General features: G+C 40.4%; 1 long non-coding RNA gene across 1 annotated transcript; it reads left to right on the forward strand.

The window, feature by feature from the left end:
• The first annotated feature begins 24,666 nt into the window (after positions 1-24,666).
• Positions 24,667-42,037, forward strand: LOC147655099 (uncharacterized). The gene is made up of 2 exons (XR_015283797.1): positions 24,667-24,792; positions 38,665-42,037. It is a non-coding gene; the product is annotated as an uncharacterized LOC147655099 (long non-coding RNA).
• Positions 42,038-72,089: the final 30,052 nt, after the last annotated feature.

Below are 72,089 nucleotides of genomic sequence, written 5' to 3' on the forward strand. Positions count from 1 at the left end.
GCAAAAAAATCCTTTGATCCTAGAGTTGGCCAGGCTGCCTACATGGTTCTACACGGATGAGTTGAAATTCTTGTTGGAAATCTGGTGGCAAATGGACTTACTTAAAATGGCTTTATTTTATGTTGCTGCTTTGTGATCTCTAATTATGTCACAAAAGTCATTAGTGTTAAGAGCTCTGGGATATCCTGAGTTAGGTTTATGCATGGTAAAGAATTAAAAATAAGCTTGTCCTGACGTTCTGTTTTCCATCACTTTTTCAGGATTTATATGCTGCAGCAAGGGGTCCATGGTACGTAGTGTTTGCATTTCATTGAGGGCTCTTGAATGTGGAAGCCTACAGAGGCTTAGCTTTGGACATGAGGGGGAGGAATTAGAATTGCATGCAATCTGCAGGGCTTTCTCTCTCACTATTATCTAAATTAACAGTTTACTGTTTTCTTTGTGTCCCTTTTATTATAGGCTTAAGTGCTTAATCTAAAGCTTAAGGGCCTTACTATGAACAAATTGAGAAAAGTCCATAAGGAAATACAGCTCCAGTTCCACGAGACGAGCAGTATTTAAAGGACCAAACACTCAGACCTCCCACCTTGCAATTTTCTGTCACTGGGAGTGGCCTGGCCCCGTGTGGCTCCGTGCTCCTGGCACACCTGGGGAACTGGAAGGTGGGAAGCTTGCTGGGGAGAGGTAGCTCTGGCTGGAAAGCCTGGTGGTCTTGGGAGCCATGGGGGAAACAGGCTCCCCAGGGCTCATGGGGAGCTGGCAAAAGCAGCTGCACTAGGCTTACTTTGGGTGTCTTTGGCTGTCATGTATGTACAGCTTTCCCAGCTTTGCAAATCCCGTGTTAAATCCAGAGGGATAACCTCACCACACTCCAGCTGTGAATGTTATGCACTCTTAAATACTCACCTGCAGAGACCCACCAAATGCAGCTTTGCTGCTGAAGGAGAAATATCCCACCTCTTTAATAGGGACTGTGGGCAGAGGACATTAAGGACCTGCCATTCAGGCATATTAACTTATTAGAAACCTTGCATGATTTTATCCCTAGCAGACCTCAACATACCACATATCAATAGATATTTTAAGAGTGGGGTTTCTAAATTTTATTTTATTATTTTATGTTTCTGGCTCCTGGTCTTGATGAATAAGCATATTACCTTGTTTATTTTCAATTTTTGTTAAGGTGCATGAAGATTTCTTAGCTTGGTCAGTGATTAATTATAATTTATTTTAATTACTGCTTGAATCCCTGGGGAAATTAATTACAAACCATGTGCAGCTTAGCTACAGAGCTGGCCTGCAAATACACAGAAACTCAGGATGATAAAGCTTTGGGTTTGTGCTTCTTTCCTCTTGTTAGGCTTCTCCTAGTTGAGTTCCAGATATTCATGCACTGAGCACAGACTAGGGAATATATTAATGGTGAGATGGCCAGAACATGCTTCAGGATCATTGTTGCATGTGTCAGTGGCACTCACTTGCCCAACAATAGCATGTAGTTACTGAAATAATGTTGGCCACACCACCTCTTTTGTAATTTTTGAGGTGAGAAATATTTGTAACAGCAGCACAGGTTAATAATCATCTTGGGCTCATGAACGACATATGAAAAAATTCTTTACCAGACAGTGCCAAGCTGTCGTTAAAGGAACCTGCTAGAGACAAAGTACAATGATAATGCTGATATCAATCATGTTGGAGCCTTGGGAAATTCAGAGGCATGAGGAGAGTCTCCCATGTGAGATGCCATTTCCCTTTCTCAGGAAATGGTGCTCTAGAACTGTAAGCAAGGGAGGAGGTTTTCATGGTTGTAGGGATTTATCACTGATGTAGTAAGACTGCTATCAGCACTCCTCCCTGCTCAATGATGCTTCATTAGACAGGCTTTGTTGAAGCTTTATCTTGTAAAATGTGTCATTATATCTTAGCTTTTTTTTCTTTTTTTTTTTCTCCTGTGGCTTAGAGTGTGTTTTTTGTTTGTTTATTTTCAGTTCAAGTTTTAGAAAATAGCTGTGCTTTCTAAAATGTCACACAATCCTCCCTCAGAAAGTATTCTCTTCAGATCATATTGTACTTCAGTTTTTCAAATCTATATTGACCTGAAATTTAATGTCATTGAACATTTTAAATTCACTTCATGTAATAAAGACTTTTTAGTTCTGGAAGAAAGTGTCTATAAAATAGTGAAAGTACTTGATATAAAATAATCCCTCTGTAGTCAACCTGAGCTTTTCTATAGCAAACAAACTATAAAGTTTGAAGCGATGATGCCCCACATACTATGACTGACAACTGAAAGATTAGCAAAAAGTGTTTAAATGCTTTTTGGGTCAAAATTCTATTTGAGAATGCCCTTAGACCTGTCATTGAAAAAAGACTGAAAAAGAAACAGTGTTGGAACAAGGAACAAAACATGCTGTCATCAAAAGAATGTAGACACCTCTTGCCCAAGCCATTCTCATCTTCTTTCCTCCCAGTATTATCATAAAAGGAAAGCATCTCAGATAGCAGGTCACTGTGGCCAGCTCCTAAACTGTGACACCACAACTGTATCTGGGTCAGTCTGGGAGGGAAAATAAAGTTGCAAAAGGGTTTGTTTTTTTTTATGCTGCTGTCATGGGATCTTTAGTCCAGTGCTGAAGGTATGAGAAGGTGACTGTCAAATCTATTTTATTGAGTTTTACCAGTAGTATGAAGAGGAAAGTACAGGAAGAGAAGTGTTGCTTAGCCAAAACTAATTAAGCAAAATTAATCAGGAATTCTACTACTTCTTAGGGAAAGGTGATGGAATGGCTATTCTGTATGCACAGTGTCTGTATGAGATATTTGGGAAGAGTTATTCAAGGGAGAGGAGTCCATTTCTCATACGTGTAAGGAAATGCATCTGGATGTTACCACCAAAAATAGGTTTAGAATACATGTTAGAAGTTTGTGATTTTTAGAGAAGTAAGATTTTTCCAGGTGTCTGTTTTGCCAAAATTTCCTAGATTTAGAGGGCAACTGAAATTTATGAAAAGGATTATACAGCATGATGATGTGCAAGGGGATGATTTTCAAGTGTCCTCTGGTTCTGTTTCTGTAAATCTCAAGATCTTTGTGTTAGAGAGTCTAGAGAAACACTTCTCTGGATGGTGCTTATCTTTCCTGGCCACTTCTTATTTTTGAGCCTTCTTCCATTGCTCTAAGCCCATTATTCCAGCACCCTCCTCTTCTGACAGATTTTCTGTCCCATTGTTGCTTTCCTCCAGCGTAAGGGGAGCTGCTTACAGTGCATATCACCCACCTATGCCAGAGCTGCACAGGGATCAACCCTGTACCCAGGGGCTTTTACTGCTTCTGCAGCTCAAGATAAACCCTCAGCTGGGAAGCAATGGGATTCCTCAAAACCAAAAGTATATGTTTTCCAGGCTGAAATCGAGGTTCTCAGTGAGACAGCATTTCCTTCAAGCCCTTGAAGGACTTAAAGCTTCACATTCCTGACATCTTTATGTATAAAAGAGTTATTTTTGGTCCGTTTTAATGGCTTTCTATGATTCCCTCTGAGCTCTCCATAGCTGGTTATTACACACCTGCTCTTGCAGGCAATAGAAATATGAAATATCTTCAAAATATTTTATTAAACTCTCTTGAATTTCCATCAACAAATTGTGTGGATTATTTTCTCTTTTTTTTTTTTTTTTTTACCATATGTCTCCTCCTTAAAATATGTGATGGTGGAGGCATTGAAGAAAAAACATATTTGGCATTTTTTTGGGGTACCCTGAAAAATCATCTCTAGACATGACAGACTTTTCTCTATCAAAACCTTTCCACAGGATTGTCTTGGCTTCATTCAATGAGTCACAAGCACTAATGAGGGGTCCTAGGGCCCTTATCTTCAGAGAAGTGAGCAAAGCCCTTCCAGACAGCAGATCAGCGAGGGGGGCAAAAAGAGAATGGCTTTGAATAAGGTGTTACTTACCCAGCTGTACTCATATTTAATGTTAGGGTGAGGTTTCTGTGCATTTGATGTGCTGTCCTGACAGCCCAGACACCTCTGAGTGGTGTTTCTTCAGCTCTGGGCTTCTTCTTAAAATACCTCCCAACTGGTCCCTGTGCACTCTGTTCTTGGTGGCTTAACTTGTCAAAATAGGGGACAGGCCTAGGAGCCAAAATAAAGGGGAAAGAAGAAACTCTTTTTCCATTTTCCCCCCTTTCTTTTTCATTCTTTTCCATTCTTTGTCATTTCATTTCTTTTTTCATTCTTTTCCATTCCCCCCCCTCCCCGTTTCCTTATATTTTTTTCCAGTTTTCTCCTGAATTTTTATTTCCTTGGGTGGGTTGTTTTTTTTTTTCTTTTTTTATTTTCCTTTTATCTGTAGGTCCTTCTCTCTCTTCTGCTCTAGTTTACAAATAATCTGGGGGAGAATGTAAAATGGGTGCAGGATGGAAGCCCTTGTTGGGAATATGTGAGACTACACAGCCTTTGTGGGATTTTGCACCAAATCATGCATGGGCAGGTTGGGATGGGGGGATCACTTAATACTTAGAATTTGGCAGAGTCAGTCCTATCCTTTTTGTACTTATCCTTAGGAGATGCATCTCCAAGGCTGACAGGGATCATGCAAAAGGCCTGGAATTCCAATAAAAAGCAGAAGTGATTGCACAGAAGCCAGTAAGTGCTGCAATAAAAGTACTATTTAACCTGCTGGCTAATACAAAACGGTTATTTCTACAGCAGCTGGTGGAACAATATTTTAGAAATTCAATTAATGCAAACAAATAGAGAATTTAACCCCATTGTCCTGGCTAAATTCCAGCTTAGGTAATTACATTCTGGCTACCTGCATTCCCTCTGGGGTTTCTGCTGGGTAAATTACAGCTTACACTGTGCGTGCCACCCTTGTTCAGAATGGTTTGTGGCACGTCAGTATCTGGGAAATCCTATCTGGCAAAAAAAAAAAGAGGTGAAAACATTTCAGGGGAAGTCAGGAGCGACTGCTCTGTCACAGTTAACTTGTTAGGAGGATTTGTAGATGCAGCACTGTAACTGGCAGTTCGTGCTGCCCATAGTATAAACAAGCAGTGCTCAGACACTCACACACACACACAGAGTCTGGATTAGCACTTTCTCTTCCCCACAGCCTTCCTGTGTTAGACTTTTCTGGACATCCTTCTGAAGCTGAACCTCTCTGCCAAAGCCAGGTGGGAGTGGATGCCTGTATTTTGATACCAGCTCATCCTCCTGGTTCACAGAGTATCAGATGAGCAGTGGCACAGGGGGGACTGAGAGATGGCACTGGGGACTGAGGGGGGACAGGAAAGGACATGGGTTAAGCAGCATCCCTTCCCAGTGGCACATGTGCTCCTGCAGCCCTTTGGGAGGTTCAGCTGAGGCTGCCCCATTTCCAAAGCCCTTCTGGGGAAATGTAGTGAAACAGTGAATTCAGATCTAGCTTAGCATCTCCTTCTCAGTCTGATACCAACCAGTGTCTGCCTGTGGCTTTGAGGACGTTTTGAAGGGTCTCAGAAATATCACAGTGATTTAATTAATTGTATTGATTGCAAGCTCATTTGGAGAGGACCTTCCCTGTGCATCTGAAATGTGAAAGCACGATTCAAGGGTAACGTACTGCGTTATCCATCGTTTTCTGTTTTCTTTTCCTGTTCCACTTCAGAAAGCACAGCACACTGTGAGCTGACAAGATTATTAAACTGTAGCCAGGACACAGTGGGCAGGTCAGGGAGTCCTTTTCCCCCTCTGCTCTTTGTTGGAACTGCAAAGAGGGCTCATCTTTCCCAGCGTGGGGCACTAAGGATACAAGTGGTTAAAGGCACCAGTATTTGCATACAAAGCCACCAAGAAAGTTCAGAACCATCAGCAATTTTAATAGTGGCTTTGGGACAGCTTTGTGAAAACGCAGGTGACTTGTTAACATAACCTGGATTTGGCAGCTATCTCTTCATGGTACTACTTGTAAATAGTGAGGGCACGTTTGGCTCCTGCTAGGAGCTGAAATGACCCCAAAGCTTTGGCAGGTGCACACCACCCCATGAGGAATTTCTGAGGACATTTGTTACATGTAATAGAGTGAATTGACAGGAATAGCAACATCTGAGGCAAAGAAAGAGCTCATTTTACCTGGACAAATGTTCTAGAAGCTGTGCAAAACACATTCCTTGGGAAAATTAATTAATGGACATGAACACTGGCAAGCAGGTTGTAATGAGGTTTGCTTTTTTGATCAAAAAGATCATCTGGTGATTAAATCCAAAATCTGCAAATTTTAAAAGTTGTTTTTATTTATTTATCAAAGGAAAACATTTTTAGTGGGATAAACAGAAAACATATTTAGCTGCTTTAAGCTCTCCTTAACATTCTCTTAAATGATTCAGATGTCACCATTTTTCTACAATAGATGTTTTGTTGGGGAAACTAATTTGAATGTTCATGATAGATGAACTGCATTGAAAATATCAATTTTTATCAGTGCTAACCCTTGATCTTAATTAACTTTATACCTGTTTCTCCAGAAACCAGAGATACAATCAATAAGATACTACAGCTAGCTGCTTGTATCGAAGAAGTCTGCAGCAAAATAAATAATTTCAGTTCTTTGCTTCTGGCCAGTTTGTGGAAACAGCAGCAGGAGGGCTGTATTGCCCTCAAAGGTCTGGCTGGTCTTGATGGGGGCCTGATCCCTGCTAGAGAAAAGGACATTGTATAGTGAAATTCCCTCTGCTGCACACAGAGGCGACAAAGGTAACACTTAATTATCTTTCTTCTCATCTATTGACACTAGTTCTGATGGGGACAATGGAAGGAACCATTTCCAGTGCTTGCTCATACAGAGAGGAGATTAGTATCTAACACCTATTCCATGGGAGAAACTCGTGTGGCTTATTCTGTGCCACCAGGAAAAGGTCAAGGCAAAATGAAGGGTACAGCTGCAGAGTCCTTGGGAGCACATCTCACCAATGTTCTCCAGATGCCTGAGCACCAGCACTGGCAGCCCTCTCTCCCTTTTGTCAAACCCTATTTGACAGTGCTTAGACCCCGTGCTAAACTCTTGAAGGGTCAAAAGCAGTAAATCCTTGGCATTCAACTCCTCCAGCAATCCTTGTAAGCCAAGTGTGTTGCTATGCTATGTAATTTTCAGCCTTCAGAGGAATGCACTTAAATTCTGTTAGTGGGTGTACCTTGTTGTTCAAGTCTAAGGTTGCAGAAATGCAGTTGAACCTAAGTTAATCAGTGGTTAGAAAATATATCCTTGGCTTCTGAAAATAAATTTCTCAGAAAGGTTATTTAGAAAGGAGCCATGCTCTGTTCTGGTATGAAAGGCTTATGGGGCTTGGCATGTTGTCATGGTGGAATGCAGGATAAAACAGAGGCAGAGACATAATTGCATCATTTAGGGACAGAATCTGAAATACATTTACTAAGTGGTGTAGGCCTAGAGAGCGGATAACAATTTTCACAGTAAGATTTCTATTCAAGGACCCTCATACGTGACACACTCTTGCCAGTCAAGGTCCCAGCCCCTTTGTTCCAGTTTGAACCAGCACCCAGGGGACAGAAATACTCATCCTGATGGACTTATCCAGGTCCTGGCTTGCAGCTGCTGCACATAACATTCCAACCTCCTGCTCAGCCTCCTGCATGGCATCAGACAGCTGTGGACACTCAAGGCTCCAAACTCATTTGGATCCCATCTACTCCACTGTGGATGATTTTTTTGCAATCTAATTTCAGCCTCATAGCTGGTGTGGCTGTGTCATCTGTAATTTTGTCTATCTATATTTTATTACATTTTAGTATGAAGCATAATAAGCAGTTGACATGCTTTATGCATTTTTAATGCCTTGAAATACTCCATGTTTAGAGATAGGTAGTGCCTCCTTGGACAGAAAGAATGTTTTACTGCTCAGGGAGCTAACAATTCGCTAAGTCAAACACAAAAGATGGCTGCCTTCAACCTGTCAGACATGTGGATGTTTCCAAAAAGGAGAAAGTAGTTAATAGTCTGGTATGAAATGTTAAATACTTCTATGAAGGAGGATAGGGAAATGAGACTGAAACTCAGAAACTCAATGAATCCTCAAGGAAGCTCCCTCCTAGAAGTGCAAAACCCAGCCTAATTTCCCAGATCAGGAGTCTCTTCTGTGACTAACTCAGAGGTAAAGCATTAATAGTGAACTGCAGCCTCTGCTGGAAGTCAAAGAATGTCCAGTAACCTGAAAAGCTGACATCATAAGAGACCTTTTTCCTCAAAAAAATTCACACACGCTTTGTAATGTGCTTTGTATTTTTGTAAATGAGTACTTACGTTTGAAGTAATTTTAATCTGACTTGCATTCTGAGGGGTTTCAAAAGTTTTAGCATCAAGGTATCCTATTTCTGTTAAAGGGAGATCTTTACTGTCATTGGGATACTGGTTGGTTTTTTTTTGTTTTTTTTCCCTACAAGAAATTTCTCCAAGGTAACCAAACAGTAACAGGTCCAGTATAGAGGGTGACTTGGGATGCAGGGTGTGGATGGAAGAAATGTCCAATGGGTCCAGCTGTTATCCAAGTCTGTTGCACTGAAATATAACAATGGAAGAAGCCTGAGGGTCTTGAGGGAGCCTGACACTGATAGATATTGGGTTTGATCTCATCTGTGTAAAAAAAAGACCAAAAAAAGCAAGAAAAAAGTACAACCTAAAGTCTCCCTAAGCACATAAACAAACAAACACTTGGCTACAGTGCTCTGTGCTGTGTTGCCCTGGATGTTGGTGACAGTGCCCTGCAGTTTGGGACACGTGGTCATGGCCACCTGGGTCTTTCGCAATACTGATCCAAATTTGGGTCTCATTTTTGTAAAATATTTTATTTCTGTTTTTGAGTGGGGTGTGGGAGTCAGGCACGCAGTTACAGTGGCACAGAGGGTGCAGACAGATTTTAAGATGTGTGCTGTAATTACCACCAGAGTACCAGCAGGTAACACTTTCAGTAATGCATTTAGAAATCCAGCTCTACTGTTGTGCTAATAGTTTCCTCACCACTAACAAGAGCTACCTCATTTTTTCAAAAGCTGTGAGAGGACAGAATACTTGGAATATGCATTTGAGAAGGGATGCAATAAATTGCCCAGAAAACTTAGGGATTTTTTTCCCACTTTGTGTATTTTCCCTTAAAGAATACCCCTGGGTGTTTTTATTTAAGCAAATTAAATTTTAAAGACATTTGTATATGTTCATGTTTCTCTAAGTGCATGAGTCCACTTGTTAGATTATTTTTTTTCTGTTTGATGGAGTTCTACATAAGAAGTTTATGTGTGTCCATTCATGTATTACAGGTAGGGCTGATAACAATTTCTATAATTAAAGTGTTCAAGCACTTATTATTATTAAGAGAAACTGAAAAAAAGGTGTTATAGCTCTTCAAAACATTAATTTGAGGGCAGATTTTTCTATAACAGGATCATCTAAATTTTATTTACATATATATATTACTTTCAACAAGAATATTTGGGTTTTTTACAATTAAAATACGATAAAGCAGGTTTCTATTAAAAAAATAAAAGTTGAGTGAGTCATCAAAAGATTCTACTATTTACACTTTGAGTGAGGCTTTGAAATTTGAATAGAGCATAGAGTTGCTGTTAGGAATACTCTTATAACGTCTATTTAAAAAAGCTACGAGCCTTTGAAAATATCTGATTTGCTGGAGTTCAACAAAGTTCATAATTTTGACCACTGAGTTTTCCAAAGCTTCTGCTTGGGTGGGGTGTGGTTTAGCACAGGACTGAAAAAACCTGTCTGGTAGTTATATAAAATGTCAGTGCTAGCAACAAAAAGGAAGACTGTTATTTCACTTTTCCAAGAAGAGAAGCCCCTACTAGGGCTTCATCCTGATGGTGACAACATGAAATAAGGAGAAAGGACAAGACCTAGAGATGTAGAGGTGGTGGAAGAAAAACAAGGGGCAAAAAGTCTGAAAGCTGTGAACCAAAAGTTGTAAAAGAGAGATGGTTCCATCTCCTTACCTCTGAAAAATGGTGGGAAGATAATTTGAATGATCTTTGTGAAGAACTCAGGCTAATGATAAGCAGCACAGAAACACCCAGGAGGATATTAATAATTCTGTCTTCAGAACCACATTTGTAAATGTGCAGTAAATAAGACCTGGGGCAATACATTGAACAACAGGCAGAAAACAAAATATTGAATTGCTGCTCATTTAGTGAGTGCAGTCCATTCTATGCATGAATGAGACAGGAAAAATGCTGTGCAAAAATATGCTTGAATCACCAAAGGTTATATCATAATCAAGACAGAAAAGGGAAACTGAGCTGGGGCAGACGCAGAAGCCTTAATTATTTCCTTTCCTCAACTAAGAGAGTTTGTCTTTATGATCTTAATACAGACCTTTTAGTATTTTTGTGTTTGTGAAGCTGTAGATATGTGGCACAAAATATTATCTTATGAAGCTTGAAAAAGCACAAGAAAGCAATAGGGCTTAAAGAACAGATTTCTGTTCAAGTAGCACAAAAACAATTTCACTATTAGAATGAGATTGGAGATATATAATTGCATGCTATCTGGCATGGGTGTACTTATAACTGTGAAATAAATGTCCTAATCTTGCTTTTCAAGCCCATCCAGCATTCTCTATTCTGCTGTGAATTTAAAAGCAGCCCTAACATGATGGAGGGAATGAGGCAGAATATTCATGACGATTGGGATGTTTCCTCCCGCTAAGATGTGTTTTGTTTATAGGTAAACATGGACTTGAAAGGGCCCCTTCTCCAGAAGCAGTGTTTGCAGTTCCACAGGTATTGACTTAGCAGCACTACATCGCCTGGCTGAGTGAGCTGGATTCCTCTGAATAAGCACATGAAACGTGTACCTGGTGTTCTCATTAAAGCCAAGGGCCATTCATCTCCCTAATTGCAGCAATGCCCTCCAGCATAATTTCATCCCAAATGTACCATTATTCTTCTGCCTGAACAAGTGACTTAAAAACCATCTGGAGCCTTGCCAAGCACAAACAGAAAAAAATTTACTGGCTGTGATATCACACCAGGATATTACAAGATGGAAAATGGAAGAGGTCAGGCAAGGTGGTGGGATTTTTCTATCAGGATTCTGGAAGTATTGGCATGTAGTGCCTGAACATTAGTGGTCATATTATCTCTAATACTTCCCACAAACAAGTGGGAGTCATAGCTTAACAAGTAAAGATTTTCTAAAATGCTGTGTTAACCTTTGGGGCTGCCAAGCTTTTTCTTCTTGAGGAAGAAAAGGCAAGAGAATTAGGCCTGGGAGCAGGATGTGCAATCAGGAGAAAGCTGCAGCGTGTAGTCAGTGGAGCTCTATGAGCACGTATGATGAGCCTCAGGGAACGCGTTCCTTTTTAACCAGCCAAGCCAGTGAGCAGGAATCAGGATTATTTGGGCTGGGTTTGTAGACTCCGCAGACTCTCCAGACTTGGAATTTATTTGCACTTTGTAGGACAAAATGTGACTGTCTTGGAAGGAAAAGGCTGGTGTTTCTGGGTTCTTTGCAGGTTGAGTTCATCACTGTCAACAATATTTTACATGTCTGATTGATTCATTTAAGCCCTGGACTACCTGCAAGAGATTTTCACTGCTGAAGATTAAGAAGTAACACTAAATATCATTTACTTGGCCTAAGGACATGTACTAAGATGCTTCTTTTCCATTTCAATGGGCAAGAATCACTCCATTAGCTTCAACATTTATCTCACTTGTTCTCTGAAGTGAGAATTTTCCTTCTGTGGTCTACCAAGCTATTAGAAACAGTGCATAAAACATTAGAAAGGAGATTACTAGAACTAAAGAGCTTTAAGGCCTTAGTGAGAGAAACTGCATGTTATAATATATGAACCTGATGTTTCTCTGTCATGTGATTTTTGCCTCAACTGTTTATGCACTACTGCACCAACATGTGAAAGAGCTGATCTGAGGCATAAATCCTAAGAGTGGTAACTTCTACCACTCCCTGATTTTACTGAAGATTAATAAATTGTCACCCTTTGGGCAATGAGTTTTTTACTGAAAACACCTACCTTTAATATGCTGAAAATGCCAGAATGCAAATACAGTACTTTTTTTTCATGCAATTTAGTGAGTCATAGTAAAACAATAGAAAAAGAACCCTCAGTCCTCCGAATTCTGGCATTTCTTTTTTCTTTTTTTTTTTTTTTTTCCCTGTGAAAACTCCCAAATGGGTCATATACTACCAGCAGCCAGATCCACTGTCTCTCTTAGAAATCAGTTTGTGCTTCATGGCACCATATGACATGACAGACGGAACCACACATAAATGAATACAAACCCAGGTGCATCTTCATAAGAGCTTCTCTCCCTGTTCCTATCCTTTTCCCCCTCCTTGTTTTCATTCCTTAAGAGCTGAAGTTTGAAAAACAGTTTTCAAACCAGACTTTCTTTTCTTGAATACATGGAAAATCAGTTTGATCAACCTTGTGGAGAGTGGAAATATGGTTTGGTTTTGTTGTTGCTAAGACATAGAGATTTGATGACTCAAAAAACCCCATTGATATGTGAGGGGGATAAATTTAACTTTCTCAATCATTGTACAGAATTATTGTTTCTCAGGTATTGTACACTACCCATGGAGAAAGAGCTGGTGTAATTTCAAGTGTCCTTGGCAATTAGCAGGATGCCACCCTGCACGTATTAGTAGCAGTGAAGGTCTTAATTAATACTTATTCTATAAGTATTAGTGGTCACTGTACAATTGTACTCAAGGCCCAGGTTGCAGTCACTGATAGTGTCTGTACTATGACTGTTTGATAGTGGAATAGTGAAACTTTTTATCTTCAGGCAAATTTTAAGAGCAAGCTTCAAGTAAACTGCAGTGTCTTTTAATGGAATCTATGACTTGCCTAGGAAGGTACATATGAGCCTGTAAAAATGTGAGGTGGAAACAACACATGGAATTCATTATAACTAGAGTATCTTCCCTTAAGTTACTCTTTCAGAGCTCTCATCTTCTGCTCAGACACAGAGCTTCAAGCCAAAGCAGGGCCAAAGCACTGCATGAGTCAAACAAGAGGCCAGCTGGGACCAGAGAATGGTTTACAGCTGGCACAGAGCACTCACATTGTCTTTGCTGGTACCAACTCTACCACATTCCTCAGTGAATATGTTGCTGCCACCATCTCCACCATGATGTCTGGGGAAGGATTGTGTCCATATCTTGTTGATAAAGTAGTTGTCTTAGTGGTGATTCCTCCTTGACTTGCTTTGTCATCACCTTCCCTCTCAGAGGAAGGGAGAAGAAAGAGAGAAGAAGTTTGTTCTTTCCTCTTCCTCACCACAAAAGAACTTGTTGCTGGATTCCACTTGGGATCATCTGGTGCCATTCCCAGAGCATGTGCTTGCCGTTCTCTTGTGTCCAAGAATAACTGTTAAATAGCATGTACCATTTTTGTCTGGAGAGATAATGTGTTTGCAATTTCCCTTTTCTCTGACAAAATACAAGAAGATTACCGTGTTCTTTCCTTTATGGTCTTGTACGATCTCCTGCTCTGCAGGGACAGAGATCACTTGTGTGTGGGAGAGAGAGCAATTGTTTATTGACATAATGGAAATAAATACAGGCAATGTAAAGAGCAGGTAAATGGCAGCATCTTTCTGAAAGATATGCTGAATCTCTCCTGCTTCTTTTGAAGTACTAGCAAGTCTGGCCAGTTAGTTGCCCTAAGAAGAGTCTGAAATGCACCACTGGAGTTAAGGTTCAGAATACGAGTAATTAAGGAAGCCCTTACCCCTGCTCTCATCTCTCTTCTGTTTCAGTGGTGTTTGTTTCCTTTCCACAAAGACAACAACAGCTCTGAGAGCTGATAAAACAAAGCTTGGCACAGTTCCAAGCCAAGGTATCTTGTTCTGGGGCTGCATCAGCCTGAGCTGCTCACTTATCCTGCAGTTTTATGATGGTTTTTCATAGTCTGGACCACCACCTTTTCTAAGAAGGAATTGGGACTGCTAATTGTGGTTGTGCCTGCGTTTGGATACCAATATCAAATAAATTTAAAAGGTCTTTTGTGAGCAGACATGAGCTCATTTTGCCTATGCTCTAAGACCACATTAGTCTGCTAAGGTAGGGAAGGAGTTTATCATCTCAGGCTGGTGCCATTTCAGCTGTGGCTACAAGGTCTCAGCTCGGTGTGAAGAGCAGATAAAGTCACCTGCTGCACAAGCTTAGCCTTGAGTGCTCAGGATCAGATCCTTCAGTCTGGCAGATATCCCTGTGTGGAGAGAGTGACTATGGATTATCTCCACATTTGTCTTGTCCCATTTCCAACCTGAGAGTCTTGTCTGCTACCAGTCCCCAGATCCCTTCTGAAAAGGGATCTCCTCGCTCAGAGGACAGCCTTAGCCTGAGGTGCTCTTGAATTCAGCCCATCACTCTCAACTACAGGAGTTACTAGCTGCAGTTTGAGAGTAGTTTCTGGTCTTCTCAAATTGACTCATTGATGATAATGATTTATTATATCAGTTTTGGTGAGATACTTTTGTTGTTTCATAGTACAGCCGAGAAAATATTAATCTTTGTTTATATACAGGGCATTGCAATGCAGATTTATCTTATTTAATATAGAAATTTTTCACAGAATAAAAATAAGTAGCTAATAGGTAGTGTTTTTTCACCAAAAGGAAAAAATAAAATTCACCTGAGATCTGATTGGTATAATGTATTATTGTATAGCACTTTATTGTTTAATTTAAACAATTTAAAAAAAAAATTAAAAATTAAAAAAAATACTACTTAATTATTTTTTTTTTTAATTTTTTTTCCCTTTAATTTTAAGAGAAAAAAAATAAGAGGCCTCTGGCCTAGGTTATGAGTCTGGATCTAATAAACCAGATACTTCTAGTGTTGAGAAAGACAGTAAAGGATCTAGAAGGCCTTGAATGAATTTTTGTAGAGAAGGAGAAGAAATCCAAACATCCCATGTCTAATCTCATATAGTTTTGATAAAATTAATACTGATTCTTTTTTTATTGTTATAGTTATTATATATATTATATATATTATATAGCATATATATTATATATATTATATATATATAGTTATAACTATAGTTATAGATTCTTTTTTTTATTGCTATACTGCACTGTTTGCAATATGTTTCTACACATGCATTCACATATGATTTCCTCTACAACTTGTATATAAATCAGAATGTTCATCCCTCCATCCCTTTCTCCTTCCAGATCCATCTTTAGATATCCAGCAGGAATGCTGGGTAACTTTGTATTTTGACTTTTCTGCAGCTGCCCTTCAAGCAAGCACATGCCCCTCTGAAGCATCCTGATAGAGGCTGAATCATGTTCTGCCTCACCTTGCACTGAATCATTTGCAAACCACAGGTCATTGTTCATTTAAAAAAGTCATTTAAAAAACACCAAGAAGCCTCCAAACCAATCCAAAGCAGGTCTTCCAAGCAGAAGGTATAACCAAGAATACAAAACTGAAGCACTGACCACACTGTGTGTGTGTGCTAATTGGGAGTGAAACCCACACCCTATTCTTCTTCTCATACATTTGTTACATGCAGAGTCTCTGTCTAATAGCTTTCTTTAGAGTCAATATTTAAAACAAAAGCTCATTCATGTGTTGTTTTCTAGTCCTTGACAAGATGAAAAAACACATTTAAAATAAAGTATCAAGGAATTCAAAGTGTCAATGACTTTTTAAACCAATAAGATTCATTGGTAAAGCGCATTGGTGCTTTGGGATATGCTGGTTTTACAAATACCAAGCATTTGTCTGACATCCTGACAGTTCAACTCCAGTTGTGTTTGCCAGCAAACTTGTGGAACATTTCTATTCCCCAAGAAGATATTTATAAAAGAGAATTTAAACCAGGTTGGGACACCTAGAATTTGGAGTACTCAGTGCGTAACATAGAGCCTGAAAACTCAAGGCTTTTTATTACAGTGTTTCTGTTGGCTGATGCTTAAACAATTCCTTAAATTGTCCTTACTGATGGCTCTGGTAATAAGATATCACAGAAAGCAGATGCTGTAAGAACTGGGGCAGACCAAAGCAGAATATACAATTCCAAAATGATAGTCAAGATTTGTCTCCAGAATGCACAAATGACTTCAGAGAATCTATTAGCATTATCTCTCTGCATTCTACATGAAAAGTACAATGATTATAAATCCAGCAAAACATAAAGACTGAAGCATTCTTTCCTGTTGGATATTTGACTGGACTCTCACTCCTTGGAAAATCTCTGTGCTCTAAATAGCACACTGTCTCCATGGCAATGTGCAGTTCAGTTTTTAACTTTCCAGCACATAAAAATGGTAATTTATTTGTTTTAAGAACTCCTGCAGTTGTCACAACTATGAAAGCCTCAGGGTTGGGCACTTTCCAAGAGCAGCCAAGCCACCAGGTTAAAGACTGGGTTAACTGCCAGGAAGTGCCCGACCTGAAGGTCATTGGTGCCTAATTATATTATTATTTCCTGTCAGCTCAGCTTATGAAGTGGCACTCAAAGCATTAGGCAGTCAGCACACTCAGAGCATTCACAGAAATTTTGTTTCTTTTGTTCTTGACATTAAGGACTTCTTTGTAAATGAATGCAGCCCGTGATGAAGTAGAGGCACAATAAATCCTGTGCCCAGAGTGCCTGACTTTCACAGCTGCTATGGTTACAACCTTTTTTTTTTTTCATATTTAATTTGTGATAAGGGTACACATTGTCATCTCCTTGAGGAAGCAAGGCAATAAGTTTGTGTTTTCAGCATTCTTTCTGTATTGTTTAATCCTTTGATGGCTTGGCTGTCTGCTGTAAAAATCATTGGCCTTGAGACTGTCAGAGCTCTGCCTGGTGAAGTGCTAAGCATTTTGGTTTCAATCCAACAGAGCACTCAGGCAGATGTTCAGCTTCAAGTATGCAGGTAATTTTACTGGAGACTAGAAAAAAAAATCACTTGTCCTAACCTCAGAGCCTTTTGTGATTTTCTTGACTAGAACTGGAGAATTCAGTACCTATGGGATTTAACCTATGGATCAGCAATTTCTCAATCTTGAGCTCTGAAAAGAGCTTGAAGGAAATTCAGCTTTTCTTGATATTTTGGCTAGTAATGGGGTTGTCAACCTTTACAAATAAATCTTTTAATACAACAGAAATTAGGGTGCTGCCATGACGTATACTGCCATGGAGAAAAGGAAGTGGGATTGCTTATTGCAAATTCCAATAAGCTTAGAACCAATATTTAAGATGTACAAATGGTGGATAAGAGGGTGAGTTCCTTCACACCACAATGATCTGCATCAGCACAACTCTTCTTCCCATCTCTCCTCAACTGCACTGGGATGATGCCCAAAAATATGTCTAGTCCCTAACAGTGAATTTGTTCAAAGTGCAAAGAGTGCAAAAAGCTCGAGCCATGCTTTATTGTCTCCTTAAATCCCACATCAATCCTTGGACAGTGCAGTACCATGGCTTACTTTCAAAGTGTTTAAGGAGTTTGTAGATTAGGTTACAAGGTATAGCTAAGGGACATTTGGAACTGAGATGGGAAAGTAATAATTTTGTCACTTATTTCCATGCATTTCTGTGCATGGGATTCTCCAACTGTGATTCACAGAACAGCACAAGACCTCTTCTCTTGTGGGCATAATTTGCTTGGAAAATTAAGATGTGGGACATTGAGGTTAGGAAAGGACTGGTAGTAGGGTTGCCTACTGGTACCAATAGCACCAACCATAAATAAAGAGATTACAGAAAAAGCACTGAGGGCCAAGTCGTGTCTGTGGAGTTCAGGGATTCCTCATCCACTGCCATCACGTCATGCACTGTTTTTTTTTATTCTCCCTTAGGCTTTCCATCTTCAAAAACCAGGATCATACATCCTTGGGAGATAAAAAAACACAACAGAATATTGAGCAAACTGAACCTGGAAATGCTTCTTGCTCAGCTGAACAGAATGATGTGGTGGTATTGGAAAATGATACACTCTGCAGGCTGGCACTGGGGAAAATGCAAATGCAGAATCAGAAGGTGTTTGAAAATGTGGGAAAAATGATGGAGAAACAGCTTCAAAATGCTTACTCATCTCCTTCAAATTTTCATGCTGGACAATAGGGATATATATGTGCCATTAAAAAGGTACCTCCCAGAGAATAAGTTTACATTTGTGTTTATAATTAGCCTCATTGAAGCAACAATGTAGACACTTCTGGATTTGGAGGTAAAGTGGCCATCATAACTGAGCAAAACAAGGATTCATATTTATTCCAATACTTGCTCACAATATAGATCCCAGTATGGGTAAAGACAGAGTAGTACTCAGTTCAATCTTGAGCCTTATTATTTACCTTTTTCCTCTTCAGTGCACACTGTAAAACTTCTCATAAGGCTGGGAGGGGCATTTGTAGCCCATTCTCATAAAAGGAACAACTGCCCAAAGCCACTACATTTCCCAAATAATTTTTTTACTATATTTATAGAGAAAGGTCATAAAAATCCTAGAATAAAATGGCTGATCATGGATTCTCTGGAAATGATGGGGGTGGGGGGTGAGTTCTGCTAGTTTGTTTGCTTTTTAAGCAGGGATGTTGTCACTAAGTACCCTGACACCAAACATCTTGACTAACATTTTTCCTACTTTGTCAGCTTGTTCTATTAAAATACTAAGGGAAGCTGGGGCCATCCCTATCTGTTCTCAAAGGTTATATTTTTCAGTTTAGTTGTGCCTACCTTTGTTATAATGCTGAGAAACAAGTCTGAAGAGCTTTGCAAAAATGTTGAAACTGGTACAAGTCACTCTCTCACCTGCAATGAGATCAGAATCTGGCATTTAACCCATTGGAATACCATATACCATTGAGGACCTCTCTAAATACAAACTCTCAGATCTCTACCATTCTAAATAAATAAAGATAAATAAATAAATAATAAAGATTATCTAAATAAAGATAAGTGAAAGGACACAAATGCAAGAAAATCCAGAGAAATCCAGAAACAGGCTACATGTTTTAAAGCTATTCTCTGGATTTAAAAGGTTGTGGGTAGATCATATTACAAAATGGGTATGAACAGAATAGAGATAGAGCCACATCAACACAGAAAAATGTTTAGAACACTTTTTTTTACAGAAAGATAATATTCCTGTACTTCCCGTCCTCAGTGGTTGTGAACAAAATTGTATTTCTATAGAAATGGCCATCACTTCGAATTTAAAAAAATTGTAAGGAAACTTGCATCTCTGGAGGGTTCACCTGGTGCCCCACACCCACACTGGTAGCTTTGTGCCTTGTGCTTATAATTAAATCTCATCTATGGACTGGTAGAAGTATGAAACCTAGTTTCTGGTCATTTGTCACTGTTCCTCATAGCACTTGAGGGAACATCTCTGTCCATCTCCCTCCTTGGCCCACACTGCAGTATGCTTTCATATTCACCAACCAGAGAAGCATTTGTGATGAGCCCATGCCAAGATGTCAGTCAAGGACCTGGGAAACTTGCCAGAAAAACCTGTCCTTGTGTTAGGCAAATTAACTCTTGGCATATTTGTAATTGCTCCTATTAGTTAGGGGCACTTGCTAGGAGCATCATTAAAAAGATGGCGCAGGGAACCAGATGAAAAAGAACTTCAGGGACCTCCTGTGTTTGAAAGAGCAATAAAAAGTATGAACCAGGACTACAACAAATTTGGCAGGGCACTCAGAAGAGCCCAACCTGTGGTGTTTAGCGTCACTTCAAGTTAATCTATGTGCAAGATTGACCAGCTGGCAGGATTTTGTGACCCTCCCTCACCTCCCCCAGCGCTCTGTTTGGTGGCAGATAGCATATGCTGGAACATCATGGGATTCCCCAGCAAGACGTGCCCTCAAGTTCTAGGCAACTTTTAGTGACAGCTGTAAAAAAGGCATCACCATCAGTTTAGCGTCCTGACTTGGCACAAATGCTAATGGCAGATGCTGGTGTCCCCTCCAGTAAGGAAATAGCTGTTTGCTCTGGACAAATTTACTGGAAAAGAAAAGGAGCATCAAATTCATTTCCTACTGATGTGTGTGAATCCATTCCAATTCCCATAAAGCAAAAGGAAATGGGCTATGAACGTGGTAAATCAACATTTCAGCTTATAAGACACCAAAATGATCACAAATTATTATGATGGCTCTTTGCCCTTCATAATTACAGTCGTGAGTTTGATTCAACGCTCAGCAAAATCAAAGCAAGGCATACATTGATTTCAGTGTGCTCTGGATAGGATGAAAGATAAAATAATCTTGTGTATCTCCACAAAGCAAAATGTATAATATGTCCCAAGAGCTTTCTTCTGAAACATTAATGCACGTGAGTCACTCTCCTCACACAGACTGCTCCCCTATTTGAAGATATTCTGCTGCATACTCTACCCACCCCTTACAGCAGCAGCCCAGATCCTGTTTCTTGACTCTCACCTTTGACTATTTGTTTGTAACTGGAAAAGTAATGCAAGTATTAATATAGAATACAGGCAGAAATGAGGCAATCCATAAAGGACTCCTTTCTCTGAATGCTACCTAGAAATTTATAACTTAAGGCACTGCAGCCAGAGAACTGAAATTAACTGCCCACTTGTGTGAGTCACTGAACATATTTCCACAAAAGCAAAACATAGTCATCTTTCACTCATTACAACATATTTTTTCTGGAGGTATAAATGCCCCTGCTTAGGCCTTGCTCAGCGCTGAGCCCACCTTTACAAGTATATTATGCTCAGTAGCTTGCTGCTGACTCCCCAAAGGCATGTTTTCATGGATGGTTTTTTTTTTTCAGTCTGACCAAAATGTTCCATGACTGTCTTTTGTTACATGTTCAGCAGGGTCAGAATTCCAGCAGGTGCAGCACTGACATCAGGAATGCCAATAAAATTGAAATGTAGTAATAAATATTCTTGTAGGAGGAGTCAGCCCTAGCATTAGGTTCTTTTACATATTCATCCAAAGATGATAACTCACCACATGCAGAGAATATAATGTGTCTTTCATGAACCATGAAAGCAGGAGTAACCACAGAGAAATGTGAGAGGTCTGTTACTGCCCTGCATGCAGATAAGGATCTAGCAGAACATTTACAGAAAATCCTCTTGTGTCTTTAGTGGGTGGCATTTCTTTAAGAATCTCTGCTTTGTTTCTCCTCCATTTCCTCCAAGACATGGCTCATATTTTATAGCTCAGGAATAGCAGATTATGATTAAATTTGTACATAGTGATTTTTAAATCTGAGATATTAAAAAAACAAAAAAAACCCGGCAAAAACAAACAAAACCCCAAATCTACAGAAAAGATAGTATTTCTTTTTTTCCCCCTACTCCTGTTTCATGACTCAGATCTGTAATTCTCAGTCACTTCCATCAGCAAAAGAGTGACAGCTATGTCATGGTGTGTTACAGGTAGATAAGAGATGCACTGTTGTCATTGTGTTTAAGATGTCAGGATTATCAGGAGTCACAGAGATTAAATTTCACCCTTTCTACAGTGGCTTGACTGCCACACAACTTGATGCTTAGATTATTTGCATATGCAGTAGATACATACCAAACTTTTCGCAAGAGAATTAAACTGTGGCAACTTTAATTCTGAGAGATCTGCCTCACCCATTCAAACCCTGCACTAATTAGGCTTAAACCAGCTCTAGTGATTTGAGAATGCAATATGTTCATTGAAATCACTTCTCTCAAGTTAGTGTTTTACTTCTTGGTATCTCCAATTAGTAATTTTTTTTTTTTTTTAAAGGAAAAAGGGGATTTTTAGTAAATTAGTATTTTCCACTGAAATACAAATGCTTATGATAGAAAATAACACATCTTTGAGATAGAACTGAGGTTCATTATAAAGCATTCTGTATATAGATATATAGAACACAATTTGGAGCTCTTTCTACAAGCTACAGACAGTAAAAATACAATATAATCACCTTATTTGCTTTTTTTATTTTACTAAAAATTGTTCCTTGTTTCCTGGGTTATTTTTTTTTGGCTCCAGTCTCACTCATGCAGATCCTGTGGTCAGTCCACATCCTGCAAATGATGAAAGAAATGAGGAGAAGTAATGACAGAGCTGGCAACATCTCTGAAGCCTCTAAAGTGGATCCATAGCACAGGTGAGGCATCCTGCTCTGCCAAAACTTTTAGAAGCACTTCTGTCCCACATCTGAGTATTTGGGCTCAGCCAGGGTACAGTGAGTGGAATCTAGGAGAGGAATATTGAGTTTCTACTGATTTCAAAGGAACCAAGCTTTCAAGCACATGAAAGATGGAAGACCTGTAGGTCTCCTGGGTTATGACAAAATGATCCTGCCCAAAACCTCCTTCTGGGGAGGGATAGAGAAGCTGTTGGGAAAGCAGGGTCTTACAGTAGTTTGTTTCACATAATGTTCCTCCCACACAAGTTCTGTAAACACCATTACAAAGCTATATGATTAAATCCCCCTGCAAAGGCTTCAAAACTTATTAATTTTATGTCACCTTCTTGAAGTCTGCTGTGGTTTAACTGGGTGTTTATAGGTAATGGGAGAAAGGCTGCTTCATTAAGTCACCCAAGCCTTACGAAGTGTTACAGCATAAGTAGAGCAGCCACAATCCTGCTGTGACAAATCAAACCTAATGAGTGAACAAAAATATTACAGGTGTGTTCCAAACCAGAGGAAATCACAATAAGAACTTTCCAGCTTATACAGTAGTGTTCTGTCCCTGTTTCCAGGTTCTGAAATTCTTTAATGAAAATGACCTCACTGTGGCCTTCCGGTACCTGAAGAGAGTCTACAAGAAAGATGGAAAGAGACTTTTGTCAATGGGTTGTAGTGACAGGACAAGGGACAATGGACTCAAACTGGAAAAGAATAAGTTTAGATCAGATATTAGGAAGAAATTCTTCACTGTGAGAGGGGTGAGGCCCTGGAAGAGGCCGTCCAGAAAAGTTGTGGATGCCTTATCCCTGAAAGTGTTCAGGACCAGATTGGATGGATCAAGTGGAAGGTGTCCTTGTCCATGTCAGGGAAATTTGAAGTAGATGATCTTTAAGGGCCCTTCCAACCCATATCATTCTGTGATTCTATGAAAAAATTACTTTATTTTAATGACAAAAGGTCAGATTGTGCCATCAGTTTATAAGTGGATTTGGCTGTGGCCACTTTAACCTTCATTAGCAATAGGAAAGGCAGATTTAGGTTGATTTTAATAATTCTTAAAATTCATAAACAGAGACGAAAAAGGTTTTGCTATAGGTCAGTGAAAACTACTCGAAAAGCTCTCCCTTTGAGAGGAAAAAGGAAACAAGCTGACAAAAATATGCTTGATGTTTTTGAAGTTCAAAACCTCACTGCTGTAGGAAGCTTTTAACTTTCTCTTTTGTTGCCAAATGCCAGCAGGCAGCCATAGCTATCAATTCCTTTGCATCCTATACAGTTGCATCACATATAATTAGAGGAGAGTGGCAGTTAAGGGGTTTGTTATCCCCTGGGACACTTCAATGGGAGTACAGGCTCCCCTGATTTGTGTTTCATCCTTAATTGCTTCTGAAATTACTTTGATGTGTGTAAAACTATCTGTTTCATGTGTCATGGAATCATATTCTTGCTCAATGTATTGCTTATTTTTGGACGTAGAGCAGTGAAATTTTGCATACAGAGTTATCTTGCCAAAAGGTAAAAAAAAAAAGAAAAAGAAATCTTCAAAAATTCCTGGGGAATACATTTTTTTTTTAGTTAGTAGAATACAACTAAACTGCCTCAGTGAAACAACTAAATAACTGTGCTAGCATGGCTTTACTGACAGGTAAAAGAAGAAAATAATCTAAGGCCTCTTCCTTGTTGTTCCTCAACAGACCTCTTCTAAACTAAAAATAGTTCATTTGAAATTATTTCATTTGTTGAGGTACGGTGCAAAGAGACCTATTTTGGGAAATTAAACAGTTAAAATGCCTTGTAAATTGCCAACAGAGTACACCAAAGCTTGCAGGTGATGAATCCCTGGGCACAGTCCCAGACTTTGAGTACTTTCGGTACAGAAGGGATTTTCTGGGTGTAGGCTGTAGTTAGGGGGGAATCAGGAATAATTCCAGATGGTCTCCTTTTTGGACACCTGCAGTCCTGTCCTGTTAATTCCTGATATGGGAGCAGGAAGGCTGGCATGGCTCAGGTGAGGCTCCAGTATGCTGTTGTGCTCCTGCACCTTGAAGGATGTATTTCTGCACAGCCTCTTTCCTGGTGAATCACCGTGCTGTAGGAACACTTATATCAGTGCCAAATGTAGAATCCCCACAGGGATGAGAACAGCATGGGAGTAATACCTAATTAAAACTGCAATGAAGTAGGTCAGCTAATATTTCAAAAACAACAGCAAGTGTTCTGATTGTTAATAGTTCAGAGCCCCTGTATTTACTCTGAGCAACAACAAAAAAAATATATATATGTTGCCTAGAAATGTAATGAAGGCACAAACTGAAAACACTTGCCACAGTGGATTACAATTGTAAATATTCAAGGCCTCCAATGAGAGCTCTACCTTTACTCCTGCCAATACCTTCAGCAGTGGATTAATGCTGATTCCCCTCCTTCCTCAGGATTGCAGGCGGATTGCCAGAAGAGGGTTAAGTAGCTCCAGGTGAAAGAGCAGATGAGAAATCCCTGCTTTCAACCACAAAAACTATGGCCATAGTAAGGAAAGGTAATCCCACTCTCAGGTGCCACAATTGCTTATAATGTCATAGGACTGTTTTCAGAAGTCCCAGATCCAGACCAGACAAATCTCCTGGGTCTTACTGTCCTGCAAATGTAAGTGAGATCTGATCCTTTTCTCCAAAATTCATCATCTTTTTGACTTAGGGTGGAAATAGCAAGAAAAGTAGCAGCATTTTCAACTTCAGTACAGTCAATGAAGTTCAGTGACTGATGAAAATTTGTAATAGTATTCAAAATGTTCATATTTTTAAACTCTCAGAACAAACATTCACTATTTGATTAATTGTGTGCTATGATTAAACAAAGAGATATCTAGGGGCTTCACAGTGGACCCCTATAAACTGGAACACAACACTTTACATTTGACCATCTCTTCCCAAAAGTCTTGCAACTTATCAAAAAGAATTTCACATGGGAAGGAGGTTCCTTCACTTCCAGCAGCTACTGTGAGCCCATGTTTCAGAGAAGAGCCCTTGGGCAGAGCACTTTGTTGTGAAAAAAATGTCCAAAAATTTATTTTCATTTATAAATACTAACAAATCAGTCTAGGATTAAACACCATAAACTCTATACATCAATTTTTATACATCATAGGAATTTTTATATATCATAGGAAGGACACAGGAGGCTTATGCAGTCTCAGTTAACCTCTGCCTTTTTAGCTGGGTAAGTAGGTAACTTAATTTTGCTGAGTTGTTCCATGTAAGAGCAGCTTCTTCAGGCATTTTGAGGGACCTCCTCATGCTTTTCTTCACAGGAGATTTTTAAGCCTCTCTGCAAACCTGTTGCTTTTGTTAAATGTGAGCTTTGGGAGCCTCATTAGCATATTGGCCTGATTTTGTCGTTGGCTTTAGAGATTTTTTGAAACAAAAAAAACCCAAACAGACAAAAAAGAGTTGTCCAGCCTCAAAGAAGGCTGGACTTTGGTCTCTTTACTGCTTTGCACTTGGCTGCTCTGCTCAAATGATGCAGATTTGCTTTGGAAGGAGAGGGGAATTGAGTCTCAAAGAAGGCAGGACGTGCTGGATCTCATTTCATCCTGGAGGTGAAGGGATCCCTCCTGGTACCAAATCCACACCTCTCACTGCAGTGACTCTGCTGCTGATGGGGCAGCCCTCGGATGGGGACTGAAGGACCTAGCAGGTGGCCTGAGGGTGTGTTTTAAGTTAAAAGCAGTAAAACAATCTGTGCTGTGAGGAGGGGTGAGGTAATGTTTCCCCTCCTCCGTGGATGAGCTGTAGATTTTCGTAGTGCTGATCTGATGGGCTGTTCTCTCCATTTGGTGGAATGAATGGCACTTTATTACATTAGGTGATATAATTGAAGTAAATGTGGCATGAGTCATCCAAGTGGTTAGGTATGCAGAGGAGGAAGACTTTAAAATTAAGTCTGTGAAGGAAAGACCTACAAGGAATGCAGAAGATTTCTAGCATTGCCTCTTTTTTTTTTATATGGAGAAGTCCTTAGCAGAAAAAAGAGAATTTTTCTAGAAGTCATTCAAGGGATTTTCCCTCCCCAGTTTTGGTCATTCTCCATTCATGAGGCATGAGGGCTACAGAAACAAGTACCTTCCTAAAGAAAGAGGGGAAAGCAGTGACTTTAGAGTGGGGTTAGATTACCTGTTAAAGGCAGAGGCTGGCCCTGCCCACACATGTAGAAACTGAGTTGGTTTTGCTGTCAGAAAGCACAGGTAATTTCTCCAGGACTGGCAGAATTCTTTTACTTGTGATGGGCTGGCCCTGACCCTGCAAAACTCATACAAGATTGCACAGGTGGCATCAAAGGCTGGATCCAATGCCACAGAGAACTCACCCTGAAAATAAAAAAAATTCTCTGAAACACGACTAGGATAAAGTAGGAGTCACATGCCAAGCAGCTCCATCCAAGCAGCAGGTGCTAGAGCACAGCATCACCAGCATGCAGGAATTTCTGATTGCTCATATAAATACAGAAACAGCTCTTGCAGGGTCTCAGGGCTGAAGTGTTTCTGTTTAGTTCAAATGACCCACATTTAAAGTGAACAGGATGGAGCTGTTCACACACTAATGAGAAGAAATCGCCTTGGCCAATCGCAGTGTGCCAGCCATCGTGCCTGCTTTATAAATGAGATTAATGACTCAATTTGCAGTAAATGCTTCAGCAAGGAGAAACTTATTTTGTTATACTAATTGTGTCACATATGTGCCTCCAAACACCAACTGTGAGGAGCTGGATTTCCCTGTGGCTCACAGGAAGACTGGGCTCTGTGGGTTTACTAATGCCATTGCCCTGATTTCTGTGCTGCAACTGATCATTTTGATCTTTGTGTTCAGTGCTGCAGCATAAATGCTGGTGATGGCAAAAACTATTGTGTAGCATAATCCTGCCCATTAGTGGAAGGACGAGTCTGTCTCTAACATAAGCTGTTCAAACCTATTTTCCTCGCTATCATGAGCAAAACTCTAACGTAATTTACTTAGGCTTTCAATTAGCTTATAATTGTAATGAAATGATGAATAATTGCCAGGGCCTTTAATTTGCTCAATGGCTACTGTGATTTTATTGGCTTTTTACAAAACTTAAATGTTGTCCACTTATAGGGCATACCATATTACTTTAATGGAGTAAATGTATTCAGAGTTTCATCAAATTAATCATTACACCTACTTTTGCATTTGTTCCCGTGTTACTAACGGGTTTGCTAATGTAAGTGTGAGAAAACAGGATTTGCTGACAATGGACCAACATCCACAGCGGGTGTAAATTAACCTTGCCACACTGAAATCTGCAACTTGCTTCACACCAGCTAAAGCTCTGCTTCACTTTGTTCATTATTCATCCTGTTATTCTCATTTTGATACTGGGTACAATTGTCCTCACATTTTTCATGCTTTTTCACCGCTCTAGTTCTGATGTCAGTGAAATTACTCAGAATCACTGCGGGGCTAGTAAGAGAATTTCATCTAAGGATAGCAGGAGGAGACTTCCTTTCCAATGGCAAATTTTTAGCTCCCTCCTCCCAACTGTTGTATACAAATATATTTGGTGAGAAATGTGTAGGTCTGAATAGTTTGGCTGTGGAATTATCTTTATAAGTTTAGTTCCATGCTTCATGCCTTGTTAAATGTGCTTCTGATTTCAGCTGTAGCTATTAGCAGTTGCTGTATACAGAGCCTCTCTGTAAGCTCTCTACCCATTTACAGTGAGAAAGGACAGTGTTTATTGAATTTAGTATCTTCACAAAATACTGAAATTAGGAGTACTTTCCCGTTGTCTGGGGAGTATTTGCATTTCCAAAGTGGTCTATGAGAAATCCAGTGTTGACACTCGTGCCTTTGAAGCCTACAAAGCAACACACAGTATAAGAGCAGCCTCTTTGTTGTTGCCCATCCTGAAAAACACTGAAATATTGTGTCAGGTTCTTTATTGAAAGTTAGCATGCCCCTCAGCTTCATCCTACCCTCCTAAGCTCAGCCTCGTGACAGCAGTAAAAATGATTAGTTTGTGCTCTATTATATTTAGGTGACAGTCTTGGACAATAAACCGCGTGTTACTGAGTTCAGGGGCTTTCACCAAGCATGATGTACAGCCTGCAGAAGGCCCTGAAGATGGGGCAGGGACAATTCCCTTCTGTAGGATGGTTTATGCCTGAAGCACAACTGTAAGGGCGTACCTGCTGTGCTCCTCCTGCCCGTGTCACACAGTGAGCAGTGCCATGGAAAATGTGGGCCACTCTGCAGTGTGTGCCCTCTGCAGTGTGTGCCCTCTGCAGCCTCACTGTGAAGATGTCTGCAGAAAAGAGGTGATGGAATTTTGGGATCAGGTGAGCCTCTGTGCGTGTAAGACTCTGGTCATGATACGTAGCTCATTGCCTTGCTTTATGGAATATTGCACTCTGGAGTTTGTAATACTCTGCTGTGCATGGTTAGTAGGTTTGTCCTGCTCAGGAAGCCTCCCTGGAGGAAGAACAAACTATATTAAAGTGAAACCCCGACATCTGACGGTGTCAGCATGGTGAAAAGGTTTCACAGAGATGCAATATATTGCCAGTAAAATATTCTGACTTCTTACAGTAAGGGCTCTGACTGAAAGGTTTTCCTTGTCAGGGAGGGTATGTTTGTGTTCTGACCTAACAGCTCTCTCGTGGTGGAGGGAGGTCTCAGAATATAAAGAGAACTTTAAAAAAATCATATGATACAGGGATTGCCAGTTTGTGTAAAAGAGGGGTTCAACAATGTGGAAGTAAAGATTTGCTAAAGGGGTTTGGATAAGTTCCCCCTAGCATTCTACCTCTCTAGCTCCCATCTCTGGCTTCTCCATCGTGGTGTGAAAAGATCTGTGACCCTAGATCAGCATATGGATTTTTGTTCCAATGCTTCAGTCTCTTATGTTAATGGCAAGGAGATAAAATATGGTGCTGTGCTAAGCTGAGAAAGTATTTAGTGCTCTACATGCTGCCTTCTGCAATGGATTTTTTCTGCCATGTAACCCTATCCTGGGAGAGGTGATTTGATTGCAGCATGGTTGTAATTAACTCCAGAAAGTATCCTGGACAAGGCTAATCTTGTTAACACCATGCTACTGGAAGGTGCTAGTTCATATCATGCTAAAAGCAATGTAAGAACTAAGATATTTGATTAATAGAGTTTGTATGTTTTAAATTGTTACTGCATGGGAAATCTCAAGTCGTACCTCTTTTTAAAAATGAAGGCTTGACAACAGTGTCCCTTTTATTTGCACAGAAATAGAGATGTACAGCATAAACAAATACACCAGGTTTGTAACTCTGCAAAGTTCCCTGGTCCTTGTGTTCTTCTGTAGACTATCAGGGGAGAAAAGAACCAAAAACCCAAGTGAATTGATCATCCCTTTACTCTCTGAATAATTTCAGCTAAGCACTATGTTATTTTTCCTACCAGGTTTTCAGCCAAAGCTGGCAGGCTTCTTTCTGTTAATCTCTATGGTTTGCTCTCCTATTTCCTATACATTTTTTAGCTGCTGGGTGGATGCTATTATGGCACATCCAACCTTTGGTATAAATAATTTATTCTGAAGGTTCAGTATGTTATAACGTGCATGAAGCATCTTGCATTTATTTTTAATGCTTTTGCTTTCCTGAGAGCTTTCTTCATCCAAAGCTACCGCCAGAGAAAACTGTCAATCTTCAAGCAGAAGGGAGAAACTTTTAGACCATATCATTCTATTTTTCTAGCTATAAATCATATTCTTCTGGTGAAGAGTGGAGCAAATGGTTATTATTTACCATTTTGAAGAACCTGGCTTGGATGATGTGAAAATGTCTGTTTGCATTTGGTGTGAAGTCTCTGTAAGCAACTCCCTGAGCTCACAAGCTTGCGAGTCGTGTGCTGGCCCCCTGTGGGAAGCCAGTGAAATTATGGAATTATTGAAGGGCAGTTGGGTGACTGGTAGATGTAAGTGCTAAAAACATAAAAGGGGGTGTAGCTGGGGCAGCAGTAGCCAGGACTGCCTTGGAACTGGAGCACAACCAGGGGATGAATCCACCTCAGATGACAGATGGAAAGACAGCTCAGTTCAGTGGGGAAAGATGAGCTGATCCCTGCTGGCAGTGGGGACAATGGTCATAAGAATGTTATTTTAAATATTTTAGGGATTACTTAATGTAAACTTTAATGGTGGTGGGAGGCTGTTTATTTATTTATTTTATTTTTTGGGGGGTGGAGAAAGTAAGATATAGGGGTTGGCAGGTTTTTTGTAGATCTTAGAAGTTTGTTTGACATCCTTGTATTTATCCTGATTCATCCTGATTTAGCTGTAAAACTGTATTATAAATTAAAACTAAGCCAATTTGCTTATGTGAGATGTATAAAAAATTAAATTAATATTTACCTCATCTGCAGATAACACAGAAAATAGCACAGGAGTGCAACAGACACTGTCTCTAGTGGCTTCCCCCAAAAACTGAAGCCTGCTGCTCCTCAGAGTTTCTATTGACATGCTCAGCTGTGACATAATCCTGTGACTTGCAGAGTTTCTCAGAAAAGAGGACTGGTAATAGAGCGAATAATGTCCAAGGGAGATTGAAAGAGGATGTGAAACTTCGGGAGTGAAATCAATGGACAGATTGAACAACGATAAAAGGAAATGTTCCCTGCATGCTCGTTTAGCATGTACAGGGATTTAACTATTTGTTGGCCTTTTAAGAGGCTTGTGCAATATGATGCAGTGCAATTGCAGCTGAACCAGTGGCTGCAGAAGTTTGCCAGCAAGTTTTTGAACCATTTGCACGTCCAAGCCTCTCCAATAACAAGTTAGAGGGGCACTTCATGACTGAAAATCAGTCCTGAGACAGGGACAGTGCTATGACAGCAATCATCACAAGGCACATCACAGTTCAATGGCTGGAAGGTGAAGTTGAACTAATACAATTTCTGCCGAAGAGGGAGATTTCCAGGCACAAGGAAAGAGCAGGAGCAAAGGAGGTTCTCCACAGGAACAGGACACTAAGTGCTGGGATAGTCTACCTGATGACTGGACACAAGGAGTCTTTCAAATTCATTCCAAGGAGTATTTTAGTCTGGTCTGACTCTCTAGATTAGTGAGGAAGATAAACTTTTCAGCTTCAGTATCAGTGTATTTTGTTTCTCAGTTCAATTAATAAGCATGCCTTGTATTTCAGCCAATTGTCTGCAGGCCTTAAAGAGCATAGTTTAATTTTTTTTAATTTATTTTTTTTTCTCCTCTTTAAATGCAGAAATAAGGAGAGGCAACCAGAGCTGGAAAGAGACCAGAACTCAAAACGTGGATGGTTATGGATGGGTGCTGCTCAATCCATTCTCTGTTTCATAATTCTTAGCTACCTGACAATGATGATATTTCTCTCACATGCTCAAAAATTCTGATCTAACCTCAAAGGGGTTTTGTCTCAGTGAATGGGCTGTGCTTTTCAGCAGATCAAACTCTATAATGTAATGGTCTTTTCTGGTCTTAGCATTAACAAATAGAGTACAGCTCAGTCTCTACCAAATACTGCTGTGCTTGTGTTGTTAAATTGCATTGGCTTGTACTAATACATTTCATGAAAATGCCAGTGCTGAGCAGTACTATGAGCCAATGGAGTTGCATTGAAATTGCACTTAAATTAGTTGAGAATTTGGTCTGCAGCATATGATATCTAACACAGTATTGAAAAAACTAAAATCCCCAAACAGCAATTGCTGTAGGATCTCAGCTGTGTCCCCTCTAAAACAACAAATTCAAGTGCTGTGCCTTGACTCCTTAAAAATACCTAAACTTTGAAGCAGAACAAAATATAACATTATTTCTGTACCCGTTTCTGCCAACACTGTTCTTGCCTTGGCTTGATTGATCCAGCAAATTAAAGCTGAACTACTTTTTTTTTTTCTCAAACCTTTCAGTGGATCAGGTCTAATTCATACTTTTATTGCTTTGTTTCTACATTAATTTTAATTCATTTACTCATTACCTATACTGGGCTGAGTGGAAACAGAATCAAGTCTATAGACTTGAGCCTGACTTTTTTAAATTTTGTATATTAGAATTTAGATATTAGAAAAAGTGGAATTACTTTGAAGTTTTTTTCTTATTTTTAAGTATTGTTTCCAGGACATCAATCTTTTCATTACCCTGTACTTTCATCTCAGTGATGAGAATTGATAACAATAAGCCCAACAGCACTACTCTGCAGCACATGGATGCCATGAAGTATGCTGATTCCAAATTGTGAGTCTTTTATTCACAGTCTTCATGCTTCTCTAGGTACACCAGCACATTCTAAATATGCCATATGACTTACCACTTGGGAAACCATTTCCCTGTACCTGCCCCATTTGTAGAAATTGACACAAGCAGCAAATGCCACTAGCAGTCTAAGACAAAATGAACTATTCTGGTAGGCCTTTGCTTTCTGTGTATTTGCTGTGCTTTACTTGCCTCTGGCAAGTTACAAATGAGAGCAAGAAACATGACTTTTTGAGAGAAAACAAGCCACAGCCTTATAAGAAAAGGAGCAATAAATAATCTGGGTAAATATTCCTTGCCGTGCAGAATTAGCTTCACCTACAATCCTGCAGAAGCTGTTTGTGGCACAATATGGGCCTGATTGTCCCACTGCTGTTCTGAAATGACTTCACTGAAGTCCATGTTTTTTCAGAACATATATCTCCAAGTCTGCCTGTGAGCTGCCTGCCAGCTTTGATTTGGGAGCTGTTTAGACATCAGAGCATGGCCCAGTAGCTGTCAGTGAACACTCGTGCCTAAAAACCCTGTCACCATGGCAGAACTTATGTTCTGTCATGGACTTACAGTGTGTGAGCTTCACTGGTGCCATGACCAAGTGTAACTATGGAGGTAGACAGTGATAAATCCAAGCCACTCCTTTATATCCATGCCTTTACAGATCCCAAAGCTGATGTGGGTAACAAAGTGAATATGAGCAGCCATACACAGTGGTACAGCACACACCTACTGGGTAGGTGCTGGCTGAGGTGGGGTTGAGCTTCTGGAATGGAGCCCTTTTAGGAATTAATTGATATTCAACAGACTTGCCTGCATGACAAGGGTTTGAAGTGCAGAAGCTGTGAACACATCGCAGGAACAACTGGGAAGCTAAGAGTTTTTGAAGGAATCTGACTTTGTATCTCACATAGGTAAGTCCCTTTGACATAAGAGAAATCTAGATCCTAGAGAAATCCCAGGAGGAAGCTGTGGTTAAATCAGCAGAATTTACATGCAGATAAAAATTGCTTAGCCAGCTGCACCATTCCTCCAGCAGCACCAGCCTGGTCCTTGAAGTTTATTGCCCACTGCTGTGTGCTGAGTTCCAATTGTCAGATTAATGTAGTTTTACAGCAGTGAGGCTCCTGCCTCCCCGCTTCAAAGGCAGGTGGTAGTTTTCTTTTCTCTTCTTTTTCTGGAAAGAAACAGAATACATATATGCTGGCTGAACTTTTATTGGCCCGCTGTACTGCTCATAAATCACTTCTGAGGGTTGCATAAGCTCAGACTTGTCCCAGTCTAGCTGTGGGCCTAAGTACAGTGCTGGAGTCCATCCCAGTGGGATTGCCATGGCATCTCTGCCCCCAGGGATGAAGCTGATTTTACTCTGAAATCCTGGTGACAACACACAGCTTGTATCCTTAGCTGGGTACAGAAGGCAACTGGCTCTGGAAGCATCATACAAGAAACCCAGACCCCAAAAGAGGCCTTTCTCAGAAGCAGACTGTGCTTTAGTTGTTCTGTTTCCCAGTCAGCAGAGCTGCTGCACTCTGTGGATGGAGGTGCAGAACAGCCCCGTGCCTTGTGTTCAGCACTGCCAGGCTAGACAGGACAGAAACCTCAGGACAATTTTTCTATCCACTTGTCATTTAACAGGATGCAAGCCAGCTGGCATCTCTCCTCTGTGGCCTTGTCAGCAAGGCTCTTGTTCCATCCTGAATCTATTATGGCCCATTTTCCCTTGACTGCACGTTCAGTTTGCTGCTCCTGTTGCTGTGCCTCAGCAACAGCCCTCCTCTGATGTTCTGGATAACCTTTTCCTCTCCCAGTACCCAGTGAAGGGGGTGTCTGCATCATTCCAATGGCTTTTGATGGCAGCAAGCTGTATTTATCATACTAAACCCATGTAGAACAAATTTTAAGTCTTGTAGCCCCTGCTTTTCTCCATACCACTGTAAAGATTTTTCTCTCCTGTGCTATTTTATTATTTGAGCTTCTACTTCTTATTCCTTCTTTGAAGTCCTATTCACAAACACCTTTGCCCTCTGAAACTGCTGTCCTTAAAGTTTCTGACGTCCCTTCTAACCTAGTGAGACATAAGAGGGAAGAAAGAGATTTGTCCCAAATTCTGTTTCAAAGAATCCAATCTTGCAGGAAAAGAAGCCGAGCTCTGTTTACAGAAGTCCCAGATCAAACACCTCTGATTGCTGCTAGAGCAAAGATTTCACTTTGGGTTTATCCCTTTGCTAATGATTTTGTTACCAATGAGGGTGTTGATTCAGCGAGTGTCTAATGTTTTTTGGTCATCAATTATCTCTCCATGGCTTGCTCTCATTAAGGCTTGGAACAGAAATTCCCCAGACACCAGATGATTCATGGACACCTGTAGACAGCTGGAAGTCTACAGCATTGCCATCATTTGCTGTTAGGTCCGTGATCATCTGTGTGTGTAAAATGCTACAAAACATAAAAAGCAGAGCAACCTAAAGACAGGCTCTAGGAATATGAGAACAATAAAAAAGTCATTTATTCCTGGGATCCTCTACCATGTGGCTGCACCAATGCAGCCCCAGTCCATTATTTAAAGCAGGTGGTGCAAGCTCCAGGCATTAGGAGGGGTTCCTGGATTGTCAGTCACAGTCACATCCTCACCTGGAGTGTGAGGATCCAGGACCAAGCTCCTGACCCAGCCAGCCAAGCCTCAGTGCCAAAAGCTGGGAGGCAATGAGGCAGCAGCCAGAGCTGTCTGCCCTTTGTCTCTCTTACAGCTAACAGCTTTTATGCCTGAGGAAGGAATGAGAAAGCACTTTATTTAAATAGTGTTTTATATAGCCTGGTGTGTGTGTGTATGTGCTTTCCCAGATGTGGGGAGGGCGGCTTTAGGGGGAAATTGTTTTCACCACTGGTGAAAATAACTACTTGTGTGCCAATAAGCTTAACAAATTGTTAACTAAAACAGAATACAGACTAACTGCTGGTACTTGAAAAAAATGTAGCCTTTCAGCAGCCCATCTCATGTACACACGTCTTTGTGGCACAAAAGAGGTAAAGCAATTCCCATCTTGCCCTGGTTCATTGCATTAAGGGACCTTGAGAACAGGAAATGGCTTCTAGAAATGTGGAGCTCTCCAAAAGACAGACTTTCCCATTAATGTCAATGAAATGATTTCTAGTTTCATAATAACCCCCCTCTGCATAATTCTTCCACTCTTTATGCATCCCATAAAGATTCTGCCTGCATGGAATGAAAGGAAAAAAGGGAGAGAAGGGGGAAAAAAGTCAGAAGGGCAAGAGGGGGAAAAAATAACTAAAACAAAATTAATCAGATTACTTGTAGGCTGGGAAACTTAGAATGAGTGCACCCTGCCCTAGAAAAGAAATGGTTGAAACCGCATCATATTTATTTCAGCAGTGTGGATGAGAGATGGTGTGTTGTATTATGTTCTCTACTTCATATTCCATTTTCTCCCTCTGCTGGCAGTCAGAGACAGCGAAGCTGTAGCAAATAGAGAACAACAAAACTCTCAAAAGGCTGAAGCATTCAGGAATCTCAAAACTCTGCGGTATATGCTGAGAAATTAGGTCGTACCATACTTGAGTCCAATTAGTGCTGGAAATGGCTGACAGTCATCCCCTATACAGAGCAGAATAATTCCTAGAGAAGATTAGCACAGCTAAATGCAACCCTCTTTCCTTTTGAGAGACAGCAGATGGTCTCATGTGTTCGTGTTCCGGTAAATATGGGCTTCACAATCAAAAATGAAAGTTATATATATATATATATATATATATATATTTTTAAAGAGCAAATTCAGGTCTGTAATTTCAGAAATTGTGTTTCTTGTATTTAGGTTACAATGACGTTCTGTGTACTTCTATGGGTTACTGATTCTTTGTTTTGTTTTGGGATTTTTTTTAACTTTCTTTTGAAAATATTTTTATAGTATACAAACCTAAGGGGAAAACCTTGCTAAAGCAGCTGCAAGAAAAAGATTCTGTACTATGTATTTAAAAAAAAAGAAAAAAGATTAATTTTGTTCCATAGAAGTTATTTAAAACAATGGGCTTCTACATGAATTAAAGCTTACTGGCAGTACATATTTGCTAATAATACTGCCCTTTAGGAGAAAATAAGTGTTACAGGCTTATTTAAAAGGAATAGCTAACAAGAAAGATAATCTTGCCTATAATGCAGATATTACCTTCTGCTCCATAGGACTGGGTTATTAACCATGCCAGCAACATTATACTAATGACTACAAACCATAAACTATAAATCTTATATATATATATCGATCTGGCATGGAAATGTTTATATATTCCCTGTAGCAAGACAGAATCAGTGGATTAATAGCATTAAGCTTTTTAACTGTTCTTTGAGATATTGTAGTAAATATTAGAGCCATTTTATGGTTGAATAAATGGAGGCAGAAAAGAGTTTGTTTAACTGCCCAGAAGTGCAGATTTCTAATCTTCCTTTTACTGATACACATGTTAAAGACAGGTGGAGATTTTTTTTTTTCCTCTTGAAGGGATACATTTAGAGCAATAGCTGATGAGGCTGAGAGAAGTAAAGTGCATTTAGTAGGAGTTGAGGTAGGGGAAAATGCTGGCAGATGCTAAGGAATATTCAAGTTTAACAAAGACATCTGTGAGCAGTAGCAGTGCTGGGAGAATAATTCTGTAGTCAGCAGTAAAGGAGACCTGAGTTAGAGCTGCCATGGTAGGCACAGGTTTGGGCTGGGATGTGAGGAAGATTTTACAGAAGTTTTGTAGCTCAGCTGAAGGAGCCAGACAAAAGCACGGGAAGTTTATAAATATGGAAAGCTTTAAGACATAGGATTAATAGTGGTAGAAATTCTAGGAATAAGAACATCTTGAGTTTTTTCATACCTTCTCACCACTGTTTGTCTGCCCAAACCTGGAATGTCTCAATGGGTGGCAATTCTTCAGCACAGGCTGTTTTCCTGCCACGTGCAGCTGCTCTGTGGAGATGGGCAGAAATGCTTCTCTGTTGCCCTAGAGCTGCACAGTATCTTCTATTCATTTGTTAACTCTCTGCCCTGGTAGACACCAAAGCAGATGTCCAGCCCCTTCATTTTATTAACTGCCCTGCACACAGAAAAGTGAATATCTCTTGGTTTGTTATTTTGATGAAGAACCCCCTTTACTGTAGCAATTAAACATTAGAGAGATTCTATGCATACAAACGTGTTCCAAGCAATGGATGGCAAAAGTTCACACAGGGATTAAATACCTTTGTATTATTACAACTGTGTACAACAATAATTAATTCCCTTCACTCTTTCAGAGACTCTTGCTGTGGCCTCAGCTTGCCCGCAACAGCCAGGCTGGGAGTTTGTAGAGATACCTCCTCTCTGTTTTTGTGTGTGAGGTAGCTACATTAAATCTGCATTTTCCTCTAGCCTAGATGGAAAGATCAGTTAAAAAATAATTGTCACTTCCTTTTCTCACACTGTGATTTCACACAGTGAAGCCACTTGTGAGATGCAAGGCTCTTTCCCTGCCCCTCTAAAGACACCAAACCAGTGTTCCTGTTGCCCAAATATTGTAGCATCTTCCTGGCTTTAGTCTTCTGACTTTTTGGTGTTTATTTGAAGATGAACTGGTAAAACATTGCCATACAATGAGAAATATTATATGCACACTCTTGTTCATAGATTGATTATTGCTTTCATAAACATCACATAAACTTGATGATCATTTGACAAGTGGGGGACTTCCAGAAGGGGTTTTCAGAGTGGACATGAAAGGCAATAGGATATTGTTATGGCTGGATACATAAATCCTACACATTGAGGGGTGTGGTAGAAAAGCCTCTTAAATTGTGAATGGAGGGGCCTGGGCACATTTCCACAAAACTTAGAAGGAAGGTTCCTCGTGGAGTATTTCGGAAAGGGATGGCTGGCTATGCTCTGAATTGTGACTTCTGGACAAAACCATAAAATAAGTCTGATAATAGATCAGCCATGTCCTCTGAAATAAGGATTTCTTTAAGAGCTTTAATAGTTTACATAGCACAGAAATGTTATTTGCTTTTATGTAGATGCTTTAATAAAATATTACTAAGTTATTTGTGAGCAACTACTATTTATGTAGTATGTATTGTTAGTCTTTCTTGTCAAGGGAGCAGGTGGTTTTTTTCCTATTCAAATTTACCATAAATTAGTCCCATTCTGGTTTGGAACACACAAAACACTTTGGACTGGGTCTTGATTTGGGTTTGTAACAGTGACCTTTTCTTTGCAGGTGATACATCTGTTGGCTTCAGTGATGTTCCCCTTTCACAAGAAAAGACAAAGCCTGGCTGTTCAGCAGACCCAGAGTGTGAGCTCAGAAAACTGAATAGGGAGAAAAATCTGAACTTTTAAGTCAATATCATATGTCTAAATTCAGCTTTTCCTGAATCATCTATTTACCTTCAATTCGCTTCTGTAGTTCTTGTGGAGTGTGCTGCAACAGACTGAGTAGTTTTGTCTTAATCAAGCTGCAAGTGGAAATGGTGTGCTAAATCAGCTCTGAAGTTTGTCTCTAATTTGTTTAGCAGTGGTTACTACTGCCATCCCCAAAATATTGCTGTTGCCATTAGCACCATTTTCTTCTGCGTGCTATAAACTAAATGCTGCAAGTAGTAAGATTTGAAGAGTGTACTGAAGTAATAAGACCAGGCCAAAGGGATGTCAAATGCTTTCAGCTTCCATTGTCCACTGGGATTTTGAAACTCACTGCTTTTTCAACCTCAGGCCTTTACAAAGGATTTCTTTTTCTTTTTCTATGCTCTTAGAGATATCAGGGTTTGTGCTTCTTTCCCCCTTTCCCTTTTTCCTCCCAGAACTTTATGAAGGAACAGTTATTATTTCCTTGGTCATAAAAACAGTTCCCTCATTCCCTGTGGTCAAATGTAGCTTCATATGTTGGACAGCTGATTGCAAGGATTTCCTTCACAAAAAGTATGTCAACAAGCATGATATGTCCTGCAGCATCCTGCAGTGTGCGAGGTGTGTAAATGACAACAGCAAGATGTGGAGTTAAACAGGAACCAACAGGAATTCAGCAAAACAAATAAGAAAGCAAACTGGGAACATCTTGAGACAGTTTTTATATGGCTTTTAGATAAATGGGCAAAAATAAATAACTTGCAGAGGAACCTCTCAAGAAGACCTTTCGCTTCTCTGTATATTTTTGAGAGGCATATAAATGTGGTGAAGAAACACTTTGATAGCAAAATCAAGAGGAAAATGTAGCCATACCTACTGAGATATGTGTGTGTTACTGGTAGATCCAATATGTATTTGCCATTAAAAGGTAATATATCTGTACATTTTGCTGCCAAGCCCCTAACAGTGCTTTTTATTTTCCTCCTACTACATGGACGGTGTCATCTTCCTTCCCTAAACATTATTCTTACTGGAGCAAGAGCCATATAGCACAAAATCTCAATATATAGAAAATTTCAGTGCAGGAGTTAAGCACAGATTTTTTTAAAACATTTTTATTCTTTTTGCATTTGAATATTAAAAACATTGATATAATTCTTTATTTTCCCCAGCGTCCATACAAGTTATGAATTTTAACCTTCTATATATGTGGTCAAGTAGATGAGCAGCCAACTTTGGTAATTACCCAGTTTTTCCAGACAAAATGAGGTTTTGCTTGTGCACTGAGTATGTCTGCATCCATGGATGGTTCTGAATCTCTTTGTGGCACTTGAAAAAAGTGGGCCACTAATTCACAGGTGGAATTTTTGTTTTCAGCCTCACTTGCTGCTGCTAGCACCAAAGAATTTAGATGCTGAAAGGCCAAAAAAATATGGTAAGGGCTGAAATCCAGGGTTAAATCTTGACCCTTTTTTATGTCTACTTCTGTTGCTCTGTGTTAGTGGTGTCCTTCCATGGATTGTGGTGCACTGTATGTTCATGCTGACCCAGCGATCCATCTATTGTGCATGTCTGACAGCCCAGTCCTAAAATCTTTTTTTTTAACATGTCACATTATGGAAAGGCACAATAATGTGGGTTTTCTATGTTTTAACTGTATGGTCCTATTAGGATCATCCATGTAGGATGTTGTGGCAGGTGGATTTCCTGTAAATAACAAATTTAACCCAAAGAAAGAGAAAAATTTGTCACCATGCCACGTACCTCCCCCTTCCAAAGTAGAAGAGTTTTTCTTTGCTTGCCTGGTGCTAGCTGGTGGAGATATTTATAGGAAACAGGTTATTGTTTCATATTTTAAGGAATGGTATTCAGCATGGCCTTATTCATGTGTAAAGGAAGATGTGTCACAACTGACCTTAACAAACAAAAGGTGTGATGTGAGACAACTTGCAAGTAGAGAAAGGGAAGGATGAGAATGATGGGAGGGAAACACCATGAAATTATTTAAATGTTCTGTGCACAAACAATGAAAAATGAAATAGGAGTTGTCATTGGTTGCACTTGCCTCAGCCATGGAGAGTTTTATTTGTACTTTAACTGGGTTCCACCTCTTTTCCTTTTTCCCCTCTCTTAGCTCTAGCATGACATAGTTTGTTTCATGTCCTGCTATAGAAATGTGCTGCATTATCAGTCCAAATTTGGTGTTTTCCTGCCATGTCAGGTAGATTTTTTCCAATTTGTCATTGAATAGCTCAACTCAGGATGGTGCTCCAGCATGTGTGCAATGAAGGCCAGGAAATGCCACATTTCTACAGCACTGGGTGTGCTTGCTCTACTATGAGTCAGGAAGATTTGAGACATTGATGTCATGCACTAAATAAATTATGTATTATTCAGTGATTATTTCTGAGTTTCATTTTTGTTTTCCTCCAGGAATTCCTAAACCATGCCGTATATGATCAGCTAGACAATATGTTATTAATCCAAATTCTTCAATTAATTTTTGCAGAAATGTGTAAGCACCTGTTATTGAGAATTTTTTACCAAAATGAGACTGCAGTTTACCCACTGTCACATCCAGAAATTGTGTATTGCAGAAGGTGGAAAAACACAGTAAGTGATGTGGTTCCTGTCTTCTGTGGGAAAGGATTATGAGTAACCAGGAAATTTGAAATTTAGGATCTGAACATAAATTACCAGCTGAAAAACATGGATCTATGTTAAGTAAAGGATCACTTATACACTTCTGCAGATATGAGAATGATGATTTTTCTGTTTAACTCTTCCCAGGTAGTTGCACAATGCAAAGTTTTTGTGTAATAGGCTTGGAACAAGTAAATTAAATGAGTTGCATTGTCTCCCAAGCCAAATTGCATCTCTGTCAGAGTACTACAGGGGAAAGTGAAACAAATGAAAAAAATTGGTGTTCTCAGATACAGTGTGGAAAGAAAGGAAAAGCAGAAGAATCCTGTAATTTTTTTGGAATTTATATGCATACATACTTTTCAAATTAACTTTTTTTAAAAAAGAAATAGAGGGAAATTTAGGTTGCTCTGATTCTCTAAAACTGTGGGAAAGAAACTCATGCTTTGCATTGAATTTATATTGTTAGATTCAGCAACAGCATATACAGCATTACCTGTCATGGTGTTTCTGTACTAAATATGCTTCACATTCAGCATCTTTCATTATTTTTGTCAATCCATTCAGCCAATTTGTCATAGATAAACTACTTGAAAATCTAAGTAATCTTGTCTGTTTGGCATCTATAGAAAGTGATAAATGCTACAGTGTTCACATCCGAAGCAATTACATTCTCTACTTCTGTCTTAGCCTTATTTACAGTCTTTGTTAGTCTTGGTATTTCAAACATTTTGTTAAACTGCTTCCACAGTAATTTTTTCCTACTGTCTTTGTAATATTTTTTTATAAGTTCTATGGGAACAAAGTTTCTGCCTTGGAACTAGAGACACTGCACAAGGGATGCTGCTGTTGCAAGCATTATTGTTCTGAGAAAGGGTTGCTTCCTATGGCTAGGACCTTTCCACCAGTACAAAACCTGGGTGAGAGAGGAAAACTGGGTTCAGAAGGGGGTGTTCTGCACTTTTTTAAGCTTGCAGCCTCACAGCTCCCATTGCCTGTGACTGCCCATGGAACAGAAGTGAAAATAAACATTACAGAGCCGAGGGAAGGAAAAAAGAAACAAAACCAAAGATAAGTGGCAATTCAAGGGTTTAATGCACAGTGATGCACCTAGAGGACAGAAAAATGGGAAGTGTCCAACAAGGGTTCTGTATCTTCACACCCATTTCCTTAACTCCCCCTGAAGGCATCAATATTTGTTCTACCTGTAAATCAGCTCAGGCTTCCAAACAGGCAAAGCCTGAAGAAAAAGGTCCAAGTTTTGTGATTTATTACAGCCTTTGTCCTTACTGTACATAAGGTGTCCATGTCACCTGCACTTAGGGGTATTGAACTGTCCTGTGGAGGCTGGTGTCTCTTGCCATCCACTATTTAAGGAGTATGGAAAGATTATTCTCCCAGGGAAGGGGTCTAAAAAGCTTGTCCACAGCTGAAGGCTATCCCCTTCCCCCAGCACCATTTCCTTTAATGCCATTTTCCGCTGTGATAGCTCAGAACAGAAATATTTTGTCTGGTTTCTCCCTTAAAGTTATATTTGGAGACTGCTGTACAAGAAAAAACCTCTGCAAAGTGATGCAGAGTATTATTAATTTTTACCCTCATTATTTTTTACTTGCCTTGGCTTATTTTTGTAGTTCTGCCTTTCTTCCTCCTCACCAGATTGTTTATACTTAAAAAGAAATAAGCCTTCTGCTTGCTGCATAGTCAGTTCTCTTTACATTTTTCTGAAGTTAACATTGGTTTCTGTTGTCCTTTTCCATGTTTAGACATAGCCAGGATAAATTTCAATGACAGCTTTTCCAACTGTTTCTAAATATTTCTCATTTTTCTTGCAGACCAATTTCCATATGCTGCAGGATTCAAAGCAGAATTCCATAAGGCATGCTCTGCATCCCTCCAGCCATCCTCCCAAAAGTGGAGGGGCTCCTTTTGCTCAGGTGGAGCTCGCTCTCCACGCCCCCAGCACCAGCAAGTCTGCTGGGAGTGGGAGGATGGTGGAGCAGCCACCCACAGCCACCTGCTCTGCCAGAGGGCCCAGAGCCCTGCCAGAGCAGTGCCAAGGCACCAGCTCAGGGTGGGAATCTTCAGGAGGCATGGATCAGCCAGGAGATGCACTACTTCACATTTTTCTCTTGTTCTTTCCTTGGTAATCTTTGCTGGCAAAGATAAAGCCAGGCGTTGCTTTTATTTTTGGCAGATTTTCTTTTTTATTATTATTTTTTAAGTCTCCTTCATGATAATTTACTTGCTCATTTTACCTATGGACCTTGTCAGTTGTAAGAGTACAGCCTTAGTATTCTAATCTGAAAATTGTGTGGCACAGGTAGAGTACAATCCCTTTCTCAGTAAACTATTTAGCAGTGTGTGCACAACCTCGCTATTAAAATAATTGCATCTGTATTGAAGGTGTCACTGTCAGGGGAGGAGGCTTCATCACTTCTATTAGGATATAATTTTTATGTAGACAAGGCCTTAAGCAAAGTCTTATCATGTGCTTTTCTAGAAAAAAAGAAACCAACCCACAAATGGCATCAAACCAAAAACAACCCACCCCACCAAAAAGAGCTCACCAAAAATCCCCCGAAGCACCCCCCTCCAAAAAACCCCAAGCCATACCCACTCTTCAAGTCTCATGTATGAAAAAGAGAAGCTGCAGGCTTGTTTTGCCATATAAGCACCTAAGGAGCATCAGCAGGTAAATGTGGCTATTCAGCTGTACTGCCTGCAGACAGTGCAGCTTTGCTGGAGCTCAGCCTGTCTGATCTCTTAACAGGGACTCAGTGGGAGGGAGGGAGAGATGCCAGATCGGCTCAAGCTCTGCATCAGGAAATCTGGCCATGCATTATTGCAACTGTGGTGTTTCAAACTGGAAACTGTGAGCAGTCCTCAAAGAGTTATTCTGGCACCCCTCTCACTCACTGGGAATTGCATATTCTCTCATGGAAGACAGCGAGGCTCAGAAGATAGAAATTAGGTCACTGATGGCTGTTGTTTTAATATTAGCTGAGCTTTCTTCTCAATTATCCATTAAGTTAATTGCAATTCCATTAATTAAGTCCCCTGTAAGGGCATTGTTATTGATTCCCCAAACCTACAGTACTGTATAATGCCAGGATTTAATCAAACATATGCTGGCTAAATACAGATTGCCCCCTGATATATTGGGAGAAAGCAGGGCAGCCTCCAGTACCTCTTCCACAACATGTTGGATTGTGGACACCTAAACTTGCATACTAACATACTAAAAGTGCCCTGTGGGTTGAGAACTAAGCTCAGTTCTCCTGTAGTTATCTTAAAAATCCCAGCTGATACCGTCTCTTTGTCCCTTTAACATTGTTCATTCCACTTTTACTATTTTTTTCCCCCCTAGTTTTAAAAACATCCACTTTTGCTCTGTGAATCTTTAAAGCTGTGAGTATTGTCTCATGTGGGCCATGACTGCCATATCTGGGACAGCTCTTCTAGTCTTGACTGTCCCAGCTGTACTTTTGTTCTGTGGGCAAAACCTCATGCCTGTAGATGACTTAGCAGAGAGACTTTCAGGTGAGCCAGGGACTTGTGCAGGATCAAACAGCACTGGATGCAGGGCAGTGATGCAAGGCACCTGACTGAACCTGGGCCTGGGAAGGGAACTGTGGATTTTCAGGTGTTTCTGCAGTGTTTACTTGATCCCTTAGGAATCCTGAGCTGTGGGGAAAGAGGGGGGATACACATTTCACCACGCAGACAAGGATGTCTTTAGAGGGAACAGGATTGTGGATGTATTGCAGAACAGCCTATGCTCACAGTCACCCTAAAAGTACTTTATGATGACATAGCCACTGAGCTCAAGCAGCTCCTTTCCACAGACTTTAAAGGCCACAATTATCTAATTGTCTTCGTGGAGAGAAGGAGTCAGTAATAATAACCCTTAAGTTTCACAATTTTGTATTTTCTGGCTTAATTTCTTTACAAGTTAGCTAAAAGAGGTTTCTGCCTTAAAAGAAAAGAATAATAATTCCTTATAAGTATTCCTTAAGAGCCTCTTAAATATTTGTATTTAAAAACATAAAAAATGGTAGTGAACAGACCCTTGTCTTGGCATAAGATACACAGTACCTAAAGAATAACATGAATTTATATTAGGCTGTAAAGATAATAATGTTGAGGGGTTTACAATCCTTCAGTTTCCCAAGGATGTCTGGTAATGATGTGATCATTTCACAGTGCCTCCTATTTTCTTTACTTTCGTTGTCACATAAATAAGGAGTCAAAGTTTTAATACCTTGTGAATAGTATTCTCTAAGTTATAGTAATGTAATATACTACTTTGACCTTTTCAATATTGTGTGATTTGGTTGGTTGGTCTCTCTATTTATAGCTGTGCTGAGTGGTATGGCATGAGTAAGTGGATACCAGCTAATGAAAATATAAAATACTGGAGAAGCCAAGTGAATGTACAAAATGTATGGCATTAAGTATTGAAATTCTGATAAATCATCCTTGTGACAAAAGGTATAATGAGATTAGAAATTGCAACAAAAAAATTAATCTTTTCTAATGACATAGATTGTGCCTAGGCGGGTAAATGGTGTGAATTTAACTTGATCTCATTATACTCCTAAATTTGTAATCTCATTTTCCTCCTCAGATGCTTCACTTAAAGAAGGCAGCAGTGTGTGTGTGTGCGATTGGGTGTGATGCATTCTATATTTGGGAAAAGTTACTTAATCCTTCAACTTCAGTGCACCAGGAAGTGAGTAATATTCAAATCAGAGGGAAACTTCCCTTCTAAGATTCAAATAGTCTTTTGGTTCTTATTCAAAGTTCTGCAGAATGCAGCTAGCATTGACTGACTCCATAAATCTTCTCTGTTCCAGTGGTCTCAGGCCTTTGAAAACCTGTTCCAGGCTGGGAGACAAATGCAGAATAATTAGAGCAGGGAACTCCGCAGCCAGGCCATAGATTACAAAGATGAGGATTCAGCTGTCAGTGCAGAGCAAGAGCTATGTTCTGAAACATAGCAGACCTGCAGTGGACCTGGGAGCCTCTCTTAGACAGCCATTACCCTCTGGATCATGATTTTTTACTCACTTGCTCCATGAAGCAGATGACTAAGGGTGAGGTAGGTGGGAAATGAAGAATGTTATTTCTTTGAGCAAGTTATGTCTTTTCTCTTTCCCTATTTACCATATTCTTTCACATCTGCTGTCTAAATACTAAATGTTGCACTCAAGGCTCTGACAGTTTTTTGCTGTGCTCATTTGTCCTGAGAGGGTAAAGGACATAAGAATTATCTGCTTATTCTTGTTCATCCATAACCAGAAATGTGAGCACATGCAGGAGCATCTTTCCCAAAAAGTGGGTGCATAGCTTAAGTCACAGCCTGAGGTCTCCTGCCTCCTCACTGAGAAAGAAAGAATGTAGAATCCAGGTTTTAAGTTGCTGTCAGGGCTGGATATGCAGTGATTTCTTTCTCAACCTTGGACTAGGAATATGCATGAGCAAGTAATGAGACATTTAGGAGCCCAAATCCGTCTTTTCTCTTAGCAACTTCCTTCTTCCCACACCTCAAAACACTCTAACCAGTCCTTCCCTCTTTATAATCCACCTCCAGCATTTAAGCAACAAAAAAGCTTCCCAAATGCAAGTGTTTTCCACAGGAATCCATCTGACAGAGGCATCTGGGCAGGGAGGGGAGATGCTGGGAGAGCTGGATGGCAGAGGCAATCCTGTGTGTCCAGTGACAGTCCCTGCCCATCTCTTTGTTACTGCTGATACTGGGATCTCTGTTGTCCTTGATTTCCACTGCCCCAGAAGAGCAGAAATCTAACCAGAAGATGGAATCTCCTCTGCCAATCTTGTGCCCACAGACTAAGTCACAGTAGCCCTGGGACTTGAGGTGGTAAGCTGTAAGTAGCATATTGATAGGGAGGGTAAGGGAAAATACTCAGAATCTTTCAGGAGGTTGATGTGGTACTGATTTTCACTACTACAGTAATGACAGCATTTTTGACACAGAGAAATCCTACTTCCTGCCATATTTCAGATCCCCTCATCCAAGCATGGCATGGATAACTGAAATTTTTTTCAATTCATCATTTACAGTTTCTTCTAATCTGGGCAAAGCTCTGTGGGTGCAGGGTGTGTTGTGTTTTTATTCTACATTCTACAGAGCTAATTACCATGAGGCAGACAGTGGTGTAGAACACAAGTTTGGCAAAGCCATTGGCAGCTGAAAACACATCTAAAACGGAGAGGGTTGGGCAACCTTAGTATTGTGTAGAAGAGTCATGCCTGCACTAAATAACTTATTAATAGACAGAGTGGCTAGAAACAGCATTCAAGGATATGGATGGCTGTAGGTTATGCAGAGTCAGAAAAGTTTTTTGATCAGTGAAAATTGCTACCTTCTGCAGTTCTTTGTGTCTGCAAAGTTACCAAATGTAGGAGGATTATGCTCTGCTCTTACAGGTGACATGAGGGTGCAGATTTCCCTCCCCCACCTTCAGTTTCTGGAAGCTTCATGATTTTTAACTGATGATGAGTTGGAAATCAGCAACAGAACATATTTCTTTTTTTGTTACAGATATATTTGGTTTTAAAAAAAGTTTTCCCATTGTCTCATCATCTCCTGATTAAATGATAAGTCTGTGAAGAAAAAAACTCCTCTGTGAGAAGCTACATCATGGGAATCTGTATTGTCTGTATCAGGGAAAAAAATGCAAATGGATTTTAACTAGCCACTGGAGAAATAGAAGCAAGTGACTCCTGTAAAGAAATGGAGGAAATATGGGTTTTTGCTCACCTTTTCTTCCACTTGTGGAAAGCTGTTGCATGTGTCCTGCCCTTCATGACTGTCCTCCTCTGGGGATGGGCACAGATATCATACATATATCCATTCTTGAGTGTGTGTATTTCACACAGAATTCTGCCAAGCAGAGAAGAGGTCAGTCTTTGTACCAAAGGGTGGTTTTTTTGAAAAAAACTAAGGTTCCAGTATCACCATATTCCTGTATCTGCAGGGTGGCTACAGAGAATGTGGAAGCCCCCTTTTTACAGAGAGAGACAAGGGGCACTGGGTGCAAGTAACTCCAGAGGATTCTGCTTGGAAATGAGGATATCTTTTCACAATGGGAACAACCAGCCACTGGAATAATCTCCCCAGGGAAGTGGTGGATTCCCCAGTGTTGAATATTTGAGTGCCTGGACAGGGTGCTGGGCCATCTTGTCTAGACCGTGCCAAGAAAGGTTCGACCAGATGATCCTTGAGGTCTCTTCCAATCCAATATTCTATGGTTTTATAAAATGTATTTTCATTTTGCCTCTTGTCTGCCAAACAGAAATCTGACTTGTTCCCTGTAGCTGCTGTCCAGTCCCTCATGGCCTGGTTAGGTCTAGGTCTTGGGGGAGTGCCTCACTAGCCCCAAGACATGCAGCACTGTGAGTTCACAGTTTCTACTTGTCGCCTCCTCCAGGCTCTTTTTCCCAAAGAAAGAATTTCCCAAAGCCATTTCCACCCTGGACTGCCCAGTTCCTACTGCTGACTGAACCAGGAGGCTTAATGCACCAGCAGAGTGGGACCCTGAGCCAGGGACAGTCCTGAATGGCCAGGGCTTTCTTTTGCCGAAGCACCATCCCTTCGAGCAAACATTACTGGATATATTTGCATTTTCCAGGTCTTGTTTTACAAAACCCCAAAGGAGAACAGAGTAGCTTTAAAAGCAAAGATAGTCTTTTTGAGGACAGATATTTTTTTTTGTTACCTTATGTATTCCTTTTTGCTTCACCTTTTGCAAGGTAAATCCTTTTTGCCTGTCTTGTGATAAAAGTTGGTTGAACAGAATGCAACTCAGAAAGCCACTGTGGCCTGGCTCAGGGAATTCAAGCCCATAGTGAATGATGCCCCTTTTCTACCTGCAGGAGTTTATCTTTGCAAGGGTCTTTTCTCTGGCTGCTCCCAAGGTGCTGGAGTTGAAATATCAAACCCTGCTTGCCTTACTCTGTTCCTTCCGTACCTTTGAGCCCCAGTAATCCTCCCTCTGCCAAACCTACCCTTTTCCACCACAGGATCACATTTTGGTAAGGGTTTCTGAAGCAGCCATATCTGTAGCTTCTGTGAAGTCTTCCACCTCTTGTCTCAAATGAGGAAATACCATAATTACCACCCAGGATTGTGGTGTCTTGCTGTCCAGGTGGAAACCCAAAAAGATATCCAGGAACTCCACAATTACCACAGCATGTCACATACTGCGTCACCGAAAGGTAAAATTGAAATGTGTCAATATATCTGAAAAAATCAAATTTCTGTTTTAAGGAAGACTGGCGGTGATGTGCAACAGCGTGGATTGAACTGGGTGGAAATGGAAGGTATAACCAGTAAGTAAGCACAACCTCAGTATTCCCCAATGTGCACTCATAGTTCTCTCTGTGTTTAGAGAAGAGAAACTTGCTTTGTTCAGCAAAGCTATGATTTAACACACACAGAAAAATAGGATATTATTAGTTTTAAGTTAATATCATGCTTATTATCTGTCCTTTTTCTGCATTTATGGGATCAGTGATGGTTTGATTTCTCTTCCATGCTGTCCCATTTCCCCACTCTCTATTTGAGCAATTTTGGCAATATTCATACCTGACTGGATAAATGTACTCACAGCTTTTGTTTCAATGCACATTCACATGCTGATTAAGTAGTTCTCTGACAGCATTATGTCTGGTTACATATATATATATATTTCTAAAATTACTGCACCAAAATAGAAAGCAATAAACAGTGCTAAATGACTTTGAACCATTATCATTGTATAAAAATAACAAAGTACAATTTTGAACAGTCTGCAAAATCCTTAGAAGATGTAAAGGCCGGTTGCTTTGCAAGAGTTCTAAAATTTTGGACTGATTTCTATACCTGCACTGACACGTGACAGTGATTTGGTGCACTAAAAGCAATGAGCCTGCTTTCCTTTGCTCTGAAAGCTTTTGCAACAAGCAAAATATAAATCCGTCTTTTGTTAGATCATTTTACTGTCTTAATGACATTTGAACGTTTGATGTTTAGTGAATTTAAAAAACACTCTTGAAGTCCTTCCTAATTTGCCAGACACCTAAACAATGAAAATGAATGCAGTGACAGAACTCATTCTGTGGCAGTGACCTTGAGCTGCTGGGAAAGATGTGAAAGCATTACCTGATGCTCTTTACCCTAGGACTTGTTGCAACTGTGCCCCTCAAACCTTTACTGTATCATGAAGGTTTTATTCACTGTAAATCAGACACCTTCACTTCACTTAGTCTGGTCAGAGCAGTCCTTCATCCTCTGTTTCAGAAACGAGGATGACCTGCTCAGTTATCCAAGTTCATATTCAATTAGCAGTTAAGGATTCCTAATTTAAATACCTCTAGGGAAAAGCTTTTTAGAAGAGATACTTGGACAAGTTAAGCGTGATTCATATTAGCAGCAATTTGTAAAAGCTGTGTCTCACTGAAGATTACATCTGTTGTTAAGAAGCGTTAACTAGAATAGGCAGAGGCTCTGGTGATTACGTGTATTATCTACACCCTGGGGGAGCTGTGTTGTTATTTGAGGGAAGTTCATGCTGTAATACTGAGTTTGGATGGGAAAAGGTTCCAAAATATGGCAGTGTTTACTTGGAGCGCCAGAGTTTTGACACTTTCCAAATCAGGCTTGAATCAGGTTTTGCAGAAAATGCTGTGGGGTCGTTGGTCCTTCTTCTTCTAGGGGGTGGGTCTATGGACAATTGAAATAAAAACTGCAAGACCTGGGCCATACCTTAAATTAAACTTATTAGTTTGTAAAATTTTCCGCGTTGAGGCACGGCAGTGGTTTCGAAATCATATGTCTTTGTACCTGTGCTTGGTGGAGCGCATCTTTCAAAACCTGGAAATTGATGTTGATGTGAACTTTTAGGATTCAAGCCAAATCCAGTTGTCTGTGTGGCTGCTAGGAAGAAAATCCTGCTGCCACAGTGCTTCACCTGCCTGGCTGGCTCATCTCCCTGCTGGAGTGGTGCTGAGTCGGCAGGTGAGCACTGGGGACCTGCTGCTGATCTGTGACAGACCAAATCTGCTCTCTGGCAGGTTTTTGGCTTGGGAACTTCGGTATTTTTTTCCAGGTAGAGATCCTATTTCCTACCTGTGCTGCAGGGCTCCACACTACCAAAGAAATATTTAAAAAAATTAACAGGACTGACTCAGGCTCATTTTCTACAGTGGTTAGAAAATGCCTATTTTTGCCAGTGGTCTCTTTTATTTAAGAAAAAAATAAAATATCACTAAGCAAAATTTGAAAGCTTTTCACATTATATTGAAGTGTTCTGGTTCTAGTGTGTGGTTCATTATTTTCCCCTGAACCACAGAATTCTGTTTGACTGGAGGTCTTGCCATGGAGTCACCACAAACTCCCATGTGTGATGGGATTGCAGTATCCCACTGGGAACCTCACTGCAGGGGCATAGATGGAAAAGAAATATGACTATCCAAAATATAATTTCTAAGAGGTATTGCAATAACTTATGTCTCAAAAATATCTTTAATTTTTTGCATAATATTGTCTTTTTTTTTTTTTTCCATCTCCTCATCTTTATATTTTTCAGATCAGAAAAATATTCACTCTCTTCCATGGAAAGCAAGAACTCCTAAGAGAAAGGGCTAGTTGGATAGTTTTTTTATGAAGTTTCACTATAAACTTTTCAGCAATTCACAGTGTTAGAATTTCAAATTTTTTCTTTTCCTCCCTCTTATAAAAATATGTTTTATTATTTGTTAATAAATGAAATGGATCAATGTGAGAAATGATATAGTAACAAAATAAAATTAGTTTTAAAAAAAAAACAACTTCCTTTTTTCCATCATTTCCCTTGTTATGTGTATATTTCACTGTGCTATCCTTTATCCATGTGGGCCTGTGCTGTGAAATTAAATCAATAACTACTGTGCCTAAATTGAACTCTGAGGGGTAAGAAAACCAGCACCTCACACTATTATTATTTTTCCTTTCATTTCTTATTTATTTCCCCTTGTCTTTGGGTAGTAATCTATGCTTATTCTCAACAAGCACCACTGGATAGAACACAATACCACATAAATTATTCTGTACCGCTGCTTTGTACTGAGAAGGTACTGTTGGAAAGGTTGAGACAATTTTAAGTTATTTAAAATTTGCATCTTTTTTTCATCGAAAATTACAAACCCTGACTATAACATGATTCCCTGTGAGGATGAAATGTGTGGTTGTGGTAAGTGTTCAAGAAAAAAATACATCGGACTTTCCTACCTTGTGTCCTTACCTTATTTTCCAGGGCATGGACAATTGGATAAATTTGAAAGAAAATAAAGAAAAAGAAGGAAATATAGAAATAAGGAAGGAAATAAAGAAGGAATAAAGGAAAAGAAATACTGAGGGCATTTGTACAGTCAGCAGCATCGTAGGCGAGGAGGTCTGAGGTGAGCAAGCTCTATTGTGATCGTGCTGACTTTGCCCATAGATTGGTGAAGTGCAGCTGGAATTTGCAGAGGGATTTCCCGTGCCCAGGGTCTGAGGTGGCCACCCCAGTGTCCAATCTCAGCAGGCACACATGCCCAGCAGAGCAGATGTGTCCTGGCTGCTGTCCAGCACATGCCAACTTCTCTGCAGTCACATCGTCCTCTGCTTGCTACCAAGAGGATTTTTCGCTTACAAAAACCTGAGACTTGCTTTGACAAAAATTTGGTCGGACAGGAGCACATGTAAAACAAAACAAAAGTATGGAAAACCTTATAAATTACTGTGTCTGCTGCAGATCATGTTCCAAAACATTAAAGACTCCACAGGAACAAGAGTTCAGAGCACACACAGTGGTGTTTTGGGTTTTAGATTTTTTTCACAGTTTTTTGTTATTTATTTCTGTTAGAAGTTACTCTGAAACTGACTAAAATAAATTATTAAGCAACCTTGAGTAACTGCTGTTTGTGCATTGAGTTTATAGACTGTTGTGATTGTTGTGTGTGTTTACTTTGTCTATTAACATAGCTAGCAAGTTATTAGTAATAAAAATAATCATCACTATGAGTTTACACTGAGTAGAAGCTCACTTTTTCCTTTTTTTTTTTCCTTTTACCCCGCTTTTACTTGCCTTGCTGACCTGGACTTTACACCCATGGTGTTTGTGTTTGCAGACACTGAGGAATGAGCTGGATGGAAGGGAGGGTGCTGCCCTAGTCATGGATTTTTTTTTTGGAGGTGGGCCACCCCAGCAAGCAGTCAGTACTTGCTGTGCACACTTTACCTCCTGCACTGCTCCTTATGCCTGGATGCTGTCCCTTGCTCCAGGCATGGCCACCTGCACATCAGAGCACTTTCATATGGATGCTGTGCTCCCTCTGTGCAGTGCAGCTGGTGCATGGGGGCATGAAGGGAGTTCAATTACTGCGTGTCAGTGGGTAAGGTTCCAGTCTTGCTTCCAATGAAGTGAGCTCCTGCTGTGTCCATCCAAAATTGTATCTTTTGGGACTTTTATTTATTGCCAGCAGGAAAGAAAAACAACAACAACAACAATAAAAATTAACTGCAGCAGTCTGTGTCCCTGAATCTAGTTGTTCCTAGACCTGTGTGTATGCGACCTGGAGGTCAAGCACCTTGTACCCTCCTAACCAGGGAATTAGAAATGTACTTTTCCCAGCTTTGTGTCACCCTTTTAGCGTACCCTGAACCCCCAAAATAGGCCAAAACATAGAAAACATTTAATTTGGGTAATTGGATTGAGGAGTGTCTGCATTTAGAGTCTCACTGATGCATCCATGGCACCCTCAAGTATGGTAAAAAAAAGCAGGGAAGGATAGGGGGAAAATATATCAGTGGCAGCAGAAACAGGACACACGTCTACAGCCTTCCTCCATAAATTGTCTCAACTTCAATTTGAGTTTTATGGTGACTTACAAGCTGCACACTGTAGTAAAGGTTAAGGTTTTTGAAAATTTCCAAAGACAGAGTTCCTCCAGCCTCTCAAGGCACTTGCTCCAGTGGTAGATAAACTTCATGGTGAAGAACATCTTTCTTTGCATCCACTTATAGCTGCCCTTGCTCCATTGAAGTCATTACCTCTCATTCTCTCAGTGTGAGATGCAGAGAGGTCTGGCTCCCTTATCTACAACACCTAAAGGTAGCTGAACACAAAAATTGGCTCCCTTCAGCCTTCACTTTTCCAGACTGGAAAACCCAGCTGGTTCTACCTCATGTCCTAAATGTTCACATTTAGTACACATGCTCTCAGATCTGGAATAATTATTTTCACATAATATCTAATTTTAAATAATTGGTTAGAAATTAAAAATGTTCTTTTTCTCTTCTTTTTTAAACTGGATCTAATCACTTCCTTGAGTCCTTTTGTTCCTGAGGACAAAAAATGGCCTCACTCATTCAAGTCCACCCTCTGTCTATGAAAACCCAAAATGTCACCAGCAGAAGAAATGTAAAGGCCATTTTCTGTAGTTAACTTATATCCTCCTGCTGAGTCTAAGTTCAGAGAGGCTGAGCTTAATGGGCAGAAGTCAAAGGCTCTGACACCTTCCTTTTTCTCCCCTTCTTTTCCAGCTTCCTAAAGGCTTTCAAAGAATGCTGTTAGTGCCAGCCCCACTTTCTGCAGCCCTGCCTGGGAGTCCTGATGCCTGGCCATGAAGATCTAGGAGCTCTGCTGATTCATCTGCTGCCCCTTGAGGAGCCTGACCTAGGTCTTGGAAGATGCTCTCCTGGTGAGTCTGTGCACTGGTTTTAGGCACTCTGCACTCCCCCTGCTCTGTGTGCATGCTGGCTACAGCACTGCTCTCAGCTTCCTTTTCTCCTTGTCATAACTGCAAGATAGGATTTCACCTTCTCCTTCAGCTAATAAAGACACTTAGAGATCTTTTAGAAGTTGATACATTTATGCATTCTTTTTCATGGCTGGCAGCCTTGTCTAGGGCCTCAGCTCAGGTGACTTGTTCAGTCCTACAGCCTAAGTAAAGGTGAGTATTTTATTTCCTGTGTTGTTGCTGTTCTCTGCAATATTGATGGACACCATGAGGTGTGAATCTGGCTGAACTTCACAGGTGTGCTTTTTGTCATTTCTTGAGGCTAAGTGAAAAAAAAAAAAAAAGTGAGGCTATGTAGGTAGTGGGAGCTGAAAGAGAAGTTGCTGTCCAAGATAGTAATCAGTAGTTAGCCTGATAACCTCTAGCAAAAATCAAATCTTTATGGCCCAGTGGGTTACTTGATACTTTTGTATGGGTTTTGGGACAGGAGGCAGGGAGTGAAGAGAGGCAGCAGACTGAGACAAGGTTTAGCTTTAAGAGGCAGAGGTAGCACAGCTCCAGGTGTTGGACTCAACAAATGCAGGTCTGAAAATTGTAGACAGACAACTTGTTTCTGTAGTTGTCCCTCAAAAACCACCATTTTATGTAAACTGTTTGAAAATGTACATGGTTGTACCAAAGGAATGCTGAACTTTCTGAATTTCTTCATAGACCATTCTGGTAATGTATGTAATGTAATGTAACTAAGTCTAACATACCTGTCTTATTTTCTTCAGTAATCTTGCAGTGCAACTTGCCTGTGAACTGAGCCAAAACTTTACCCCAAATTTTGTTATGTTCTTCTAAGAGCTGGGATAATGGAACTCATTGTTTTGCTTTGGGTGGAAAGGCTGTTGACAGTGGGGGCACGTGGGGCTCCAGCCTGTCTCCAGGAGCAGCTCACTCTCGTGGTTTAAGAATGATATTTCCCAGTTTAGTGCTCCCACTGAAACACTCCAGACCATGTGCTGCCCACTCACTTCCACCCCACCTTTCCCTGAGACAGGATGGAGAGGGAAATTGGGGCTGGCTATAAAAAGGTAAAGATCACATGTTAAGACAAGAATTCACTGGAAACAGCAATGAGATAAGAAAGCAAGCAGTGACAACAACAATACAAGAAACAGAGTGTAGCAGACAGGCAAGGCATGCACAGGTGATTGCTCACCACCTAGAATCTGGCTCTACACCACTGCACACACCAGAAAACCAGAAACACCACCAACCTCCCTCTCCCTGCCACAGGGGCATGAGGTGGTATGGAACAACCCCAGGGTCCTGGCCATGCCCCTCCTGGCTGCTGCAAAAGTTAACTCTGCCTTGCCTGGAACCAGGACACGCGCCTAGAGAGAAAACCTGTGCCCTGATTCTTCATGGCCATGCAGCAGGCTGATGGTAGTGGTTAAATAACAACATTTTGTCATTAAATATGGCAGCAAATAATGACAAGGCTTGATTTCTACTCATAATGAAGTGGGGAGGTGAATCTGGGCTTAAAGTCTATCCACAGTATGTGTCCCAAATGCATTCAGGTTTTACACTCTAAAAAATCCCCAGCTTTAGGCACTAAATTTGTCATTTTCCTATTGATAATTCCAATACAATGTATATATTTCCACTTTTGTCTGCTTTTTAAACCTATCTCTTCATTTGACTTTTGTCTTTTATCTGGAGTGTGTACGGCACCTCTTCTGTGTTTTCCTGTTCTCTGTCCTTCAAGAGACATTCTGGCTTTTATTATGTTCACATAAAAGTCTTAGAAGTGTTTCCTCTCTGAAAATTACAAGTCATCAGGACAGCAGTAACTGGTGTAAGTATATTATTATTTATTATGTTTATCTTGTATAGGAGTATAGCAGGTACTCTGGGTCTGGACTGTAGTACAGTGAAATCAATAGGAAATGATCCTTAATTAATTGGGCTTCTGTTCCTAAAGTAATTCAGCACTTCCATTGAGAATTAACTCATCAGCTTCTCTTGCTAAGTAAACATCACAATAAATAATATAAACTGTTGCTTTCAGAATGTTTTGTTTTGCTGCAACTCAAAAGGAGCTTTTGTTTAAAGTTTAAAATTTTTATGGAGCTATGCCTCTGGGCATTTTAGACATAAGATGAATAAAAAATGATCCAGGGTTTTATTTAGAAAACTGTTCCTGTGCATATATAGGCTTGTCATTTTGAAATGAAATTTTCATACAAACTTTCAGCCCAAGGGACCAAGTGGAATCATCAGATTTAACAATTTATAAGTATTCTGCCACTCAATGGATCTGAACAATATGTCCACACCAAACCATTCTCGTGCACTTTCCATATTTATTGGGACTTAGCACAGCGTGTCTTTACATCACTTGCTGCAATATGCAATTAATCCAGCAAAACTAGGCAACTTCACAGACTGCTAAAAGCTACTAATTAATTCTATCTTCAAACACCCATAAAGACACACTCCATCCGACCACGATGAATCTTACAGCTAGGATTGCTATTTGTCAGAGGAAAAACAACTTCCAAATTGTCACGTCTCTCCAACAACGTGGTTCCTTCCCAAATTGTCAGTGCTCTGCTCTTTTCAGGCTGCCAGGTAGGAGTAAATGAGCTGGCTCATATACACAAACCCAGCCTGTTTCTTCCTTGCAGCCCAGCCCTCGAAAGCCAGCGCGGTTGTGTAAGGATCTGCGCTCACACAGTATCCGAGATGCAGTTTACTCTCACCTCCCTCCTTCATCCCGTTCCTCCAGGTCCTGCTTTTTCATTTGTGACAGCGTGCCTAGATTGTGTGGGATGCCAGAGGAGGGGGAAGAGGCTCGGAGCGAAATCCCAGAGCTAACTTTGCACATCGGCTGCCACCCCATGAGCACCATCTAGCTGGCTCCTAAAACAACAGCACGGCAGGCTGGGCAGGGGCAGCCACCCAAGCCCACTGAAGCAAGTTTGCCATGCTACACCTCGGTGATGTAAGCTATAAAAATACTGGGAAGCACCTGGGAGCCTGATATCCATGTAAAATGCTTGCCACAAGCAGTGGTTATTTCATGGTGCAGTGACGTGGCAAAAGCATCCTCTGCTCTGTGGTGTCGGCACAAAGCAGGTTCCACAGGTCTGAGGATCAGAGGTTCTCACCTTTTGTACTCCATAAATATCAAGGGTATTGCATGGTATTTGTTTTCAGCTCATCAATTCTCTGTAAAGACAGCACTGTTGCTGAAGGAGAAGTGCTGAGCTGAAGCCCAGAACCCTTCCTTTGCCTGAGTATGCTGTGTGATTCTTCACTGAGAAACAGGAATGAGAAACTATTTATATAGGTTTCTTCAAAAGCATTCTGCAAAGATGACTTAATTACTACTTGCATAGTCATTTTAAAATGAAAAATTCTGTCATGTTCAGAACTAAAGAGAGTTTTTACTTCCTTTTGAAGGAAAACAGTAGTTCTCTGGGTCATGGGGTCTTTTGTGGAGGGACATGGTTTGTGGTTGGGGTTTTGTGTTGTTGTAACAGATTTTACCTTTCCAAACCTGATGTAAAAAGTCTCACTGAAGAATTTCCTTGGAATGATGACAGCCTACCATTATAGAAGCACTGTCTGCAGTGCCTTTGCACATCTACAAAGGAGGGATGATTTGCATTGTGGAAATGAGGAGATCAGGGGTCAACTGCACAGAGTACGACTGTGAATTATGAAATTGTGTTTTTCCTGTGTCTTTCAGTATCTGTTCATTCCTTTCTTTATATCCATAGCCAGTGGCTTCATCTTTTGTCAGGCAAAGAAAAAATTCCTGGATTTCCTTACGTGTGTTCTACTTGGCAGTATTCAGTGCAGAATGGTGTTGAGAGGAAAGAGGCTGAGTGGGAATTGGGGGAATGCTGCAAGGAGGTGTGAAAGGATTGTATTTGTTATTCAGTAGATGAAGAACAGCTTCCAGTCTGACTGCTGTTCATTTATATGTTAGAAAAATCCTGATCACATTATGCATTTCCTTATGAAAATTCACATCTCAAATGAACAAAAAAAAAATATTGAGCAGGGTAGCAGACACCCAGTGATGTGGACGTTTGGTACACAGAATTAAAGAATCACTTATGTGTCCTACATTGATGGGCTCTGCAGACAGTGCAGCTTGAAAATGTTTTTGTTATTAAACCCAGGAGGAGATGGAACCATCTGAAAAAGTACATAGTGTCAGCTCACACATCCTCAGGTGCACAAATGTCAATCTCTAAAGCTGGTTGGAAGCTGAGAGTGAGGAGATAGTGATAGACTAAACCACTAGCAGTGACATTCAAATCTGTGGGGTGTTTTTAGCCTGCCTCAATGTTTTTGAAGAAAGGTGGATAAAATGTCTCAGAAAAGTTGATAGGTTTTTGAATGATGGGACCAGCTTTTCCCTGATAGGGGAGTGTGGTTGTGCCTTTGATGGTGAAGTGAAAAGCTGTCTGTCCTGACAAGCCCTGCTCTGGGTGTGGCTGCTCCAGGTCCTGATCTCCGCATGGTGCTGCTGGTGAATTTATGGCTTGTCCAGTGCCTGCAGTCAGCCTAAACTGCTCCTGTATTCTCTGGCCTATCAAAATCAATTTGGTGAGCTGTGATTCATTTGAGGGTTGCTCTAGTTCATGTAGTAGTGGCTGTCTGCCAGCTGCTTTGAAGTGATTTTGGCAATTGTCTCCTTGCTCTGGCCAGTGTCATTGAAGCTGTAAGAGCTGGGTGTGAGTCAGTAGACTCATCCACTGTGCTAAACTCCAGCAGACTCTTTAATTTAAACCAAGCAGAGATTCTTCAGAGCTAAGTGGTATGAGTGCTGGCACCCCCAGCAAATACATGGAGCTTGTGTTACCTTCCTTATCCCAAAAAGTCAGCAAAGCAGGCTTCTTGGGAACTGGCTAGCTCCTATCATCAAGCACATGCTTCTGCAACCTGCAGGAGAATTACTACAGGGTTGCCAAAGCAGGCTAGAGAACCTTACTTTTTAAAGTTAATAAATTATAATTTATAGATGTATTCATTGTGGAACTGATGTCTTCTTTCTTTGTGAAAAATGAATGGTGTTTCTCCCTTCACTGCTTTTTCCGAATGCCTGCTTTAAAAACTAATTCCTTCATCGCCAGCCATCCCTTAAGTTTTCTTTTAAGCAGAGTTGTTGTAAGCATAAAAAATTGTGTGAAAGCCTGCAGGTGATCCTCATATTGAAAGACTGATGTGATTTTTATATTCTAGAATGCACTCCCCTAACTCCTCACCTGCAGTGTTGAATTTTTCCATGCAGGGGAAAAGAAACAGCAGTCCTTTAAAAATTGTTCTGCCTCCAGTGAACAAACTATGAGCTGCAAACACTCAGGTATGATGCACCTAAAAATATAAATAAATGCCTCCATGCTTAAGATAACAGTTCCTCTGACTTCACTTTTGTATGTGTTGATCTGGGAGTTAACCAATCCCCTTATCCTTGCATGATGTTCCATTCCCTATGAAGGGATCGAGTACAGCTAGAGGGCTGCCACAGAAAAACTGCATTTCTCTCCTTCTTTACATGTTGCATTCCCAGTCTGGCCTTCTGGGAAGTTTAATGGTTTCTCCTGACTCTGTGCTTGATTAAAGATAGAGTAGTAATGCTGTCTGTATTCTTCCCTCAGCTCTTGTGAGGAGAAATATATATTTTATGTAGACAAATACAAGGACAGGGGCATGTATATTCTTTTCTCCTAGGGGAGCAGTCACTTATACACATTTAGGGAGCAAAGACTTGGTAAAATATGAAACCTCTGTGAATTTACTCCTTTTAATTTTATCCCATATTTTATTTTTGAGTACCTTCCTGTAAAATGGTGCATAATCTTTAATGAATACAAGACTAAAGGTCTCCTTTGGATTTATATTCTAAGTATTTTCATAAATTTACCTCCATAAAGTTATTTTATTGGCAAATCAAAATGCACACACAGATGTACTTTTCAGAGCTTGATTTTGTACACAAGACAGAAAGACATCATACTATGCTCTCAGTGAAGCTGACATAAGTCCGTAAGTCTGTGTGTTACACAGACTATGTAACATCAGTAGATTTACTTGAGATTTAAAGTTGATAACTGAGAGTTGCATTTGGCCTAAAGATTCCAGAGTGAGAAGCATGTCATTAGTTATCTGCCCAGTGCGTGCAGTCCACACAGAATATCTACAACTTGAGGAAAAATTTTGTGCCAATCAATTTTTAGTCTGCTTTAACATCTGCATTTTTCAACCCTAGCTCATTCTTTTGTTACTTAAATAATTTTTTTTTTTTTTTTGCATGCACATCAGGGAGCTCAGACTCTTGCTTTTTTTCAAATACAAAGTCCCAGTGCTATTTTTATGTGGACAAAACAAAGCACCATCCATTTATTTTAGTAGGAGATTTTCTGCAGACAGAGCAATGGTCTGATCAGAGTCTCAAGGGCTCTGAAAAATTAGACTAGATTTCAGTCCCAAGTTATTCTGTTATCTGCTTCTCTGATGAGAACATGTTGAGTGAAAGAAAGACCTTATAAATTGCTTCAGAGTTTCAAGATTACTACAAAAATTCCCAGCTGATAAATAGTGTATTGTGACTGTCAGTCAACTGCAAAAGACTGTATACACATATCCTACACGTCCTTACCTTTAATATATGATAAGTAACTACTTTCCTTTGTGCATGGCAGAGAGATTTCTATTGTTCAAGCTGCAGAATACAGTCACCTGCCACAGACTGGAGCTGAGTTACCTACAACTCTTTAATCATTTGGTAGCTCTGGCTGCCTAACATTATCTGGTTTTCAATTTTTCTTCCAACAATGTAGGCTGGGACTTAGATTTTTAATTTATTTCAGGCACTGAAACAAATATACCGAAGGGATGCAAAAATTTTAAATTTCAAATTATATGTATGGGCTAGAGGTAAAATCATAAAACTGTTTTGAAAACTTCAAGATGAAATCCTCTGAGTGTTTTGTTAAAATATATAGAGGCTACTGCAGGCTAATGAAAACATGCTATAAGTGCCTACTAAGAATCCTAGGTGGAATAAGTGTTACAGCCTCATGTTCTGAAATACAGAGTCACTACAGAACCATTATAAGCACAGAGCATTAGCACATCCAGAACTAATGGTGACCTTTGCTTTAAACACTGCTTGCTGAATTTGAAATAACATTTCTGATGAGAAATGGATTGCTGTTTCCCAGGGAGGAAGGACACTCAGGCACAAGAAGGTAGGTTCCAACCTTTGCTACCAGGGCTGGTTGTAGAAAAGGCAACAGATCCTGAGAGTTAATCCAGGATCATACCTGGGTCAGTTGTTGGCTCATAATTTTGTGAGTGTTTTCATCAGTCAAACATTCTAAAATAATTATAAGAGGGAAAAAAAAAAATTAAAAAAATAAATAAATTAATGACAAAAGGAGACAAGCACTATGCATTGACCAGGCACTGAACTTGGAGTTGATATCTTTGGCACATATTGGATTCAGTGTTGTCCTTCACAGTCCTCGTATGGCAGCTTGAACCTGTGTTCAGAGTTAGCCTCAAGCATTTCCCACTCTAAAAGCTGGAGTTCACACCAAGAAATGGTGGTACTAAAAGTGGCTTCTCAGTGGATTTATTTGATTTATTTTACTTTTCTTTTTTTTTTAAAATTTAGTGCTTTTATGGTAACTCTCCAGCTTGGGCACTTCCAGGAAAATGCAGCACAGTGAAAGCCCTGGGGTCAGCTGGGATCTCCTAGCACATCAGAGATCAGTGCCAAGACAAAGATATCAAGGATCCCTCTCTCCTGCAATAGTCTGTGCCTGCCTGCTCCAAGTTAAATTGTTGAGGACCAGCACTCAGCACGTCAACTTCATTGTCTCAAAGTGAGCTTCTCTCACCTGTGCCTCCAGCTCTCAGTCTGCAGGATTCTCACTTCTTAGAGCTCTTACCTGGCATCAAAACTGAGTGGCAGACACTATCTTATTTTTTTTATTTATGCAGGGCCTGAGTCCTTCCCTGTTATTTAACCTGTGGCACCAGCAGAAGTCTGTGGCAGGGATGACTGCTGTTATGGAGGCTGGCAGAAGCCCAAAATGGCCACATAGGCTGTGATGTGAGAGCAGAGCAGCAAATGCTGTGCTGGAATTAGGCTGGGTTTCTTGAAAAATAATAATATTTTGGTCACAATTAGCATTCCTGTGAACCTTTGGTTTGAAAAATAAAAAGAAATATGGAGGGAGAAAAAGGGGGAACATTTCACTGCTGCACTTAAGCTGTGGTATGATGGCTCAGCTTTCAATCTGTCCTGTGATAATAACTTCTGAAATGGAGAAAAACACTGAAAAAATGATTGGATGAAGTGTGTATCTCATGTTGCACAAAGGGCTATTATTTCTCACTGCATGTGTGTTTACCACTTGAAAAGTTTTAAGGATAATATAAAAAAAAGCCCAATGACAGCTGCCAAAGGCATTTTAAGATTAACTAGCATAATTGTGCTTCCAGATGAAGGGAAGCTCAGAAACAACTTGCTGTTGACTGACCTTAGGGAGGTGGAGGTGATGTGTTCAGCCCCTGGAAGAGGCATTTACCTCTTCCTTCAGTAAGAGCAGCTCTAATCCTTCCCCTCTCACAGTTTATTGCCACAGCAGTGGCCCTGGCCTGGCATCTGGAGGGAGCTGTTTGTCTGGTTTGGGAAGATAAGGCTGCATTCTGGGGGATGCTGAGCAGGGCAGGGAAATCGAGGCAAGGTAGTGGGGCAGCAGGTACAAATACAGTGAGGTGAGCACAAGCATTTGCTTCTTAAATGAATCCTTATGTTTGCAAACTGATTAAAAGCTGAGCTGTCTTCTTTATTGAGCTGAGGAGCAGGACACACTGGGACTCCACGGAATGTGATAAGGAGCAGTACATTTTTGGATAGACAGGAGTTTAGATATGATTATTCTGCTGGGAGAAGTTTTCCTGGTAATTGTGGGAAGGTGAAATCCTATTCTCAAAAATCCATTCTGTGTTGCCTGTTTATCCTTTCAGATAAAAGGCTTTTCTTCATTTCCAAAGAAAGCCCCTGTGCCCCCTTGATACACAATTATACTGATTGCATGCAAGTAGCCTGTTTTTGAGAACAGACCCTTTGATCAGCTCTGTGTGAGCAACCCAAAGATTAAATTAATTCCTGGCCACTTAGCATCAGACATTAAGGTAATTTTTGAGGTGAAGCAGCACTGATGCCTCAGTATCCTTCTTGCACTTGTTCTTCCCTGTCTTTTGCCCTTAAGGAGGGCAGTACTTCTTGCAGTTGTTCACCAGCATCCTGCATCAAGGTGCCAGGGGTGAACAGGGGCAGGCACAAGGAGCAGTGGGATTTACCTCCCCAGTTATGGTGGACATAACTCCTACTGAGATCAGTATTTCTTCTGCAGTGATGAGATTTCAAAGAAGCCTTATATGTGGACATCCTGCTGCATTCTTAAAAGTTATATCAGTGCCCCGGTTCTCTGAAAATATAATTAGTTGGGATTTGAAGGGATCTGCACTCATTAAGCCTGTACATTCTGGAACAAGAGAAATATGTACAGAATATACATTCATGCACATGGCTTCTAAATGGTTTATGTTTTTCATCAATGTGTTGTGGAAACTGCTCTGCTGACAAGACTTCCTGCTCTGCTCTCTGTATCTCATGAACAAAAGGCAGTGTCTTTGGATGTTCTCAAAATGTTAGGGAAGAGAAACATAAGGATGTCATTAACCTACAATAATTAATGGTCAAAAATAGAGGATTTTTTTAGTAGCACAGCATTGGAAAATAATATTTCAAGAAGCAAGCCCTCTGTAATTCTATTTTTTGAGTATTAGTTTTGTTTTTGAAGTATTACAACTGGTTATATGGAATTAAGCAATGCTCAAAACAAGCAGCTTGAACACAATGTAGGAAGTCTTGGAGCTTCCTGTAGTCATTGCAGATATTAGGCTATAGAAGCATAATGGCAATCCTCTAAAGAGGTATATGTTTATAAACATTAAAATTTTAGATTGTTATTTCAGACTTTGCACAGACATCAAGAAATGAACTCATGTTTTGTTGTAATACTTGAATTCCTTGAATAGTATAATGGAAACAAAACTGATGGTATAATTTTGAGCTGATATTCAGATCTTCCACTAAGGCAAATGCATTTGACTTTGAGGTGTATGGTCTTTTTGTAGACTTGCAAGGTTTTTTGATGAAAACAGATATCCTTAAAATACAAAGTTTTGGTGCAAGGTAGACTCCAGCATTACCTGTCTGCTGTGAACTGTGCCACTCTTAAGGACATTTAGTGTGATTCTGTAAGGAACTTCTTAAGGAGTGTGGTCATCTGAAAGGTACTGCATAGAACATCAGCAACAATAGAAATTGTCAATGGCAGTGATCTTGTCCTATATTCTGATTTTGATTTTATGATGGAGATGCATATCTTTATAGCTATGTTGTGGATATATTTAGTCACAAACTACAGTGTTTTCAAAGATTAAAGAGGTTTCTAAATTTTTTTTTCTAAAGCACCTTTGAAAAAAGGCATCAAGGAACTTTATGAATAGTGAATATCTGAATCTGTAATGCATTTCTAAAAATTACAATATCATTATAATATTGGTGTCTTTTGACAAAGCATATAAGAAATCTGAAGATTATTTTAATATCATTTTATTCTTCAATTAAAATATTCATGATCACCTTTCATTATTTCAACTCCCTGATTATTATGGAAAATGTAAATTATTTCAATTCACTTATTCAGATTACACATAAGAAAGAAAAAGTATTGAAACTTATTGTGTAGTGAGTGACCACAGACAATTTTCCTGGGAGTGTAGCCCCAGCCAGGATTCTAAATTTGACTTCAGTATTCTAATTAAATGGGGAAGACTTGCCTACACAACAAAATGACAAGGGCCAGAATCCTCATGTATGGCTTATCTTCAAAATGAGAATTATTGTGACAGTGTTCCACATTTTGTAGGGTGTGCATTTATTCCATTATATTACAACCATCACAGATCTACATCTCATTTTTATGAAGTTTTATGAACTGTATCATATGGATCACCCTTCATTTCCTAGTTCTCACTGCATTTAGAGAAAGGCTAGAAAATGGTGTTCCTAAATAGGGTTGGTGGGACTGTTACAGCTCCTTTTTGGATTGCTGATATTCACAGAGCTTGCTCCTTGCAAATGACTTTTGCTTTCTGCTGCTGTGTCCATTGTTTGTCACCCATTTTCAGTTTTCATGCTTTCCAACTCTCTTCTAGCCAACCCATCTTTCAACCTCGAAGATTATTCTTTTTCTTTGCCTTTTGATGACTTTTTTGCTGCCACCATCCTGGCCTCTCTACCTTCCAAACCCACAGTCTTGACTCTACTGATCTGGATCTTCTCACTTGTTTCTCTTCATTTTGCACCTGTGCTTTATCTTTCTTCTGCCAGAGAGGCAGAATAGTTCCCTGTGTACCCATGACACACCTCAGACACCACCAGGAGCTGAGCCTGTGCTGAGCACACCAAAACAGGGCTGATGCTCTGGGCACTCATGTCCCCAGCAAGCTGGCTGAGGTGCTCTGGAGGAGGAGAAAGCTTTCAGAGAGGTATCTGCAGGTTTTGTCTTCTGCCACTGTCTCTCAGCTGGAAACATTAAGCTACATGGAACAGCAAAGAGACAAAGAGTAACTCTTTTGTCTGTTTGGCTCACTAATGGTATAGGATTTCCTGGGAAACTGCCCTTAGGGACAAGATTTTTTAAGGATATTTTCCATAGGGTGCAAAAGCTCTTGATCCCCAGGTGTGAGAAATCAGGAAAGGAAGGCAAGAGATCTGCTGGGATGAGCAAGAAGGAAATGGACAGGCAGTGGAAGCAGGGACAGGTGACCTGGGAAGAGTCCAGGTACTGTCCAGTTGTGTAGGGATGGGGTCAGTAAGGCTAGGGCATGGATGGAGCTGAACTTGGCAAGGCAAGGAATGGCAGGGAAGGCTTCTGCAGGTATGTCTTTCAGAAAAAGAGTGTCAAAAAGAGCAACTTCCCACCTCCCCCAAAATGAACAAGATAAGAGGAGAAGACTGAAGTACTCAAATATATTTTTCTCGGGCCACCTCTCTTCCTGGGGTAGAAGGCAGGGGTGGAGCAGGGGGAGGGAGAGATATGTCTCAGCCTTGGACATGGGATACCAGAAATCTCAACATCATGAAGATAACTGGTGTAGGGCTTGAGTGGCTTTTGTTTTTTCGTAGAGACAGAGAGTAGAAGCCTGGGCAGGAAAGGTGGAATCACTGATCCAGGATGTGGAAAGCTTTTATCATCTGTGACCATCCTTGAATAGACAGTGCCACGTGCATCCATTTCTCCTAAAAACCCTTCTCCTAGAAAAGGATGGTTTCTCCTTTCTTCATTGGGGAAGAGGCATGAATGAGTGCTTGAGAGGGAGGAAACTTCACATAGCACAGGGAAGCAGATGTACAACACATTTTTTCTTGTTTAACTTTTCTTTGTTTAATTTGTTTAATTAAGGAAGGTGGTGGAGGAAGGGACAGAAATTATTTATTTTCATAACTCACAAAACATGCATTCCAGCACTCAAGATGGAATATGCCACCTGAGGAAACAACATGCCTAAGTCTATGGAACCTGATGAGGCCTGAGAAAATTGGCTAGTGTCGGTCCCAAGCCACTCTCCATGACCTTTGAAAAGTCATCACAGTCCTTTCGAGTCCCTGGTGACTGGGAAAAGAGAAACATTGTGTCCATTTTGAATAAAGGTCAGAAAAGAGCACCCTGGCAGGTACCAACCTGTCAGGCTCACCTCTGTGCCTGGGAAGATCATGGAACAGCTCCTCCTGGAAGCTGTGCTAAGGCTCATGGGGCACAGGGAGGTGACTGGGGACAGCCAGCACAGCTTCACCAAGGACAAGTCCTGCCTGACCAACTCAGTGACCTTCTGTGATGGAGTGACTGCATCAGTAGAGAAAGGAAGGGCTATGGATGTCTTTTAAATGGACTCCTGTAAGGCCTTGACACATTCCCCTACAACATCCTTTTCTCTAAATGGTAAAGATGTGGGTTTGATGCAGGGATGAAGAATTGGTTAGATAGTTCCATCCAGAAGATAGCAGTCAGTGGCTCAATATTCAGTCTATGATCAATGAAATGTGGTGTCTCTCAGGGGTCCACACTGGGACCAGGACTGTGTAGTGTCTTTATCAATGATTTAGGCAGTGGATTTGAGTACTTGATGCCTGTCAAATGTCCTTTCCAACCCAAATTGTTCTATGACTGGTACTGACTGCTTTAGGCACCATTGGACAATGTACCCAACTCAGAGGAACACACACACTCTGCAAACTACTGTGCAAAAATTCAGGGTTTACAATTTCCTTTCCTGAGAAGAGAGAGTTTACCAGCTAAAGCTGTGCTAAATTATGGAAGAGAAAATCAAGTGCTATAATTGTGGGTGTTTATCACAGTTACAGTTTTTTTCTATTCATAGAAATTTGATTTGAACAGGGTAAATCTGTGCCCACAATACAGATGAGATCATCTTCAAACAAAGAATGAATGAGGCACTTTTTATGGCTTTGTTTTATAACTGTTCTGCTTGAGGAGTTAGTCTTTAGTTTCATTTTTTCTCTTAGACCTTCCCATTAAATCAAAGAGAGTATAGTATAAGTCTTCAATTAAAAAAGGGTCTCTGGGTTTTTTCAGTGGGAAAGCATGATATAAAAACTTGACTGACCATTAGTCATGGTAACTCATTTGTGGAGCAGGTATGAAAAACATTAAAGGATGGTTCCAGCTACTGTCTGTGGTGGCATTCTGTCATTGATACAATGAGAAGTCCCTGCAGTTTAAATTTTTGTTGTGGTACTACAACAAAAGTCCTTCTCAGAAAGCCCAAACACCTTTACACCACTCAAATAGCATCCCTTTTAAAGAGCTGGACCTTTCCATCAGTCTGTTCCCCATCAGTCTGTGAGGGAAGCTCTTAAATGTGGGAGACCTGATGTACAAACCCATGGTTAGCCTGCTGTGTGGTGGATGGATAACCAGTCTGTCAAAACCATGCATATCAGGGACAGGACTGTGCTAAAATGTGATGTGCATAAGCTATATTCCACTGAAAGATGAAGCAAGGATCAGTTATCTTCCTCTGGAGATGGGGAATCTCTAAGACCTATTGAATTTTTAGAGCCCCTGCTGTCTTCCCCAGGTCCTGATGGCAGCTAGACAGCAGCTTGGTAGGCAAAAACAACTGGAAAAAGCTGGTGGGAGGCACATAGAGTCACTTCCTCCCTTCACCAAGCCCCTTTTTCCCTTACTCAGAGTGTAAGCAACTTCATCTGTAAACATTTATGCAAGCTCTGTCTTTTGGGATTGGGAAGCAGTTCCCAGCTGGGTAGAAACTTTCTAAGCCTTCAGGAGTGAAGGCAGCACGTTCTTAGTTTCTAAACAAAGCCAGTTTCATCATTTTAGGGTAAATAGACACAAGCAAGAGACTCTTTCAAAACTCTTTTTCTTGTGTGGTAGCTTGAACCCAAAACATTGTTGCTGGACTGCCTGTGGTTTATTTGTCTGGCCCCCAAATTTGAGCTCACTAGCCACATTTGACCTTCTATCTTAAGGAAGAGTGGGGGTTTCATCATGACGCTCAAAACATTGAGGATGCTGGAAACCAGCAGGAAACTGGGAGAGCATCACTAATAGGGCTGCAGCAGGACTCTGGGAAAGCCCTGTGTTCAGTCAGGCCCTTGAATACCCTCCCAGAGAATCAGTGTGTACAGGAACTCTTTGGAAGGACCCAGCAGCACAATTCTCATTTTAAGATGATTACCCAGAAAAGCAGGAGGTGATAATAGCTGGGCAACAGAAAAAAAAGCAGTGAAAGTTTCATGGGACTAGAGAAAGCTGAAAACAGAGCATGACTCTAATCCCTGGGCACTCCTATTCACTATCTCAAATAGGAGATGGCAGCCCTTGATTTCCTGAACCTTGATCTCTCCCCTGTTTGTGCATTTATGTCAATGGATAAATTAGACTCCATTATCACTTGGTGTGCCACTATTTTGCTGTAGCCTGTAAAACTGACTACAAGTGTACTTGAGGACAGCTTTAGCTACTGGCTTTCAGTTGTCTGAGATTGCCAGATTAGAAGGTTGCAGGTTTCCTCTCAGCCCGTCACAAGAAATTATGCAGTGGCTGGAGCCTTAGGTTGAGGAGAGCAGTCGTGGCAAGAGTGCACATCTGCCTCCTCTCTGCCCTCTCCCACCCAAGGAGCTGCTGTCTGCTCTGCCTGTGCTGATTCTTGTTGGCAGGACTTTAACCCAAGGTGACCTCTGCTGTCTGAGGGAAACTCCAGTGTTGCTTTTGTCTGTCTGTTTTTCACAGATGGTAAACATCTAAAGTGTACCATTATACAATTTTTGAAATCACTTGTATGCTTGGTCGTGAGTTAGTCACTCATATTTTCTTGTTCTCACTATTATCTGATACAATGCCTTGTTTAAGAATGTTAGAGGCGGAACTAATGAGAAGAAACTGTACTTTAAAATGAAGACAACTTGCTGCTTAGTCTGGTAAGATGAGAGCCTAAAACACTCTTTCAGTCAAAAAAAAAAAAAAAGCCTTTCATACAAATAAGGAAACTTTTACTTACTCAGTTTTCTTTTCTGCAGAATGTCACTCCCTGGCTGACCCATGCTGCTTCACTTTTGTTATAAATCATAGCCAGAGTGGGAATATCAAACTGTGATATACAGCTCTATTCAAATCACACTCGCTTTTCTACCTCTGAGGAGCTTGCTTGTTACGGAGACATGTGAGTTATAAATAGGACAACATATAACAAGGTTCGTTGCAAAGATATGCCAGAAAATATTTTCACTGTGGGGAGAGAATCTTTTAAAAGAACCTCTTGATTTTTCTACATTCCTTCTGCTGTTTCCAGACCTGACAATACAAAGACTCAACCAGGGCAGTAGGACTCAACTTTTCTGGACTTGCTTCTTTGTCCTGCTTTACCACTGACCTTAATGAATGCAGCATTTCAATTTGCTCACCTGCAAAAGGAATTTGTCTCAACCTAGATTATAATTTGAAAATCTGTTCAGAGCCAGCATGAGACAGCATTACCACACAGGACAAGGGCTATCTCTGTCAGCATAAAACATTGTTGAAGGTGTTTGAAGCTTCATCATTCCAGAAGCAGAGGAGAAAATCGTTGTGACTTGAAGTTCTTTAACCAATCTTCTCTTTCTCTGGATATCCTGTGTAATAGTTTTTGGGGTTGAAACTTGTCCATTTTATAATCCTCCTTTTCTCTGCTGTGACTGGTACCACAGTCTGAGCCATGGAGAAGAGGGAAGGGAAAGATGGTCTTAGTGCCTGACAAAGGGTGAATGGAGCATGTTATTACCAGTTATTACCTGGGACAGTTTAGCTGTCACAGTGAACTCTGTCACAAACCAGCCTCTCTGCAAATATGGTCCACTTTAAGGTTTGTGGCAATCACACTGCACAAGAACAGTAAAATTAACTTTATAAACAGCTTTATTAGATGATGGACAGTGAGAGGACATAGTCCTGACATTGCCTCTGGTTTGCTGAGTGATCCTGAACTTGTTACTTTATTTGTCTGGGGTAGTTTTCCCCTCACTCTCTGTATTCTGTGAATCTTGGCAGGAAGGATGACCTCTTGCTCTGTGTTGGCATCGTGTCATTCTCAACTGCTGTCTTACCTGTGGTCTCCAAGTGCTGCTATAATCTCCTAATTCCTCATATTCACAGCAATCCTGCTGCTGTTGAATGCAAAACTGTAGCATTCTATTACTACTAATAGATC

Source organism: Cyanistes caeruleus, chromosome 2 (genome assembly GCF_971803275.1).
Source record: "Cyanistes caeruleus chromosome 2, bCyaCae1.hap1.1, whole genome shotgun sequence".
In the NCBI taxonomy this organism is placed as follows: domain Eukaryota; kingdom Metazoa; phylum Chordata; class Aves; order Passeriformes; family Paridae; genus Cyanistes; species Cyanistes caeruleus.